Source organism: Cibotium barometz, chromosome 40, assembly GCF_041138505.1.
Source record: "Cibotium barometz isolate CiBa-2024 chromosome 40, ASM4113850v1, whole genome shotgun sequence".
Classification (NCBI taxonomy): Eukaryota; Viridiplantae; Streptophyta; class Polypodiopsida; order Cyatheales; family Cibotiaceae; genus Cibotium; species Cibotium barometz.
Window position 1 is genome coordinate 21426677 of NC_141085.1, and position 72089 is coordinate 21498765.

The 72089-nt window shown below is 42.8% G+C and overlaps 2 protein-coding genes across 2 annotated transcripts; one reads left to right on the forward strand and one right to left on the reverse strand.

The window, feature by feature from the left end:
- Window positions 1-8068: 8068 nt before the first annotated feature.
- Window positions 8069-36625, forward strand: LOC147615308 (ras-related protein RABA1f-like). The gene is made up of 2 exons (XM_086779384.1): window positions 8069-8414; window positions 35715-36625. The coding sequence occupies exons 1-2, from the start codon at window positions 8197-8199 to the stop codon at window positions 36145-36147; spliced, it is 651 nt and encodes a 216-aa protein (XP_086635510.1). The 5' UTR covers window positions 8069-8196; the 3' UTR covers window positions 36148-36625.
- Window positions 36626-59865: 23240 nt separating this feature from the next.
- LOC147615309 (laccase-4-like) lies at window positions 59866-65728 on the reverse strand. The gene is made up of 7 exons (XM_086778982.1): window positions 65621-65728; window positions 65341-65492; window positions 64979-65226; window positions 64666-64812; window positions 63145-63746; window positions 60162-60522; window positions 59866-59996 (listed from the first exon to the last, which is right to left on the reverse strand). Exons 1-7 carry the CDS (start codon window positions 65726-65728, stop codon window positions 59866-59868), a joined length of 1749 nt encoding a protein of 582 aa, XP_086635108.1.
- Between the last annotated feature and the right edge of the window lie 6361 nt (window positions 65729-72089).

A 72089-nucleotide genomic window follows, 5' to 3' on the forward strand; every position in this document is an offset into this window, starting at 1 on the left:
TACATAAATAAATATGCAAGAACCTAAGACATTTATTAAAGTCCAAGGTTCTCATACGACGGTGTGCCCAAATCTAATCAATTCAATTAGATGAGCACCATATAAATTCTAAGGCTTGGAATAGACCTTGAATAACATATTAATTTAATCCTTTAGAGATAATTATTCTTTGATTTTTCCCTTATAAAAAAAATATTACTTTATCATAGGAGATACTTAGGTTGCTGTTTAAATTGAACTTAGGATAAGAATGTAGTCCAAGGATAAAACTCCAATTTTAGAGAAAATGATTACCTTAAAAATTATTAGGTTGATGAACCCTAGGCAAGGTAGAATAAACGATTTGTTTTTTTAAATTAGTTAGGGTGGTTGAGTTAATAACATACATGAAAATATGTACATAAGTGTGTTATTTATGGATACATACAAATGTGTACATGGCACACATAAATGATCTCCTTCAAAGGGAATTTGATTGGAAGGATATTAATCAAGTGGGAATCAAGATTTTAGAATAAGATTTATTTTCATAGCGGAAACCCTAAGTCTAGAGAGAAAATTATGATTAAGATTATAGAGAGAGAAATTAGTTTTAGGTGATCAAAGGACTTAGATCAATTAAGTTTTAGAGAGAGAAAATGGTTTTAGGTGGTCAAAGAAGGCCTTAGATCAATTAAAAGTGTTTAATGGAATGCTTAGAATTCTTTTTGAACATGAATGCAAAGAATTATAGAGAGAGAATAATTCATCGAGTAACATTATAGAGAGAAGAATTTCTTAAGTAGAATTTTAGAGAGAGAAGAAGGGAATTTAGAAAGGGAAAGTGAAAAGACCCCTTGAGCAAGTAGGATTAAGACTAAGATTAAGATTGATTACAATACATCTTGTGTATTTGGAATACTATATTCATGTGTTGTATATATTTGTTTGTATGTAGCCTATGAGGGTATCATATAGGTTTATGGATTGCTTAGTGGGTGTCACCACCCGCCGAGAGGTACATTACATGAAGATGGTCCTCTGAGACCTTGACCCCTTTCAACCAAACGTGGGTGTGCTCCTGGCATGATTGGTGTGAGGATAGGAAGCGGCTCCAAAAAGAAACAGCCAAGGTAGTGCCTAAGTATGCATGTTGGTATGAGACATTATAGGGCTCTTGATGCCGGTACTTGGACTACTCGTGCTTCCAGGATAGGTGATGACCGATAGAAGTGACTCCTAGGATTTATTAAAAATTTGTGTTGAGGTTGATGTGAAACTTGTAGGGCTCCTCTGATCATCATGGTGGTCCAAGAGTGTTTGGGCTGCATACCATCTTGGTCTAAGGATCATGATTGTGCTGCAGGTGACACTGATGTGTTACTTGGATATTTGTTATGTGATGTGGACATATGATATATGTTTGCTTTTGGAATGATAAATTTTTTAAATAAAAGGAGTGTGTGTGTGTGTGTGTGAACTCTTGTTTTTTACAAGATGTGTGTGAGTAAAGTGGTAATTTCAATTATGGGTGTGTGAGCTCACACCAGCTCCATAGATCTAGTGGATGGTAGAAGGCAAGACCCATGGGATTGGACGGGGCTAGGTTGACCCTATGGATTCGATCGAAGTAAAAAAAGGATTATACACAAGAAAGTGGGCGGTCGGGTGGGGACCCGAGAGGCAAGCACTTTCCAAAACAAAACACATCTATGTATTTTAGAGTGAGAAAAACTTAGGACAAATAGATTAGTAAACAGTTGGCAAATTATGAACACGAATAGACACATTACCTTTATAATCGAGGAGTCAAGCCACTTTATTGATTTGGAGGAGCTGCTTGACGTGAAGTGTTTGTGAGAATCATACTAATGGGATAGCCAAGCATTAGGACATTGTGATATGAGGCCCCAAGTGAGTTGCTCTACCCTTAGTGTGATTCCACTGCTATAAATAGAAGGGTAGGGATCTCATAGATAATTAGATGGAATTCACTAATCACAAGAACATGGGCATGGTGTGAAAGCATTCAAGACAAATACAACTCAAAGGATGTCCCTACTACATTTGTTTGTAGCTTGAAAATGTCCCTACTACATTTGTTTGTAGCTTGAAATCTTAGACTATTTAGCACATAAACGCCCAAGAAAACACAATGTGTCAATATTAGATAATTTGGAAAAAATCTCATATTTTGGGAATCAATTACTCCATATAATTTTTGATATATCTTAAACATACCAACTCCAAATTTGTCGGAGATCATACATTTAAATTCTGCTCTTCAAGATCTTTCCAATGATATGTCACATGAGGTTGTTTTGACAAACTTTTGGACAAGTTCACCATGATCCTATTTTTCAAATGGAATTTTTTTCCAAATTATCTAATATAGTGTTATGGTGAGATGGAAAAAAAGAGAGGAGATAAGAAGACAACATAGTTAAAGATTGATCATGAATACGTTATATTTTAATTAGAATGAGGTATGTATACAATCTGCAACAATGAGTACATTTCAACTTAAGACACATATTCTTTCGCATAATAAACAGATTCTACTTATGATTAAATACTAGTCCTCCATCACATCAGTATTCTATAAAGGAAATAGCCCTCCATCACATCGGTATTCTATAAAGGAAAATAGGCCTGAAAAGTCCATTGCCAGAATGTGAGGACTATGGGAACCTCTAAAGCATTTTACATGCTAGCAAAACCAAACTGTTGTGTATTCATGGCGATAGGCTTTTGTTCAATAGTCGGATGTAGAATGGACTAAACTTTGTCCTCATTCATTTCGGCCAACAATTGAATGTGAGAGTTATTCAATTGTTGGCAATTTATAAACTGTGAAATCAGGGCTATGGTGGATCGCGCTGCTCCATGGCTGCAAGGAGAACATGGAGAGAGAGAGAGAGAGAGAGAGAGAGAGAGAGAGAGCAATGCTCAAAAGAGAGAGACAATTGTTGGGCACAAAGAAGCTTATGATTAATGTTGTAAAATCATCAAGTACAATGTCTTTTTGTAGGCTTGGAGCCTTATCTTTTGACTTAAACACAATCACACAAACTAACACAATGATGACACATGGGAACACTTATCTTATATACTTATAGGGGTGTGTTCACACCTAGACATGTGTTCACACACACATACACTATTCATGAATAAGTGTACACACACATATAGGATGGAAACATACACACATGGACACATAGGTGGACACATATGGTTACGCGCATGAACTCTAAAATGTCCCAACAATCCCCCCTTCGGAGGGAGGTGGTATAACTGACAAAACCTTCAACTAGTTCTATGATGGCCCCCGGACTGTACCATGTCAAGAACTAGATATGTCTCCCATGCCAACTTAGAGGCTTAAGTCTGAGCATGGTTCAGAGGTTGAACTAAGCACACGGCTTTACGTTCAAGCATGACCAAAGGTTCTAATTATAAGCATGGATGCATGACAACTCAGAGGCTTTAGGGACCAAGGCACCTATATCCTAGAAATTCCCTTCCACGCTTGATTCATAAGAGCTCCACCCATAGCAACTACATGCAAGGCTTACCTAAACAAACCCCCCTCACACTGAATAGGCATAAATGGGGAAATTATAGAGCCTTTTTATAACATTAAGATGGGAAAACACATCACACACACAAGATTATTTTTCAGATTTTGGGGGACATCTCGGGTAGAGAACCCAGACTCAAACATATAAAAAATAGGAAATTACAATATTTGAGGAAAATCAAGGTGAAATCCTCCCTCGATGCCGATGATGTTGCCCTTTTTGGTGTCTTTCTGCCCTATCCCCATGACCTTATGGAAACTCTAATGTGTTGAAAGAAGATATGATTTGCCCAATTTTGGCCGATTTGGGAAAAATCCCCAAATTTATGGGGTTTGCAGGGACTTCAATGTCAATGCAAAGGGCTGATTTTCACAAAAGCCCTACTTTTTTCGGCTATTGCAGGCTTCAATTTTATAAAATTTTCTTTAAAATTTGAAAATCCCAAATTTTTACTAAGTACAAGGTTTCAATTTTGCTTATTTTTTGTTGAATTCAACAAAAGCCCTAAACTTTTTGATAAATGTAGAGCTTCAATCAAACGTTTTTACCATGAATTCTAAAAAACCCCAATTTTGTGTGTTGTTAATGCAGATTTGTAGAAACTGCAATTTGATGATTTTTATTGATTTGAAGGCAAAACCCCCAAATTACATGTACAGTCATTGCTTAGGCTGAAGGTGGTGGGTTGATGATGTGGAGTTGCGCGATGGAGATCTGACAGGTGGCACTATTGCTAGGACTGAGCGCAGAGGCATTTGAAGGCTTTATTAAGGTGGTGGGCTGATGATGTGGAGTTGCGCGACGGAGATCTGAAAGGTGGCACTATTGCTAGGACTCAGCGCAGAGGCATTTGAAGGCTTTATTAAGCCTTTTTATAAAGTTTTGCTAAACCTTACAAGACTTTTAATAAGCCTGATGTAAGGTTTATAAAAGGCTTTAAGCTTTACTTACTTCCACACAGTAGGGATAAACGTCGAGACTTGGCGGGAGCAACAGTTGACAACGAAGACGACAATCCACAGGGGGCAGGAGCAATGGGAGGTAGACAAAACTTAGGGTTTGCTATAGGTATAATCGAATGAAGGATCTAGTCCTGCTGTAGGTACAATAAAATGAAGGATGTAGGCCTACAACTTGTTCATGACTTAATGTCTACAACAACATGATGAATGGGACCAAACCTTAATTCGTGTGGGTATCTGTAGCTGTGATACCAATTGTGAAATCAGGGCTATGGTGGATCGTGCTGCTCCATGATTTGCACAGAGAGAGAGAGAGAGAGAGAGAGAGAGAGAGAGAGAGAGAGAGAGAGAGAGAGAGAGAGAGAGAGAGTTCAACCATTTTTTGCATAACTAAATCTCGAACTTCTTTGAATGAGAATAGGACCTCATAGAATCCTATGGGACCGTCAAAGATCTTCTCCACCATCTAATAAATCATGTAACCAATCTGTAATCTTGTTGAAGAATGAAATTCATCCAGTTAAAAAAGAAAATTGCAGCCCTGTTATGAAAGGATTCCACTTGTGCCATGAACTGCCATGTTTCCACTCGGGCATTTAACACTTCCTCTATTGGAACCTTGGTAGCCCTAACATGATCTGCCATCACATACGGCTGCAAAATCTGATTAGCTTTCTTGCCAATATGGGATTCATAATTTAGGGAGAAGTTTTTGAACCTAGAATCATTGTTGGTTGATTTGAACCAGGTGGTTCAAGAGAACGGTTCCTTGCCCTGACATTGAGATAGCTATTGATTGGTTGTCCCATCAAGTTGCAGTATTGCAAGAGAATCAATATGAGTGTGAGATATAAGCTTATGGCTCAAATGCATGCCCTAATGGATTCTAATTGTTAGCCACGTATTGCAAGAGAATCAATATGAGTGTGAGATATAAGCTTATGGCTCAAATGCATGCCCTAATGGATTCTAATTGTTAGCCACATATGTTCTTACAAAATCATACACATGAGAATATTGTCAAGACGACGTAAGATAGGCAAGGGTATTGATTACTGATCCTACTTGCGTTCTAGATATGTGTATGGACTTTTATCACCATTTATTGGGTTCGTAGGAGGTCATATCTCCTGATGTCATTGCAACTAGAGATCTTTGTTTCACTTGGTTCGACACCAGGTATCAAATGTTTTTGCAAATGAATCGGTGAGAGATATTTCTAAGGATTTGGCCCTCACATGTCTTCTTTGATTTATACTATTAGTTAACATGTAGTGTGGCTAGGCTTATGATTAATGGTGGGGTGACTGAGCCCATTCATTTGACACGATTGGTAAGGTAGGGATGCCCACTTAGCCCTCTCTTGTTTGTAATTATTACGCATCCAATCTTATCTTGACTGGATAAGCTAGCGGAGGATGGTGAAGTTGTAGGGATTACACTTCCAAGCGGAGAGAAGATGGTCAGCCGGGCATTGTGGCAGATGATTATTTTATGTTCCTTAATGCTCAAAGAGATAATGTTCAGAAGGCTATGGCTGTTTGGGATACTTTTGGTCTTGCTTTAGGGTTATGTATTAATATGCAGAAATCTGCTCTAATAAGTTGTACTAGGAGAAATTTACTTGGTTTGGGATGGAATGGGTAGGTCATACAAAGGGGATGCATCACATGCCACTTGGGTTATCCGATTGGAGTTGATGTTGATTCACAAGCTTTGTTGGCACGGATTTCTGCAAGGATAAATGATAAGTTCATGTGCATGTTCGGCTCAAAGTGGCACAATCCATTATGATTAGCATGATATCTTATTGCCATGGACGAGAAAAGCTTTACATCATATCCAATAGCCAATTAGATTTATGCTATGAAATAGAGCAGGAAATAAGCCAGGGAAGACGTGGATTTCTTGGGAATATGTTACTACTCCGAAGAGGAGTGGAGGGGCAGCCCTATTAGATGTCAGATTACATATGGTCGCTAGGATATGGCCTTTATTGCAAGATATGTGTGTATCTCAAGCTCATCTCAAGAGCCATGGATGGTAATGGCTAAGGCCCTATTAGATGTCAGATTACATATGGTCGTGGAGATGGCCTTTATTGCAAGATATGCGTGTATCTCAAGAGCCATGGGTGGTAATGGCTAAGTCCCTCATAGAGAAGGTCGCACTTGTGCATGGTAATACCAGGATCGAAGGTACATGGTGGGATGTAGTGAATGGTCCCAATAGGTTCGAGTGATCGCTTCACCTCTCCTTTCTCATTTGATGATCTCATGGAAGGAGGTGCTAGCACACACTAAATGGAAGCCTTTAGATCAGCGGTTGTAGTTGAATTCTATGGCAAGTGAGGTGTTGGATACTTCACAACTTCTGGAGTGGGCTGACAAACTTGTTGAGCTGTCAAAGTTTAATAGAATGGCTTGATTGGGACTAGTAAGAATTCTGGATGCTTTGTTGCCACGTAGAGGCCGCTTATTGTCTTTTCAAAAAATTCATCAATATTTTCGTGTTCCACGTGGATATGTATAGTTATGGAAGAAGATGAGGGTAGCACTTACACCATTTGGTGATATTCCTTAGTTGGAGGATCAACAACCTTGGCTAGATTGGGCATTGAAAAGGCCTCAGGACATTGTCCAGTGTACAACAAATCAAGCGTACCATATGATTGTGAAAGATAAACGCTGGATTAATGAGAGGGCTAATAGGGTATGGGACATCAAGAAGAGTAGGGCCTGGTGGAAGGATGTAATCTTACAGGGCTGGTGGTCTAAGATTCCATATCAAGGGAAGGTGTTCCTATGGCGCATGCTCGTTTAGCGTTGGGGGAGGGGGACCAGTTGAGAAAGTGGCAAATTACTTATGGTAATTGTGTGTTTTATACTACATGCTTGGAAACATGCCCACATCTTTTCATTTCACGTCTGGTGGCAAAGAAGGTGTGGGATTTCCTTTCTCGCGTATGGACTCCGTTGACAGATAGGCCTGTAGTGGTTATAGACTGGATTTTTAGCAAGATTCCGAGAATGGGCCGGATAACCCAAAACATTCAGATTTCTTTCATTTTTTCAGGTGGATAGGTTTGTGACATATCTAGTTAACTAGGAATACCTTCATATTTAATGCAAAATTTGGTATTACAACTCACATAGGTCGTATATAAGGTTACTATTGTGGCAAGTCTCTTCTTGCGGTGGTCAGCTCATTTAGTGGAGAATGACATGGCTATATATTGGATGAGGGTATTCCAAGCTACACCTATGGTTCGGAGTAATTAGTGAGGGAAAGCTAGTACATCACATGACGACTATGCGGCCATTTGTAAAGTAATTTTTGGTAATATATCTTCTATTACGAAAAAAAAGAGTTCAACCATTTAATTCATTGTACCACCCATAACAATTGATTCTATCCAATACATTCCACAAGCACTTTATTGATGGGAGGGCTTTGCCATTTGTCTCTGTAAGGCCCATCGTCCGGACCAGTGCTGAAATTTGCAACCTTCAAAACGAGCATCATTGCCACCCATCTTCAAAATTTGGTTTCTAATGGGTTTCACATGAAGGCATTATTGGCCTCCAATTTTGAAAGGTTGGAAAGGTCCGGACTGTCTAAAGTCTCTCGACGAGTAAACCTGTCCCGCATCTGGGAAGAGCTTCGTCGTGGCGATGGCGTACAGATCCGACGATGACTATGACTATCTGTTCAAGGTGGTGCTCATAGGCGATTCGGGCGTTGGCAAGTCCAACCTGTTGTCGAGATTCACGCGCAACGAGTTCAGCCTGGAGTCCAAGTCCACCATCGGTGTCGAGTTCGCCACGCGCAGCATCAGCGTTGACGACAAGACCATCAAAGCCCAAATCTGGGACACCGCCGGCCAAGAAAGGTGCTTTTCTGACACACACACACACACACACACACACACACACACACACACACACACACACACACACACACGGCAATGCTCTACCCTTGTTTGCTGATATTTGAGGGCTTATCAATGTCATCAGAAGCAATTTGATCTGCCCGAATGCTGTATGCTTTTCTGCTACAGACATTCGCGCACCTACACACACACATAGCACTGGTCTACCCTTGTTTGCTCACATTTGAGGGCTTATCCATGTCCTTAGCAGTAGTTTGACCTGCCCCAATGTGTATGATTCAAAATGTTGAGTGGTACGAACCATAAGATGAATGCTCCACATAACAGGCTCGGCTGAGCTGATCCTATGGGCACTCCATATCACACTATATAGAGAGGAAGTGAGCTTTATGCGCTTGTGTGCATATGTGATGATGGTAGGCATTCGAGATGTGCCATGCAGCTCAATGTGGACTTAGACCAGAGATGGGCTTTGGATTTCACCAGCAGATCAGTGGTAAGGGATTAGTCATGCGAGTGCAAGTTCCATAGCAAGTCTCAATGTGCGTAGTGCAAGATTCCTAGTTGGAGCAAAGAGGCTTTACCATTGAAAAGAGGGATTAGTCATGCGAGTGCAAGTTCCATAGCAAGTCTCAATGTGCTTAGTGCAAGATTCCTAGTTGGAGCAAAGAGGCTTTACCATTGAAAAGAATTCTCTGATGTTTAGCATTGTTTTTTGTGTATTTACTCGACTTGCACAAAAGATTCTTAAAGTCTTGTAGACATACAAGATGACTAACAAGAAATCTGGCCATCTTTGGTCCCTTGTGCTGTGTACAGGGCACTGAAGGCACAGCGTACACCTACATGTGTGACAAATTGTCTACTCTGCATGGCACTTTTATTTGATGTTCATGTGAGTGCCTTGGATAATAATCTAGTTGCTTTTATTTGCCGTTTACGGTCAATAAATATATTATTAGGATCTCTAGTAGGTCCGTGCCTGCAACAAGAATGGGAATCTAGAGATGAACCGTGTGTGGTGACTTATCTTTAGTCTTTGACACATGCAAGGGCCACTTTAGTGAAGAACCATTTTTTAAAATTCACGAGTATTTTATGCAAGATTTGGTTCTAGACTATATGATTTCATGACCAAAATTAAGAATTTGCAATATGATGTATGTAGGTGCTGGTGGTTTGATCATGCTTTTTTAGTAGAATTGGGGTAGATGTAGTTTTATATTGCAAAAATTGAAGAGAGCAACTATGGTCATCTTTATGCAGCGATGAACAAAGACTTCACGTTCTTAACATTCTGAGTACTTTCCGCATGTAACAATGGGTTAAGAGCAAGTCGTGTGCGCACTTCCTGAGCTCTCTCTCTCTCTCTCTCTCCCTCTCTCTCTCTCCCCCCCCCCCCCCGCCCCAGTCGCTTGTGTTTTCCTGCGCCCTCTCCTTCGCGAGCTCCACCTCCCCCTTCTTCGCATCGCTGCGCCCTCCTCCCCCGTGTTGCTGCTCTTTGTGTCGCCCCTCCGCCTCTGCCCACCTTCCTTCCATTGCTGCGCAGAACCCCCTTTGCCCACCCTCTCATTTGCTCCGCCCTTGCCTACCCCGCCAGTCCCTGTCCCTCCCATTGTCCACCCCTTCCGCTTGTTCCCGCGGCTGAGATAACCTGCAGCCCCTCCTCTCCTCGCCTGTCCCCCCCCTTCCCTCCCTCTCTCTCCCCCCCCTCCTGCCTGCCCCGCCAGCCCCCTCCCCCCTCGTTTCTGCCCTGAGCCTTTTCCCTTCCCCTCTCTCCTGCGCCTGCCCACCCCGCCTCCCTAGCAATACCTCCCACTTAAAGGCAAAGTGCCCTTAAATGAAGGAAAAGAAAAATCAGCATATACATGATAATATACAAGGCCATATCAAGGCTGAAACTGGCCTCATCCAATGCCCATCAAGTGTCTGCAATGAGCAAACCGCTCTGGACGCAAACTCTTTGTCAACAGATCAGCCGGGTTGTCATCCGTATGAATTTTGACAAGCTGAATCTGCTTGTTCTCTATCACCTCTCTGATGAAGTGATACTTCACATCCACATGCTTCGTCTTTGCATGAAAGACGGGGTTCTTTGCCAACTGGATTGCACTCTGACTGTCACAATGCAACAATGGAATATCCCCTGTATAACCCAAATCAACCACTAACCGAGATAGCCATAATGCCTCCTTGCAAGCCTCTGTGGCTGCAATATACTCGGCCTCTGTAGTAGATAAGACAGTGCACTTCTGCATCCTGGATATCCATGACACAGCACCTCCTGTGAATGTAAACACATAACCGGTAGTAGACTTCCGGTTATCTGGATGACCGGCATAATCCGAATCCGTGTAACCATGCACTAATGCATCCTGTTTGCCAAAGCAGATGCACATATCCTGTGTGCCCTTCAGGTATCTCATGACACCTTTCACTGCTTCCCAATGCTTCTTGCCAGGTTTGGCCATGTATCTAGTAACCACTCCCACTGCAAATGCAATGTCCGGCCTGGTAGCAACCATGGCATACATGAGACTGCCACAAGCTGAAGCATACGGAATCTTGGCCATATCAGCCCTTTCACTGTCCGACTGTGGGCTGTCCTTAGCACTGAGTTTCACATATGGAGGCAAAGGAGTACTAGTCTTCTTCCCCCCTTCCATATTGAACCTCTACAAAACTTTGCCAATGTATTCCTTCTGAGACAAATACAACACATGCTGATTTCTGTCCTGAAGTATCCGCCTACCCAAAATGTGATTTGCATCACCCAAATCCTTCATATCAAAGGTCTGATGCAGCCTCTTCTTCAAGGCATCCATCTCTTTACGAGATTTCCCGGCAATCAACATATCATCAACATACAAGATGAGGATCAATAGACTGCCATCCAAAGCTTTCTTGGTGTATAAACAGTGATCTATGTCACTCCTCCTGAAATCCTGGGATTTCATGAATGTATCAAATTTATGATACCATTCCCTTGGTGCCTGTTTGAGCCCATAAAGACTCTTTTTCAGCTTGCATACAAGCTTCTCCTTTCCATTCACTGCATAACCCTCTGGCTGTTGTATATATATCTCCTCATGGAGATCATCGTGAAGAAAAGCAGTCTTCACATCCATCTGAATCAAATCCAGATCATCATCTCCTGTCCATTTGGACCATTTTCAGCACCATTTAAGGGCTGGTTTTGTTGCTGTAATGGCTGATTTACAGCCCTTGGTTGTTGTCCATGATGTCCATCATCATCAAAGATGACTCTGCCAGGCTCCTGTTGCCTTGCAGGCTCCTTATACATGCATGTTTCATAAAAAATGACATCATTGCTACGTACAATCTTTCTATTCACTGGATCCCAAAGTCTATACCCCATTTCACCTTTGTCACCATTTCCTAGGAATATGCATTTGTGAGACTTAGGATCAAGTTTGGTGCTTATTTCCCTGCGTATGTGCACGTACGCAACGCAACCAAACACTCTCAAGTGCTTGTATGACGGAGGCTTCCCTGTCCATACTTCCTCTGGCACTTTCCCGCCAAGCCTCGTGTTAGGTGACCTGTTTATAAGATGAATGGCTGTCATAACAGCTTTAGCCCAAAAACCATGAGGTAACGCAGCATGTGACAACATAGAACGGACCTTCTCCTGAATGGTCCTGTTCATCCTCTCTGCTGTCCCGTTTTGTGGAGGATCATAAGGAGCAGAGAGCTCCCTCTTGATGCCCTTAGCATCACAACAGTCCTGAAACTGTTTGGACATATACTCTCCACCATTGTCAGAACGCAAAGCCTTCAGTGTTTTGCCAGTTTGATTCTCAACATGAGCAACAAACTTCTCAGACACTGAGAATGTATCACTCTTCAAATGAAGAGGATAAACCCACACCTTGCGTGTGGCATTATCAATAAAAGATACAAAATATTTTGCCCCTCCCAAAGAAAGCTGAGGCATCTCACATACATCTGTATGCACAAGCTCTAACTAAGCATCTTTCTGTCCAAGAGCTTTCTTGTGGGGGCACTGGAGTTGCCTGCCATATATACAATGCTCACAAAACTGAAAACTTGAGAACTTTAGAGAAGGCAAGTAACCAAAACGAGACAATTGCTCCATTCCTTTGACACTCATGTGTTCCAACCGGCTATGCCACATAGAGATTTCCGGCAGCTCGGTTGCATTTACATTAACATGGTGACAAACACCAGCATGCATGAAGTAAAGGTGTCCACCTTAGAGCCTCTGGCAACAAGAAGTGAGCCCTTACTAATCTTCCACTTTCCACGACCAAATGTGGTAACATAATCAGCTGTCCAGTAGAAAGCAGGTTCTTCTTGATCTCAGGCACATGCCTGACATCATGGAGCATAAGCTGTGAGCCATCTGAAAACACAAGCCTCACATCACCTCTGCCAAGAATCTTGCATGCATGGTTGTCACCCAAATAAACTACTCCTTCATTGTCAGCAGTATACCTGACAAACAAGTCTCTGCAACCTGTGACATGAAAGGAGGCACCTGAATCAATGATCCATGAGTGCATACCATGACCATCTCCTGCAAGGAGTGAATGGGCATCAAGTAAAGACGTGAATAGGACTTCATCCTCACTGTCACCTGCACGTGACACATTGACTTCTTCAATCTTGACTCCACTTTTGTCCTTTGGCTTTGCATCTTTGGCTTCATCTTTGTCTTTGTCTTTTCCTTTGCCCTTTTCCTTTGATCATTCTTCCATTTGTAGCATTGCTTTTTGATATGTCTCTTCTTGCCACAATAATGGCATTCCAAGTCCTTTTTGGAGCGGGACTTGCTCCTTCCCCGTTCTTGGCTTTTACCCCTTTGCTGGGATTTCCCACGTGCATTCATTGCATTGGACTTTCCAACAGAGTTGTTCTTCCTGTTCATCTCCTCTTGAAGGAGAGCACCCTCCACATCTGCATATGACAGCATAGCATTTGAATTGCTAGTGGCTGTCCTGAATGTGTCCCAACTCTCTGGCAAAGTGCATAAGAGAAAGGTGGCTTTGAACTCATCGTCCATTGCCAACTTTTGATTGATGACCTGGCTGACAACACCATTAAACTCATTTAGATGGGCTGTCATAGACGCCCCTTCCTTCATTTGAAGACCTATGAGTTTCTTCAACCGATACACTTTGCTCGAGGCACTTTGCTGGGCATACAAGTCCTGCAATCTTTGCCACATTCCCCAAGGTGTCTTCTCTTCACGTATGCTGAAAAGTAAAGTGTCTGACATAGACAACATGATAGTGGATCTTGCTAGCTCATCCATATCTTCCCATTCTTCAGCAGTAAGAGAAGCGGGCATTACACCCCTTTCTTTGATGGGCTTGTGCTGCTTCTTCTGGAGCAACACATTATAGCACTGGGTTTGCCAAATGTCATAATTATGTGAGCCTTGAAGCTTCTTGATGTGAAGCAATGAAGAGCTCTCACCTGTGGTTGCCATAGCAATATGCAACCTTTGACACAGTCAATGCCTGACTCCCTGCAAGATGTGCAAACACTGCACCAAAAGCACACAAAATGCTCACAGTTGTTCTCCCAAAGTTTATCTCCCAATGCGGAAGCACGAATGCAACTCTCCTCCCACTGAATGTGATAAAATCACCAAAATCTGGTTGCTGCAGATTTATGACAGCACCTTAGATGTGCTCTGTTCCCCTTCCAAAGTACTGTACAACAGTACTAAGTGCTCACTAATGATGTACCAAATCTGTACCAACAAGTACAGCAGCTGAAAATGAACCTTTTCCTCACTCAAATCAATGTACAACCATGCCAAAACTTGTACAAAGTTGTACCAAATCTCTACCAGCAAGTACAACAGCAATAAATGCTCTCCTGGCTGTCCAAATGAGTGAAAATCAGACCTTGACAGTCCCCACCACTGCATACAACAGTCCCGGACAGAAATTGAGCAAAAGCCCCTTGACTGCAAGTGGATTTCTGAGGGTTCAAGGCATAAAAGTCTTCCCTGTTGCTTTGCCAAGCTCAACAAGCACAAAATCTTGAAAAGCCCCTTCATTTAGGATCAATTTCTGATCATGAATGGTACATTAATGCACATGAAGGCATCCAGAGTCTTCACAATGCTTCCCCCTGGCCACATATACATCCAATACATAAAAGCCCCTTGATTTACTGGCACATTGAGTGCTTGACAGGCATCAACACATTGCCCAAAACATCAAATGCCAGTGCCTGCATGCAAATCAACCCAATTGGCACAAAAGCCCTTTGATTTGCACTCCAATTTCCTGCAATTTTGCCCCGAATGTGAGATTGCTCACATCATATAGCATGTATGAATGCCCAATGGCACAATTACATCAAAAACCCCAAATGTTGACACCCGATTTCTTGCAAATTGACCCGGAATGTGACCAATGTCACCCAATGTTGCCAATTTTGCTCAAAATCTGAGCCATTTGGTCCTGTACCTGCTCAATTGATGAAAATGGACATGCAAATCCCAAAATTGAAGCAAATACCTCTGAAATCAGCTGATTTCTGTTGCAGAAAAGGGGGAGGGCTTCGTATTTGCTGACTGTGCAGGTACGGATGGTTGCTGCTGTGTTCGTACAGGTGGGCGGTACCTTGCTACTTTACCTAGGAGCTACTTGGCGACAGCATGCTCCAAGCGGTGGCCTCGATCAGGTCGGTGTACACAGCAGGTAACGGCAGCTGGTAGGTATAGAAGGCGCACAGCACAGCACGACGAAGAGAAGGAAATGTGGCCTTTGCCACGTAAGCCTCAAAGTGGGCTGAGTGCCGCCTGCCAGTGATGGCACCACCACCGCGTACTGCAGAGTCTTCGACTCCCACGCCACCGTCAGACCCCCGAATGTGTACTTTGCTGCCAGCGACACGCTTACCAGCACCAGACACGCCACGCCGCCCGCCGTCTTCGACAGATCCTCTGCAAGCCGCTTCCTCTGTGCCGCTATGGAGACGAACCTGTTAACGTTCTCCGAAGAGAGATAATGCGACACGGAGACCAGGAGGCTTGGAAAAAAAAACGCAGAACTGATTTTGACGTTTTACTCCTCCTGTGCTCAAAGTTGCCTTGCTCCTCTTATAGCGAAGGCTTGCAGCTTCTGCAAACACCAGTCTCTTCGATGTAGAAACCCTACCACTCTCTACCATAGGGGTCTCCTGTAGCCAAAGCTCTGATACCAGTTGAAGGGAGAGAGTTAGGGTTTCATGTGGGAGACATACACAGAGAAGAAGGGAGAGAGAGAGAGAGATGTGTGGGGATAAGTCAACTCATAGTATATGAGTGTGTGACTCCCCTATCACACGTGTGTATTTGCTCTAGTACACATAGTGCACTTAGTACATTAAAAGTACTAAGTGTACTATGTACTATAAAACTTATGGGCTAGTACACACTATAAGGGTGGGCATAATGCCTTTACCCCAACACCTAGCCCTTGCCGTTGTTTCCTCCCCCCTCTCTCTCTCTCTCTCTCTCTCTCTCTCTCTCTCTCTCTCTCTCTCGCTCTCCCCCCCTCTTCTCTCCTCTCTCCTGCCTTTAGTCCCTAGCCTTGTATCCCTTTCCTCGCAGGTTTTTTCAGTGCTTTGGGGCTCCCCTGTTTTCGGCAAGTTTCGGCTTCATTCTGGTCTTATCCCTCAGGAGGACTCCACGGCAGCCGCTCTGTCATCCCCGAACGAAGCCACCGTTGCTTGCATTTCTCTCTCTGAAGCGGATTTTCAGGTTCTCGCCACGACAGTTGCCTCTCTTGAGGCCTCCACCCTGGTTTGCGAAATTGTTGGTAGCCGTCCTGCGCGCGGATAGCTTAGGGATCTCTTTCAGGCCAGCCTCATTGGCGAACTTGTGAAGAGCACCGATATTCACCCTTTGGGGTGCGGATACTACCAGGTGGAATTCGACTCGCCACCAGCGGTGTCAGACCGGGTCATGTAGCTGAGTCCCCTTGCATTGTGTACGACGCAAGTCTTCTTTGCACGGTGGCAGCACGGCTTTGATCCAGTGTCTGATCCATTGGCGGGCGTTTCGGGCTTCCTAGTGATAGTTTGTTTTCCAGGCCTTAGGAAGGAGTACCTTCCTCTTCTCCCGGTGATTGGTGGTGCCACCGGGAGAGTGATGGAGTCCCCCCCCTCCCCACTACTACCTCAGCCCTTGCTTGGGCAGCTGGGATTCCATCGCTCCGTATTTGTGTGGTCTTGCCGAAATCTATGCTGCATTATATATCTCTTCCTAGCCTCCGGGGTGACCCCATACAACAACGCATGGTGTATTCAAGCCTCCCAGGCCAATGTTTCATTTGTAGGTAGATGGGCCATCTAGGCGGAGCTTGCCCTTGGTGGCAAACCGGGCGACCCCCTCCAATGGTTCCTCCCTCCCGTTTCTCGTGTTGATCCTCATCAGGGGACAGGGAGAGAGGTAGGTTCTCAGGCGGCAAAGCCCTAGGCCCCGACTCCAGATGACCGAGCTACCGGTGAGTGGCGGATGACCGAGCTACCGGTGAGTGGTGGATGGCTGGCCCGCGCCCGGGCCGCCAGACGACCACCCGAGCTAAGCGCCGCCGCTGTGCATGTTAGGCTGGCAGATCTCAGGAGGATTCGGTTTTGTCAGAGAACCGTATGAGCATTTATCTCAAGATTTATCTGTTGGTGATGCGACCTCGCCAGTCCTGGAGTGGGCCTCTCCAGCCCCACTTGAATGGCGATCGATCCCTTGTCGAGATCCCCCCCTGCCCCCCCCCTCTTCGACATCCAGTGTTTTAGAGGCCGATCGGCCTCTCTGAGCCCTTGGTGAGCCCTTCCCCGCAGCCGTCTTTTTCGATAGATCTCTCCCAACAGCATCCCTGCCCCTCCACCCTCCCTCACTACCCCCCCCTGCCTCTCCATAGCACTCTCGTTGCCCCCCACCAACCCCAAACCCGAAGTGGTGGTAGCTGGCAGGATCCGTACGTCACTTGATTCGCTGATTCTCTAAGTCGGTAGAGATGACCATTGCTGCTTCCCTCGTGAGGGCTCTTTTGCTAGAGTGGACTATAGTGTCTTCCGATGTCTGCCGACAGAAGGGACCGACATTTTTGAGGAGATAGTAGCCCCTGTTTGGGTATGTGTAGTTTCACCACTCCAGGCCCTCTACACCAGATAATGGCGTGATGATCTTCTCTTTCCCCTTCAGTGCAGCCCTGGGGACAGAATGGGATCTCGAGATGGTGCCAGCTGCCGTCCAGGGCTAGGCAGTCGAGCTCTCCCAGCACCTCTAGGATCTTCGCATTACCGACATTCTCACCCATTTTTGGCCTTTGGCTAGGATGGAGCTTGGAGGCTTTGCTCATCGAGGCGAGGATGGGGAGATGGTAGTCTGGGGAAAGGGTAGAACCAGATGCGGCCTTCCCCGAGATAAAGCATGGGAGCCTCTGGCTTCAAGAACTCGACCAATGCGCCCAAGCTTACTCTAGACCAGAAAGCTCAGGCAGGCAAGACCGGTGGGAAACTGAGTGCTGAGGAGCCAGCTTAGTATAAGGAGGATAGGTGTTTCTTTTGTCACACAAACGGACTCACTTTTAAGGATTGTCCAAAGAAGACTACCACTCCACAGACATCCACCCCAGTCTCCATGGCTTCCGTGGTGAGCCCAGCTCCCACACAGACTGTAACTCGCGGCGCCGCCCGGGGGACTAGGGTCTTTGACACACTTGTTGATACCATCAATGCATATTAAAACATTTAAACATGGCCACAGCCTTAACACATATCCATCGTCACTTTGCATAAAACATAAAAGATGGACAAAACATCCACAAATGCTGAAAATGGAGCTTGCACGTGTGACACCGCATAGAGGCCGGAATGGGCCGAGACCCCCTCCCCCCCCTTGGAGTATTTTATTACCCAAGGAGAATAATATCATGTACAAGCTTTGAAGGCCTTACTCTCCCCACGGGAGATGCCGGATTATCCATATACAAATGCCATAACACAGCCCAACACGAGGCTACCAAGCCGGAAAATAGGCTGTAGAAATGCCGAGCCAACAATATAATCCATATACCTCCATGTGGGTACTGATTCTTCCCCAAAAACCACGGGTCTTCATGCAATAGAGCTGGTACAGCAAGTACAACTCTCCATTCAGCCGGTACAGCAGGTACAATCGTTGGTACAGCCGGTATAGTGGTTGGTACAGTAGGTACAGTCGGTACGGTGGCTGGTACAACAGGTACAGCAAGTATAAATGTTGGTACAGCATGTACAGTGACTAGTACAACAGGTGCGGTGGCTGGTACATGAAGTACAGAAGCTGGTACAGTTGGTACAATGGGTGATACAGCAAGTACAACAAGTACAAGGATTGGTACAGCCAATACAATGGCTGGTACAATAGGTACAAGGATTGGTACAACAAGTACAATGGCTAGAAATCATAATAAATGATTAAATACCCTTGCCTTCAGTATTTCTTCGCGATGGAAGCCTCCAAAACAGTCCCAGCAGCCGGTATTCTTCATGGGCAGCCTTCAAGTGAGAGAGAAAGAGAGTAGCCATCATTAGGGCAGCCTGTAACGGTGGTATAGGCTAGTGTGTAGCAAGAGAGCCTCTATTAATGAAGAGAGGGGGCTCCAATTTATAGATTTGGGCCTCACATGAGCTAAAATGGCAAGAGAAGGCTACAATGACAAGTGGAGAGCCACACAATAGCTGAAGTGACAAGTGTGAGGCCACTTGTCTCACTTTGATTCATTTTCTAACAAGTGTCAGGCCACTTGTCTCACTTTGGTCCACTTTCTTGCCACATGTCCCAATCTAAAAGATGGGTCCCTTCCATAATCTTTACCTCTAAAAATATCCCAACTAGTAGACATTCTGTCCTAGGCACTTTGCCAACTCTTGGTATCTGCTCAATTCCAGATGTAATGACGCGAACAGAATTTCCATCGGAGTCGGGCCAAAAATAGCAACTCTCCTAAATTTTAGGAGTGTGGTCCTTTGTATTCTAGGATAATCCCCCATTCCCAAAGCTTGAACTTTCCAAATATTTAGACATCCTGGAGTCCACAAGACCCCTTTCATACTGGGAAATGTCCAGGCTAGTGACATCCTCTCCAGCTTCTTAAAGGTTGTCCGCAACTTTAAGCTTCAAGCCATATATTCAAGATATAATCATGTCCCATCGAGTGGGCGAGACGAGACAGTGTCAAAAAATCCAATATAACTGAAGAATCCATGTCCCAAAGAAATGGGTGAGACTAAATAAGTCTCCATAATACCAATCTCAAAATCATGTCCCAAAATAAATGGACAAGAATTCCGTGGAAGATATGCTAGACACAGGCACAAGAGCCAATTGTGTCTCAATCACCAATATCAATGAGATAATCATATGCCAATGAAAATCACCAACCAGGTTCTAAGACACTTAAATAAGTGCCATGCACAAGAAACTAGTGCCTCGCACAGAAACATGTGCAATGCACACAAACTGGTGCCATTCAAGAGCACAAACCATGGTGACAGAAAAGCTGGTTCTCCATAGTTGTGGCAATCCTTTCTCCCAATCCCAACAGTTCCCATGTTCTTCCATACAATACCAACTCTGATCAACAAGCATGGTGTGGAAACAATGAAACACTCACTCCACAATCGCAACACGAATCCATGTGTATGGTGGAGTGTTCATTGAATTGTCCTCTCACAATCCCAACATGAATCCACATGCATGGTGAGATGAACAATGAACCTCTTGGCCTCTGTATGGGGAGATAGTGATTCTAATATGGCATAAAGATAAATAAATCCATGTCCCAAATAAACGGGCGAGACAAAACAGTCCCATAAGTCCAGATATCATAATCCAAGGTCAAAGCACACAAACATGTGCCAATCCACATGACCCTTGGCGTACACATAAGTCCCTTGCCAACTAGGTATCATGTCCACTTTACCACTTGCACTCCGTGTTGGTACTCTGACCACACACCTTGGATGAGAGGTAGGCTCAAGTAACAAGATAAAACAATCACTCGTCGCCGCAGGCATAGATAGCTTGGTGTTCCATAAGCATTTTTGCTACACATAGTTTATAGGCATTTCGGCCACCAATAGTTTGTAGGCATTTCGGCCACCAACTCACACTACCCTCTCAAGTGCCCATGTTCGCTTCCATCTGCTCTCTATTGTTCCACCCGGATATGGTAGAAACAATCTTCAAGAGAGCACGTAGAACAAGAGAACACTACACGGTATGTTGTGTCGACACTACCCTCTGAAGTGCCCATGTTCCCTTCCATCTGCTCTCTATTGTTCCACCCACACATGGTAGAAACAATCTTCAAGAGAGCACGTAGGACAAGAGAACACTACACAGGGTATGTGAACTATGAGTTTCATAAGTCCAATGCATCCCAAATAAAGGGAGCCAAAAAGAATAATCCATAAATGTCACGTGCACACCCTTCAGGTGTACAGTGACATGGCATCATTTTAGCATCATAAACATCATCAGGATTTATCAGGCATTTTATGGGCATTTAAATGAATGTTTTCAGCATATACCACATGGTATGGGTTGGATTTAGCATTGTAGCATCACATTAGCCATCTAGACCAAAGCATTTAGGGCTTGTGGAGGCAGTCGACAGAGTTTGGACAGCAGCCGCGACAGCATGTCTGAAGGCCTTGGACTGTTAGGGTTAGGGTTTGGAGGTGCTGCAAACACAGGCGTGGAGAAGCAGAGAGAGAACACGACTCTTTGTGTGTATTCAGATAATGATGTGAAGTACAATAGCCACATAATAAAGTGACCTAAAAGGATGTGTTCACATGTCCGGCCATAAAATGTGCCGGGTGGACCAAAACACTTATAAACTGCTTATAAGTGATACTAAGCTAAACTGGGGGAAAAAACCTCCACTAACTGAAGTAAAAAGTGCCCCAGTAATCTACTGATGATCACTAGCACTCCTCTGGGTGCATACATAGCATAAAACCCAACAAACCCCCCTGGAGTGATATGTGATCACTGTACATCGTCCATCAAAAGGAAACAAATTCAAAGCAGTGCGGAATGCTTCGAATTTCGGACGTGGTAATGCCTTGGTGAAGATGTCTGCCACATTCTGATCTGTAGGACAGTAGATCAGACTGATATCACGTGCCTGGAGTCTCTCCCGAACAAAATGATAGTGAATCTCAATGTGTTTCGTGCGAGCATGAAACACAGGATTCCTGGCCACAGCAATGGCACTCTGACTATCAGTATAGATAGGTGTAGGCTCCTCCACTGAAATATCCATATCAGTCATGAGACGACGCAGCCAAACACACTCAACAGTAGTAGTGTAGGCTGCTCTGTACTCTGCCTCACAAGACGAAGTGGCCACTGTGGTCTGTTTCTTGCTTAGCCAAGAAATGCATGAAGAGCCAAGAAAGACAATTTCCACTAGTGGAATGTCTGGTATCAAAATCACCAGCCCAATCTGAATCACTGTAAGCGTATAACTGCATGTCACCCCCCTCAGGATAAAGCAATCCAAGAGACAAGGTACCCTGCAAATATCGGAATACATGCTTCACAGCTTGCCAATGTGACAACCGCGGGCTGTGCATGAATCTGCTCAACTGAGAGACTGCATACTGAATATCTGGCCGTGTAGTACACAAGTAAATAAGGCACCCAACAGCCTGAGCATATGTAGTGGCATCAAAGGAAATACTGTCATCTTGTAGTGACAGTTTCATCCCAGGCTCCATAGGAGTACTAATAGGCTTGCAATCCTGAAATTTAAACTTCTCCAGAAGTTTAGCAACATACCGAGACCTTCATGACCATGTTCTGCAAAACCCATGGGCTGATATACATAAACTTCCTCCTCGAGGTCCCCATGTAGGAAAGCAGTCTTTATGTCCAACTGGTGAACAACCCAACCACGATGTGCAGCCAATGCAATGACACACCTAAGTGTCGACATACGGGATGTAGGAGCAAATGTCTCCTCATAATCAATGCCCTTCTTCTGTGCATAGCCCTTTGCAACTAGACGGGCTTTGTACCTGTCAATGGATCCATCTGCATGTCTTTTCAACTTATAGACCCACTTAGTACCAATTGCTTTCTTGCCTTTGGGCAGATCAACCAAATCCCATGTTTGATTCCTTTTAATAGAATCAAGCTCATCCTGCATGGCTTTGTTCCAATGCACATTGCCTCGTGCATCCACAAATGAATCAGGCTCATCATTATCCTGTAAACTGGCTGCCATAACCAGGTTCAAATCCATGATGTGTGCATGCTCATTGGTCCGTGTCTCCCTACGAGTACGACCAGCAAGAGGACCCTCTAAATGGCTGTCCTGTAATGTCCTCAAATACCATCTAGGTATGTGTTTGACCTGTGGTGCTTGCTACCCCATATTTGGTTCAGCTTCTGGCTCAATTTGTTGCTGAATTTCTGCACCACCTTCATCATTTGCTGGCTGTCTTGTACCCTCATGAGTTGGATCACCAACTGTGGAATGAAACTCCATAGGTAGTAGACCTTCAAACACATCATTTTCAGCCTGATTTGCATCATAACCAGCCATGGATACTTCTGATTTTTCATCAAAAATCACATCCCGACTAGTGAATATCTTCCTGGATAGTGGGTCATATAACCGGTAGCCCTTGCTCTAACGGCTATACCCAACAAAAATGCATTTTGTGGCTTTATCATCCAACTTCCTCCTCAACTCTTTGGGTATGTGTGCATATGCAAGACACCCAAAGATACGAAAATGTGATACAGAAGGCTTGCGGCCATGCCAAGCCTCAAAAGGAGTAATGGAAACCAATGCCTTTGTGGGACATCGATTCAAAATATGACAAGCACACATGACAGCTTCTACCCAAAAGATATGTGGTAGCCTCTTTGTCTTTAGCATACATCTGGCCATCTCCATGAGTGACCGATTCTTCCTTTCTGCAACCCCATTCTGCTGTGGAGTATAAGGAGTAGTATACTGATGTTTTATACCTCTACTCTCAAGAAAGGAATTCAACATGTGTGACATATATTTCCCCCCTCGGTCGGAACGGAGAGTCTTAACCTTGCATCCTGACTCTGTTTCAGCAAGTGCTACAAAGGCCAAAAATGCATCATATACCTGTGATTTCTGTGTCAAAGGATAGACCCAGCATATACGAGAGAAGTCATCAATAAATGTTGCAAAATAGAAGCAACCACCTAATGACTTCGTCTGCATGGGACCACAAAGATCATTGTGTATAAGCTGTAACTTTGCAGTTGCTCGTAGAGCCTGATCACGTGGGAAGGAAAACCTATGCATTTTTCCCAAAATACATCCTTCACAAATGTGATCTGGAGGCTTCTCCATGAGAGGTAGATCTGTAAACATGTTATGTCGTTGCATAAGCATAAGACTACCAAAATTTACATGCTCCATGCGAGCATGCCATAACTCCGCATCAACCATAGCTGGAGTAAGAGTGAATGCATTATAAGCAGACTGATCCACTGGCTGAAATGCATCCAATTGATAAAGTCCATGACATAATGTACCAATAAGCATCAAGGTCAAAGCATTAGCTTTGTCTCTGACCATGCATTTATCATCATCAAAGTGGACTTGCATACCACAATGTGCTAAAGAAGAAATGGACAACAAATTCTTCTTTATCCCTGGTACATATAAGGCATCTGTAAGGCGGAGAATGGAGCCATCAATGGCTGTGAGCTGAATCTCCCCAATGCCACGAACTGGATATGAAGCATTGTTGGCACACTGAACAGTTTTGCCAACAGGGGCAGGGCCTACATGACAAAACAAATCCCTGCGAGATGTGATATGCTTTGAGGCACCACTATCAAAATACCAAGTACATGCATGCTCTGTCATACTGAGTGCCTGTGAAGACCAAGAGGCATCATAGCTGCATGTATAGAAACAGTAATCCCTGTCCTCAACAAAAGAAGCTGTCTCTGGAGGAGCTTTAGAGGCATCATTTACAGACATCCCAGATTCTTTTGCCTTCTCTTTGGCAATCCTCTTTCTACACTCTGTGATGTAGTGACCTGGCTTCTTACAATAATGACATTTGCCCTTCTTCTTGGGCTGTCCATCGCCTTTCTTGGTATCTTGAGATGAACCACCATCACCTGAATTCTGATTTGAACTCTTTGGCTGAGTTTTTCCTTTCCCCTTTTGACCTGTAGTAAATGCTTGTTCAGCACTTGTGTTCATATTCATATTCTTCCTCATTTGCTCTTCTTGTAGCAAGAGAGCAACAAGTTCCTGATACTTAAGGGGTTCAGCAGCATTCCTCATGCTGAGGTTCAAAGAGGTATGAAAAGCCAAGTAAGATCTTGGCAAAGAGTGCAAGATGGTGGACACAAGCTGTGTCTCAGGAATGATCTCATCCACATTGATGAGTTGCTCTCTCAAATCCTGCAGCTTGTTTAAGTGGCTAGACATATCATCTCCTTCATGCATTTTCTGATTTTCCAGCTCTCTTTTCAAAAATGAGATCCGAGCCTCATTACGAGGAGCATACATCTGCTCCAAAGTCACCCATGCATTCTGTGAAGAGCCAGCTGAACGAATATGAGGTATAATAGACCTCTGTATTGACAATGCAATGAGTGACAAGGCTTGTGCATCCTTGGCATCCCATGTCTTCTGAGCATTTGTTCTTTGAACAGGCAATGGCTGCCCTGGAGCCTGTACCTGTTGTCCTCGTCCACGAGCACCCCCTTGGGGAGGAGTCTTTGGAGCCAATGGACCTGGACGTGGTTCATCACCACTAACAAAATCCCAAAGACCTTTTGCCACAAGCACATTTTTCAGCATAAAACTCCACAAGGAGTAGTTCGTGCCGTCCAATTTGTCTTCCTTAGACAAATACGTGAATACATCACTCTGCTGTTGATTTGCCATTATGCCTATGCACAATGTTGTACCTGTGTATCAAAAAACCCAATAGCAAGAACCCTGAAAGCAACTGTACTCCATGAATACAGTTCACCCAAATATGCCTGCACTCTCAATCCTTTGAATGTGCAGCTCAATGCACCAGTGACTGAGTAGAGCAGCAAAAATGGCTTACACAGTGCCAAAATGCCCAAAAATTGCCCAAAGTTACTGCACCCAAAACCTTGCAAAAAATCTGTAGATTTCCTTGCAAGAAAGTCTGCCTCTATCTGCCTGTATCTGCCTGTAGATTTTCACAGAGAAAATAAAAATGCCCAATATTCAAAACTTGTAATGCTTACCACAGTTGTAATGTATTGAGTAGGTTGTGGTAGTTGTAATGCAAAGTACAGTTGACTGTACTGTGCAGGTACAGTCGATTGGTACTGTACAGAAGTAGTACTGAAGCAGGGTGAGCAGGTACAGTACGGAACAGGAGGAGAAAATGCAGTGGAATGCACTGCAGGTACTGTTGACTGGTACAGAACAGGTACGGAACACCAAATGCTGCTGGTCGCCTGTACTGACAGCTGTACGGCTCTCTGCGCAGGTGTGTACAGAAGACTGTACGGAGCAGGGCGACCAGATACATAGCAGGTACACGTCAGCTGCAGTCGACTGTATGCAGGTACAGTACGGTACTGCTGTCGGCGCTGACTTGTACGGAAGCACAGGTGTACGGAAACAATATAGTAGCTGCTGTTGGCGCTGACTGGTACGGAAGACTGCAGTGTATAGCTGCTGTCGGCGCTAACTAGTACGGAAGACTGCACTGTACGTACTGTTGCTGGCGAGGCTGTACGGTCAGTGCAGTACGGAAGGCTGCAGTGTACGGGCAGGGCAAGGGCAGGCCAACGATGCTCTGATACCAAATGAAGGCCTTGGACTGTTAGGGTTAGGGTTTGGAGGTGCTGCAAACACAGGGTGGAGAAGCAGAGAGAGAACACGACTCTGTGTGTGTATTCAAATAATGATGTGAAGTACAATAGCCACATAATAAAGTGACCTAAAAGGATGTGTTCACATGTCCGGCCATAAAATGTGCCGGGTGGACCAAAACACTTATAAACTGCTTATAAGTGATACTAAGCTAAACTGGGGGAAAAAACCTCCACTAACTGAAGTAAAAAGTGCTCCAGTAATCTACTGATGATCACTAGCACTCCTCTGGGTGCATACACAGCATAAAACCCAACAATGTCTACATCAGCCGACCAGCATTTTATACCACTTTATGGCATTTATGGTATTTTATGGCAGTCGTGGGCTGTTTACATCTGGCCGACTGCAGCAAAGCTGGCCGACCAGCACAGTCCCTCATATAAATAGAGGCGCATCAGCATTCAGTCCACATAGCATCTGCCATCAGCGTTTCAGCCCATCAACGCATCCAGTTCAGCATAGCGCATCTCATCCAGTTCAGTCCAGCAGATTCAGCCAACGCATCTATCTCCTCAGCGTTTCCTTCTCAGGCAACAGGAGAGCATCTGCGTTTTCAGCATCACATCAGCATTGCATCAGTCCCAAAGCCATCCCGTCAGCGTTTCCTTCCCAGGAGACGAGAGAAAGACAGTGGGACAGCAGTTCATTCAGCATATCAGCATATTCAGCATCATAGATCTATTCAGATCTCATTGTAACCCATTCATCTAATATAGCTGCATTGCATTGCATTGACACATATTTGTCTCTCTCTTAAACATCATTAAGTGCAGTTTAGTTAGACTAAGGTTGTGTTTACTACGGCCAAAGACCTCACATGTCACATTGGTATCAGAGCGTTACAGGGTAACCAGCCTTAGAACATGTTCATTCCATGAGTCGTTCAGTCAGACATCATGTTAATCGCTTCCGCACAGTTAAACCCAGTTCTCAAAATCTTGCAGGCCACCCTTAGGGATTTTCCCTTAGGTATGCATTAGTAACCCATCCATCTGCATTCTTGCACAGCATATAGGGTTGCACATGGCTTGCATAGCAGTCAGCTTAGCAGTTAGTCTTGCATCTGCAAGGCATACATGTTTACCCATGAACTCTCTGGGGAAGAATGACATCCATCATCAAAGGAGGACATAAGTTTTGGGCTTCAACTGGCAGCAGCAAGGGGTTTCTCTTCCACAGAAGACGGAAGTTTGCTCCAACATCGCCTCAGGAGGTTCAGAGCTTCAGGAACGACGGAGATGGTAGGTGAAAGGTTTCCACAGGCAGGTCAAGGGTGACTCAGGTATTTCCAAGCAGTTTTAGCAGCATTTGCCATTCAGTTCCCACAGTACATAGAGTCTTGGCTCAAAGGATTTCACTCCTTCAGACGACCTCAGTCCCGGCAGCAGAAGACAGAAGGGGCAGTGGTTCGGAGGAGAAGGATCCCCAGAGGAGTCGAAGGTTGCCAGGTATACCACCCAGCAACAGTTTAGCAGCGGGGAATGCCACGTGCACACCCTTCAAGTGTACAGTGACATGGCATCATTTTAGCATCATAAACATCATCAGGATTTATCAGGCATTTTATGGGCATTTAAATGAATGTTTTCAGCATGTACCACATGGTATGGGTTGGATTCAGCATTGTAGCATCACATTAGCCATCTAGACCAAAGCATTTAGGGTTTGTGGAGGCAGCCGACAGAGTTTGGACAGCAGCCGGCAGCATGTCTACATCAGCTGACCAGCATTTTATACCACTTTATGGCATTTATGGTATTTTATGGCAGTCGTGGGCTTTTTACATCTGGCCGACTGCAGCAAAGCTGGCCGACCAGCACAGTCCCTCATATAAAGAGGCGCATCAGCATTCAGTCCACATAGCATCTGCCATCAGCGTTTCAGCCCATCAACGCATCCAGTTCGGCATAGCGCATCTCATTCAGTTAGTCCAGCAGATTCAGCCAACGCATCTATCTCCTCAGCGTTTCCTTCTCAGGCAACAGGAGAGCATCTGCGTTTTCAGCATCACATCAGCATTGCATCAGTCCCAAATCCATCCCTTCAGCGTTTCCTTCCCGGGAGACAAGGGAAAGACAGTGGGACAGTAGTTCATTTAGCATATCAGCATATTCAGCATCATAGATCTATTCAGATCTCATTGTAACCCATTCATCTAATATAGCTGCATTGCATTGCATTGACACATATTTGTCTCTCTTAAACATCATTAAGTGCAGTTTAGTTAGACTAAGGTTGTGTTTACTACGGTCAAAGACCTCACATGTCACAATAAACCTGAGGATAGATCCAAAGAAGTCCAAGAATCCATAGACCTGTATACCATAATCCTTGTATACCATAACTCTTTCCACATACTCCGTGCTAACCACACACCTTGGAGTAGAGGTGGACTTTTATCCATAAAAGCATCATATCCATGAGATATCCAAATATTTCTTGTTTATAAACTGGGCAGATTCCTCCATAGAAATTGCTTGTAAAGCCCAATATCTATATAAATCTCGTCCAAGAAAGAAATCTCCATAGATATAATCCATCCCAATAGAGGGAGCCATAAACAATGTTTCCCTGAAACCATCTCAAGGCAAACAACACCACCTTTCTACTTGCATGACTATACAAGGGTTAGTGAACATCAAAAACACTTCATAGTAAATAGCAAAAGCACCAACTTTGCAAACTCAAAGTATACTTAGCTTTTCTTTGCCAGGTTGGTCATGAAGCCAAAAGAAATATCTCCTCACCATATCCTTAAGATATCCCGAGATATATCTCCATATAGCTTTCCTGTAAGCTTGATAATATAATCCACAGTATCCATATGGAAAGAGTGCTAAACGTGTGCACATAAAGCCAACTCCATACTTCCAAGATAAATTTTGTGAATTCATAAATCCTTAGATCAACAAGCTGTCTACTGCTCATGCTCTTGCTTCATAAGCTATGAAGCGGCTCGCCATGCTTAACAGCAATGATGGTAAGTGTGGTCCCCACTTGAGATCTTTTCTCTTCCTTATTGATAGAAGGAAGCCTCCGCTTCCAAGAAAGCCTATGCTCTGATACCAATGTAACTCGCGGCGCCGCCCGGGGGACTAGGGCCTTTGCACACTTGTTGATACCATCAATGTATATTAAAACATTTAAACATGGCCACAGCCTTAACACATATCCATCATCACTTTGCATAAAACATAAAGGATGGACAAAACATCCACAAATGCTGAAAATGGAGCTTGCACGTGTGACACTGCATAGAGGCCGGAATGGGCCGACCCCCCCCCTTGGAGTATTTTATTACCCAAGGAGAATAATATCATGTACAAGCTTTGAGGGCCTTACTCTCCCCACAGGAGATACCGGATTATCCATATACAAATGCCATATCACAGCCCAACACGAGGCTACCAAGCTGGAAAATAGGTTGGAGAAATGCTGAGTCAACAATATAATCCATATACCTCCGTGTGGGTGCTGATTCTTTCCCAAAAACCACGGGTCTTCATGCAATAGAGCTGGTACAGCAAGTACAACTCTCCATTTAGCCGGTACAGTAGGTACAATGGCTGGTACAGCAGGTACAGCCAGTACGGTGGTTGGTATAGCAGGTACATCAAGTACAAATGTTGGTACAACATGTACAGTGACTAGTATAGCAAGTACAGTGGTTGGTACATCAAGTACAGAAGTTGGTACAATCGATACAATGGGTGGTACAGCAAGTAGTACAAGTACAAGGACTGGTACAGTCAGTACAATGGTTGGTACAGCAGGTACAAAGATTGGTACAACAAGTACAATGGCTAGAAATCATAATAAATGATTAAATACCCTTGCCTCAGTATTTCTTCGCGATGGAAGCCTCCAAAACAGTCCCCAACAGCCGGTATTCTTCATGGGCAGCCTTCAAGTGAGAGAAAGAGAGTAGCCATCATTAGGGCAGCCTGTAACGGTGGTAGAGGCTAGTGTGCAGCAAGAGAGCCTCTATTAATGAAGAGAGAGGGCTCCAATTTATAGATTTGGGCCTCCCATGAGCTAAAATGGCAAGAGAAGGCTACAATGACAAGTGGAGAGTCACACAATAGCTGAAGTGACAAGTGTGAGGCCACTTGTCTCACTTTGATTCATTTTCTAACAAGTGTCAGGCCACTTGTCTCACTTTGGTCCACTTTCTTGCCACATGTCCCAATCTAAAAGATGGGTCCTTCCATAATCTTTACCTCTAAAAATATCCCAACTAGTAGACATTCTGTCATAGGCACTTTGCCAACTCTTGGTATCTGCTCAATTCCAGATGTAATGACGCGAACAGAATTTCCATCGGAGTTGGGCCAAAAATAGCAACTCTCCTAAATTTTAGGAGTGTGGTCCTTTGTATTCTAGGATAATCTCCCATTCCCAAAGCTTTGTACTTTCCAAATATTTAGACATCCTGGAGTACACAAGTCTCCTTTCATACTGGGAAATGTCCAGGCTGGTGACACAGACCCCAGCGGCGGCGGCTGTTCCTAGTTCTTCGGATCCGAGTTCTTCAGTTGGTGCAATCATTAGCTGGGAGCTCGAAGGGCGCCCAAGACCAAGAGTATGAATGCAATGAATTGCTCAAGACCTTTGGCTACAGAGGTGCAGAGAGGAGTCGTCTTGTTTGACAGTGGTAGCATGGAGGATGTGGTCACAGAACAAGCCACTTGACGAGCCCGTTTCGTCCTAACTTCGGTAGACAAGAAAGCTGAGGGATTTAGCAAAGGAACGACGTTGAGCATCAAGTTTGAAGCTCAAGGTGCTAAACTAGTGATTTAGGGCATAGAGTTTATGCGAGATTTTATGGTTGCCTCTCTTGTAGGAGCAGACATAATTCTGGGAATTCAGTGATTTCACAAGTTCCAGCCAAATATTGTGTAACTATTTGGCCCTCCTAGCTCTTTACACATGATGGAACACATGCTTGGACACATGGACAGGTTGATGAAGGCATGGGGACATGGATCATAAGGTTTGTTCAAGAAAAAGCACTAGTCTTGGTCAAAAAGCAAGAAAAAGCAAAAAGTCAATTTGAGTTGACCGCGAGCCAGGGATATCATTGGCAAGAGGAGATTGAGCCGGATCAAAAAGCTTAAATGCACTTTTTCAAAAAGCAGTCAAAAAGCAAGGCTCTGAAGCCAGAAAAGCGAATCATAAAAGAACTTTGGAAAAGTGGTCAAAAGTCGAGCAATATTTTATTATTAAAACAATAAAGAGGAAAGCATAGTAAAAGCAAAGCATGATAGCTTTCTGCAAAAAGCAAGACTCTCCCCTTGGGTATAAAACTATCATGAATCCTTCCCTTCTTATCCATTGTGTGGCTTATCACCAAGGGTGGAACTTTTCATCATAAACAAAGCTGTGGAAAGAAGGAAGTTCGTCATGTGATCGCCGCCGCCGCCATTGTGCAGCACCGCATCAAGTTGCTAGCGTCTTCCTCTAGATCCTTAGTAGAGAGATTGGCAGTTGGGCACTCATATCCGCCACTTTGGTGTTTTTTTTTTTCGAGGTTCTTCTCAGATTGGGTATTGAGTTCCTTTGGACATCTTTGAGATTCGGGATTTGATTCAGACTTGGACTTGGACTTGGACTTGGATTTCGACTTGGGTTTGGATTGTATCTAGACTTGGATTTGGGTATTGGATTTGGTACTAGCCCAGTAAGAGATTCTTGTGGGTCATTCTCGTGGTGTACTTGGCATCAAAGATCTCGTGTCTTGACATCGACCTCGACTTGGATATCCTACATCGGCATATTTGTTTGTTTTGTATTCATTGATTGTATTGATCCTGGCGAGCGTCCCTGTGGATTGTACTTGAATAAATTCTTGAAAGGGGCGGGGCTTGTTGCCCGCTTAGTGTGGTGTACTGTGCAAGATTCCTATTCTCCTTCTCTCTCTCTCTCTCTCTCTCTCTCTCTCTCTCTCATCATTGTCTTTGGACATGTAGTTGAATCTGTCACGGTACGCCCCACTAGGCTTACAGTGGTGTGAGAGCAGGATTTCTCTTGAAGAAACTTTCTTGGGGTGGCAGAGCCATGTTGAGAGCAGAGGGAGACTAAGAGCCTAATGGAGGGAACAACTATCAGGCTGATCTAGGACTTTAGGACTGGAACCAAGTGTTAGACATCATCCCCTTCTTGCTGGCTTTCTGTTTGGTGTCCTATTTTAGCCTCTAGGGCTGACCATGTTAGCTAGAGCGGCTAGTCACCCCTCACACCATTTACCCATATTTATTCCCCATTTTATGGAGTCTTGGGCATTTTTCCCTAGTCGTGGAGGACTTTTTCCCTAGTCGGCTGCCTTCATATGGGCATATATATAGCTGGCTTGCCTCGCTCATTCTTCACTGCTTGCTTAGCATTGTTTTCTGCAGTTCCTCACATACGAGGTTTTCTCCCCTCTTGCTCGGGACATGTATTCCTTTTGATGATGATATTGAGAGTAGTTTCTCACCTGTGTTTCCTCTCCATCTCTCACTCTCTCACTCTCTCTCTTGTGTTTCCACTTTCCCTTCTTCCGCTGCACATTCTCAGGTTGCTGCTGGTCGCCTGCCTCTTCCAGGCGCTTCTCCATTGCAGCCCCATGGTCTTCCTTCATCGGTTTGACCTCTGAGAACCCCTTTCACACTTGTTTTCTGCTTTGTTTTCAGGGCTGCAGCACCTAGAGTGCTGCGTTTTTCTACAGGTGGTTGTCATCAGCAAATTGCAGCGTTTTTCAGCTGCCTGTTCTGCGCAGGATAGCAGCAGCATCTTTGCTGCGTTTTTTTCTCCTACAGGTTTGCTGGTTCTGTTTGCTACTCTAAGGCTTGGTGGTACCATATATCTTCTGTTTTTTCCAGATTCAGCCTATCTATTGCCCCAAACACTCCTGTGTTTTCAGATTTGCAGCCATGGTTGCTATGTTTTTCTGAGTTGTTTCTTCTAGTAGTTCTACCTTCACCTAAGCTCCTCCCGTTGGACCCGAAGGTACCTTCTCTTCAGCATTTTTCCTAATAGGAGGTGTGGACACTGGTTGGCCTAAATTTTTCAGGTTTATAGCCCTTGTTTGGCTGCGATTTCTTCTCCAGTGGACACAGATCACTTGCAGAGGGGGTTTTGTTTGGATTGTGGCTTTGGAGGCCGTTTGGTACTTGAAGAGGACATTGAATTTTTGATTTCAGTTAGCGTTTTGCTGATTTTGGAGCATCTATACCTATGTTTTGTTCCTAGCCTACACGGTTTTTTGGTTTCTTCATGTTCCTTGTCTTTTGTTGGCGGTGCAGTGCTGTTTTTTTGCTGGACAATAGTGTTTTACTTCCCACAAGAGTTTTCTACACTCAGAGGGGGCCCATCTCCAGCTACTTCACTTGAGGATCAGTTTCGGGAGCTGTTTTGTATTTGTGGAGAGTTTCTTATGTGACGGGAGTTTACAGATTTTGGAGGAGAGTAGTGATCTTTTCAGACATCCTGAGCAGAGTTTATTTTGTCCAAGCCTATGTTCTTTGTTGTGTTTGCAAAGAAAGGAGGGTGTTTTGATTGCCAAAGTCATGGAATGATGGTATATGGACCTTTTCAGGTTACCAAGAAGATCAACCATGTATGTTATCGGTTGGACCTTTCATATCATTGGAAGACACATAATGCCTTCTTTGACAGTGTATTGGAAACCTTGTACAGGGTTACTCCCAGAGGAGCCTGTATTGAAGGATCCACCAAGGGTGGAAGAGCCAGAACAGATTGAGTTTCATTCAATGAGAAAATGTCACGTCCATCCCGCACTTGGATGCCACGTAGACATTTCTGTACAGAAGGTGCAGGACTTGAGATGGTGAACTGGTCCCATGTGAGCCCAGTCCGGGACGAGTCAGCTAGGGATCCATCTCAGTCGTCCGAGGTCAGGTGTGCATTGTCCTGCACATGAGTCCAAGGTTAGGTGTGCACTGTCCTGCACATGAAACAGTGCCAGTCCGCGCTGTGAGTCTCCCTCTAGAATGATGTCAGTGGTTCTGTGTATCTGGTATGGTACCGGATGCAAGATCACTGAGTAGATTATGTTTAGGACAAGGGGCCAGCCCATAGGGCTACCCCGGATCTGAGTGGGGGCATGGGAATGGTGTAGAACCACCCCCATGAGGGCCAGGAAGGCCCAGGCTGAACCCACCAGCCATGGAGGGGCTGTAGGACAGCCCTAGGGCACAGATAAGGCAATCTCCAGGAGATTACAGCCTTTATATGGCTGTAGGGCATGTATGGGGCAGCTCATACAGGCTGCCTAGCCCTGGGATTGTGGACAAAAGCTGTATCTGGCCAATCAGAAGCAGGCGCATCACTTTCAGCCTGTTAGGAAAAAAAGGCAAGATTTTTTGGGATTTAATTCAGCATTTATTGCTGAATTTTCACCAGTCGTGGGACATTGCCTGTTTTTCAGCTGGCCGACTGCTCCTGAGGAGTATAAATAGTGGAAGCCATAATCCCATCATTCATCTCAGTTTTCACCAAGAGCTCAAGCCAATCAAGGGCCAGACAAGCCAAGGAGATTGCTAAGCAAAGGGGTGGACTTCTGAAGGTCAAGGGTAGGGATTTCCCAGCCAAGAAAGGTCAAGTTTTCTGTATTTGTTTTCAGATTTACATCATTCTAATAAAGCAAATACACCATCCGTGGTAGGGGCCCTACAGAGGGTAATTGGGACCCAATACTGTGTCCTCTCCATCTCCCCCTGCTCTCTCTATTTTCTGCACATCTCCTTTCAGTTTTGTGCATTAATTTCCGTCGCGAAAAGAGTGCTGATTTCTGAGTTTTGAAGTACCGATCTTTCTCCGAAGCTTCCGCATATTACAAAAAAAGAGGAAAAACAATGGTTAGGACCAAAAAGCAAGGCCCTCAAGCTAGAAAAGCAAAGCATAAAAGAACTTTGGAGAACTAGTCAAAAGTTGAGTAATATTTTATTATTAAAAGAATAAAGAGGAAAGCATAGTAAAAGCAAAGCATGGTAGCTTTTTGCAAAAAGCAAGACCACCCCCACCCACCCCCCCGGCGGGGGTATAATAAACAAAGCTGTGATTAGCATTAATCTTTGTAGCTTAGTGTTAATCACCATTAATTATGCTTCTGCATGGTTAGCATGTTACATTTTGTAAGCTGGAAGTGTGAGAGTAGGTAAATGGGAGCGTAGGGGGCCCTTCAGTAGGTCAGATATTTGTATTATTTTGAGTGAGGTTATGGATGCTTTCAATATGGTCACATGATTAAAGTCACAACTGAAGGTCTATCATGTTGTAGGTAGGCAGAAGTGTATTTTCTTTATGTTTTTATGATTGCTTTGCCTTTTATGTTTTTCCATAATTTTGATCTCTTGCAGTTTTTCTTTGTTATATAATTCAGGTATAGAGCCATCACCAGTGCCTATTACCGGGGTGCAATGGGTGCATTGCTGGTGTATGATATAACCAGACACGTGACATTCGAGAATGTCGAAAGGTGGCTAAAAGAGCTTAAGGATCACACGGACTCGAATATTGTGATCATACTTGTGGGCAATAAGTCTGACCTTCGGCACCTGAGGGCGGTATCAGCAGAGGACAGCCAGTCCTTTGCAGAGGGAGAGGGCCTGTACTTCATGGAAACATCTGCCTTGGAATCAACAAATGTGGAAAATGCATTCAAGCAAATACTCACTCAAATCTACAGGGTGGTCAGCAAGAAGGCCCTTGATATTGGGGAGGATCCTGCCGCTGTGCCAAGCCGAGGTCAAACAATAAATGTTGGCAGTAATGATGTGACAGCAACTAAGAAAGTTGGATGTTGTTCAGCATAGATAAGCTCATCAATCTAGGGCACAAATTATGGTTGGTGTAGAAGGTGTGGGATGCCAACAAGACATTATATAGTTTTGTTGTTGGTTTCCTGTTGCTGGGATGTCACAAGGCATTAGATAGTTTTGTTGTTGGTTCCCCCTGTTGCCGGACAAAGGTCGTCTTTGTTGTGATATGTTTGGATTTGAGCCAGACATTTCTAAGATCGGCCAGAAGAAGCCTAGGAAGTCTCTGCAAAGGTAGTCTCCCACTGATCAGGGTTGGAACTCCTTTGTGCAGCATGCGACAGGGATGAAGGATGAAGAAGAGGTTAAATCTTTTGAAAGCTTTCATGCATTATACTGCTGTTCTGGGGTATGGAGGACGTTTTAGCTAAATTCTTTCCTGTAGTATCTCTGACAATTAATTGCATAACAGTGTCAGGCTGTGATTTCTTTGTTTAGGTGCTTTCCTCCAAAAATGTTATGGTCTTGTGCCGAATCAGGTCTCTATTTGTCTGTGATATTTGTTTGGAAATTTATACTTGTATTTGATTGGTTTGCTGATTAGTTTGTGTATGAATAATGCCCTAATGCCAGGTTCAAATCTACCTCCCAAGAAGGAGGTATTAGGTTCAAATCTATTTCCAAGGAAGGAGGTATTGCCATGTACTTTTAGCACCCTCTCTCTCAAAAAAATAAAAAGAAAGTTGTATCTTCTATTCATTGTCTATGTAAAGAACGATCTTTCATTCATTATCTATCATGCCTAGATATAGAAACTTGCTGTAAGATTCCTCTTACTAAGCACTAGAGTTTAATTGGTTATGACAAATAATTGTGTTCATTTTGAGAACTGTGTTAAAAGAAATTAAAATAATAAAATCATTTTTCAATAAAATATGGAGGTTTGTGTAAAAATAAATGAGAATGATCCTAGGATGCACATGTGTACATTAGTGTGCAGACTTGTTATTAATTTAGGTCAAAAGCTAAAACGATAAAATTAATTGAGAGAAAAATTGTTGTCAAATGTCAGTATTTAATTTAAAATATTAGGTGTAACTATTGCAAGATTTTTCCTTGGAAAAATTAATTGATATACACCACACTGTGTGCATCTTAATTTAATTAATTGGGCTAAGGATAATTCTTCTAATCATGGTTTGGTAAAAAACAAGATGGAATTGGACTGGAAGGTGGTGGTTTATTTACCCATGGTATTTTGTTGGTGGTATGTGGTAAGTGGTTTTTGTATTAGTTCTTATTAGATAAAGCACATGTATGTAATTCTAAGGTTGAGTTTAATCTTCAATTTCTTTAATTAATTGGGCAAAGAATATTTCTTCTAATCATGGTTTGGTAAAAAACAAGATGGAATTGGGTTGGAAGGTGGTGGTTTATTTACCCATGGTATTTTGTTGGTGGTATGTGGTAAGTGGTTTTTGTATTAGTTCTTATTAGATAAAGCACATGTATGTAATTCTAAGGGTGAGTTTAATCTTCAATTTCTATGGTTTGTATAGATTACATGGAGTTTGCACATGATTGTGTACGTAGAATTTATTAAATCAACTAGATGAGCATTTTATTCTAAGGCTTAAAATTGATTTAGAATGAAGGATTAATTTTTTTGAGTAAAGAATATTCTTTGCTTATAGTCTCAAAAACAAAAAATTAATTGACGATAGAAGTTGTCTTAGGTCAATTTAATGATTTGACTTTAGGATAAAATTTAGACTAAGGAGTAAAGTAATTTATTTTGATAATTAAGTAGCTAAAAATTATGAGGTTAAGTTTTGGGTGAAATAGGATACATGGCTTGGATTTTTATGACATTACTTAGGTTTGAATCTAGATGTGTACTAATTTATGCACATAAATGTGTACATTGAGAATGTTAGAATATTAATTTTAAGTGAATCAAGATTTTAGAATAAGTTCACTGCAGGGGGGATAGCCTTAGGCTTAGAGAGAGAAAAATGGGATTAAGATTTTAGAGAGAAAATATCTTTAGGTGAAGAAGGTGGTCCTCGATAAATTAAAAATTGTTTAGAAAAATGCTTAGAATTAATTTTGAATATTGATGCAAGATCTCTAGAGATGGATTCTATAAGCAAAATTCTAGTGAGAGATGAAGTGATTCTAGTAAGAGAAAGAAAAATAACCTCTTATGCATGAAAGATTAAGTATAAGATTAGATTAGAGTTCTAGAATTAACTAAAAAAATCTCAATGAGATTAGATTGAATCCATCTCTCAAGAAAAGAATTTTTTAGAGAGAAAGTCACAATTAACCTTTAAAGTGAAAAGATTGAAAGCACTCTAAACAAGAGAAGGGTGTTTTCAAAAAGCGAAGTCTAAAAAGCCTCAAAAAGATTAGATATAGTGAATTTTGATGCAGAATAAGGTATAGGATTAAAATCAAGATCTGAAAAATAGAGTTTGATGTGCTTGATTTAAGAGGCCCAATCCCTAAGAAGTAAGATGATAATAGGACTTATGAAATTAAGACTTGAATTGAAATAAAGAGACCTTCAAAGAGAGATATCCTGAAGACCCTTATGAATGACTAAGGTTCCTTACAAAGATTCTCGATGTGTGATAGGGCCTAAATCCAGGAGCTTGAATGACCATCTTTACCTTAAGCAAAATTTTATCAAGAAGCAAAAATTCTTAAGAAGACCTCGTCAGGATATGTTGTGGCTGGAGAACTCAAACATTCAGAGTTTTAACTGCTGTGAGCTATGATGTCTCATTGAGCTTACAATGGTTTACACTGCTTCGAATGTGAATATGGTGTATTTCGATTCAAATAATGCTTGATATACTATATACATGTGTTGCATATGTTTGTTTATGTGTAGCCTGTGAAGATATCACATAGGTTTATGGATTGTCGTGTGGGTGTCATCCATGGGGTATATCACGCGAGAGTGGTCGTATATGGTGTATTTCGATTCAAATAATGCTTGATATACTATATACATGTGTTGCATATGTTTGTTTATGTGTAGCCTGTGAAGATATCACATAGGTTTATGGATTGTCGTGTGGGTGTCATCCATGGGGTATATCACGCGAGAGTGGTCGTCCAAAACCTTGATCCCTCTCAGTCGAACGTGGTTGTGCTCCTGGCATGATTGGTGTGAGGACATGAAGCGCTTTTGGAGTGAAGTGGACAAGGTAGTGCATGGTGGCTAAGTATACGTATTGGTACCTGACATTTCTACTTGGTGTGTTCGTGCTTCTGGAATACGTGATGTAGATTGAAGCGACTCCTAGGATGATTTAACACTTGTGGTAAGGTGAATGTGAGACATTGTAGGGTTCCTCCGATCATCATGGTGGTCCAAGGGTGCTCGGGCTCATTGGTGCTCACGATCGTGGTGTGAGGAGATTTATGTTAATGAGGTGACATTGATGTGTTACTTGTAATATTTGTTATGTGATGTGGACACATGAACAGTGTGGCGTGTGTTTTCTTGGAATGAGTGTTAAAAATAAATAAATAAAGGAGTGTGTGCATGATTTCTTGTGTGTAAGTAAAGTGGCTATTTCAATTATGGGTGTGTGAGTTCACATTGGTTCCATAGGTCCTCTGGAGGGCGAAAGGCTAGACACATGGGATTGAACGAGGCTGAGTTTATAGATTTGATTGAAGTAGAAAAAGGATTAAACACAAGAAATTGGATAGTTGGGTCAACTCGAGAAGTGGGTACTTTCCAAAATGAAACAAATTTGTGTTATTAAGAACAAGAAAAACCTAGGTTGAGTTTAGTTAGCAAATCGAGAATAAGGATAGACACATTGCCTTCATAATCGAGGAGTCATGATATATCTCATTGAGCCCGAAGGATCTGCTCAATTTAACCTGCTTGTGAGAATTATAAAGGGCATATACCTAGAAGAATCATTCACATTTCCTGTCTAAGGATTATGCTAGTCAGTCTGAGAGGGTCCCACACTTACATTAATTGTGTTTTCTAACTACAAAAACTCATTATTATCTATGATATTTGGATACAAAAACTTTGACAGGTCCCAACACCCATGGTGGTCTACAACTCTAGATGGCCAAAACCCTTAGCACTTGGGCTGTGCTTTACCATGTTGTTCTCTCTAGGCTTTTGAAGGCTTGTGGGATCACCATACAACACTAAGCATGCTCTCTCTTGGCATGAACAGTTGCCACACTGTAGAGGTTACAATTGCCACTATCACTTCATTAACTCTCATTCATGTTGGTGGATGAGCTTCTTGGTCTTTTGGCCTCTTCCTTATGTTATCTCATGTTGTCCAATCCTCACCACCTTGCTCTACCATGGCAATATGCTTTGATGAAAGTTTCATGCAAGATTTTACTTAATAGGTATATAAGCGAATACATTTGTTTACAAGCTTTGAAATTTACATGTAGATAAGTGTGCTTTACTTGAGTCAATCCTAAATGGTCCTCACACAATATAAAACTAATTCTCTTGGATTGAACAATTTGAAACAAGATTTGGAAGACTTCTATGTATTGGCAACAATTATTCAATGAACCATATGGACCTTTATATAATAAGAATCTTGATTTCAATGTGTTGACAAAAATTGTTCAATAAAGCATTGGCAAGTATAATTCAAAATTTTATACCCTACCCTGGATCAGTCTCCATTTCTTCTACAAGTCGCATAGGAAAATGAACCTTAACCCCAATGTAGCAATATAAATTTAAATTTAGGTTGAGGTGGATCAATGATGGAGTTCATTGTTCATTGTGAACATCTTCTTTCTTCACAAAATTGTTGATATTGACAACCTCTTATGCATCCAAGTGAAGCTAGCATATCTTCTTTATCATTCATCAAATTTCATAGATGTTTGCATGTGTCTTTAAGATTTCTTTTGTAGATACATTGTGTTGATTTGGGGTGAGCGACTTTTGTTGAGATCACATACCTTGTCGCCTACAATGTTGGTGGACGTGGAGAATCTTCCTCCAAAGTGCAAAGAGAGATACCAATATGTGATTTTTAACTTAGAATAGTACAATGTTGGTGGACCGTGGAGAATGTTCCTCCAAAGTGCAAAGAGAGATCACAATATGTGATTTTAACTTCCAATAATATGTGGTAGTGATGTTAACTGGGCCAACACATTGATCATGTCAATGGGAGTCAATAGAGGAACCAAGATGTGAATGATAATGCATTGGATGTAAGGACCAACTATAAAATGAAGGCGTGCAAGAAGAAAATATTTGAAAAAAGGATTAAGCACATGAGCAACATGTAAGTTATGGTGATGAAATATGTCAAATATCGTGATCTAGGGTTTATATTGTGGTGGACGGTCTAGTTTTGCACTCACTACCAACCTCAAGAGTACCCCCAATTTGCACCTTGGTTTTACATGACTTGGCTTCGCCAAGTAGTGATCGTTGATTATCGTTGCCTAATTGGGGTGATTTAGGTGAAGACAGTTTGCCAGGTAAGGTTGCAGCTACCATCTAAGAGTGCCAATCCTAGACTCCTCCAATGGTTCTACTCTACTTCAATTAGTATAACTCCCTTGTTAGTGTCTACTTGTTGTATTGGTATTCCTTGCTCATATGTGTAGTATTAACTCTTAAGCTAAACGGTATTATCAAACACACAACAGACAAGTATAGAGAAACTAAGCACTATTCCATTATATTGCTTGTAAAAGATGTATATCAAAATGTTGCATGTAATGATCTCTTGTTGGCAACAGCTTGTGGTGATTCCCATCAATGTTTTGGTCAAGATTTTGAGTTTGGTGAATCTTCTTTTAGAATTAGATCTTTTTCCACTTCCTTGCATGTCTTGGACTTTCTTTTCTTTGAGCTAGCTCCTTTTTACATCCTACTATGATGGTGCATTTGTGCAACTGTTGAAGTTCATGGTGTATCAAAGACAAGCATTAGCATGGTGGATTAAGACTAAGCATGCCCATAATTAAGCAATTAACAATAAGAAAAGTAATTAGCAAATGACCATCATAATGATATAAAATGCGAGAGATGATTATTCATGAATGTGAGCCTCATTATATAGCCTTTGAGTACATCTGGTTAGGTAACCCTAATCTTGCTTAAATCACTAATGAGATGCTCCCACATTCTCTTCCCCATTCTAGCTCATAAAGTGAGATATCAACTGGCTATATTCTCTCGCCCATGATCTCTCACCTACTTGATTCTCCAAGAGTTGCTTTCACCTACTTGGATGAATCCTTTTGAGAGTTTACTGCTTGGTGATTACAAATTTGACATTTGCACACATTTTCCCCAAGGTTATGCTTCACATATTATCCCTCATCCTCATGTATTCATCAATTTTATCCAACAATAGCAACAACCTCCTCTATATTGTGCTTACCCTCTTTGGATACCTACACGTCAATTCCCTTGCCTCTTGCACCTCGCACTTTGCTTCTCAAATTTGCATGGGTTTCACCATGGCAAAAAATATACGAGCAATAACTAGATTATGTGAGTAGAAAAGGATATAAAAATGGAGGATGGAAAAAAAAAGCAAGATTAAAGTCATAAAAATGTAGAAACACATAGGAGAATAGTTAAATAGAACAAGATGATGTTTCTAGTTTCTTAATCTCTTTTTCAGCATTGGGATATTCTCCAATGCCCTTTAGGGTTGTTGGCCTTTCTAGGGCCGTTTGTTTGGGGGATTTTTGTATCTGATTGGATTCTATTGACCCTGTTTCTATGGTTCCCTCATTTGAACCATCCTAGATAAGGACCATTAACTCACCCTTACCTACCCTCTTAGGTAGCCTTGACTGGATATCATGTTGAGCATGGTTTTCTCATATGAACCATCCCCTATTAGGACCACTAACTGACCCTTGCTTGCCCTATTGGTCGCCTCCTCTTACCTTTTTTAAAGGTAGAAGTCAGTAATTGGTGAACATCCACCTTGTCTTTGTTCAACTAGTGGGCTTGAGCTTGAGCTTGAGTTAGCACGTTTAGTGGGGCTACAATGCATTTTAGTTGTATACTTATCAAGGAGGCTTGCTACAAAATTGGTGGAAGTTTCATTTCATGGCTTGAATTATAAATATAGTCCTTGATTAGATGACACTTTGTATAGGTAAATACTGGAGCTGTTAATGCTTATTGTGGAGCTTGCTATTGAGTAGACACACAACCATTTTGTTTGGGCACTCTGCTACTCGATGAGGTTGATAATGATAACATTACGATAGGACCCTCTGAGTTATGGTATTATTTCTCTCCCCTTCCATTGGATAGAGGTTTGAAACATGGACACTAGCGTTGCTCCTTGCATAACATAGAGGTATTAGAAATTGTGGATCAACCGCCGGAGCTGAGCAATACAAGATCTGGAGAAACACCAGCAGGAGGCAACAAACCAAGCCGTCACCAATAGCACCTGGTTCACCAGCGCCCTCCCGGGTTAATGATATCAACTGTTGTGCAGTAGTAATATCAATGCCCACCTAAAAACCTAGATACCGACGAGCAGTCTATCCCCTCTCCACCCAAGTGAAATCTAAAGTTTGCCCCCAGGCACACAGGTAGAATCAAGATCTATCAAAAAGCCCATAGACTTCTTTCAGTTGATCCTCGCACCTACCGTGAGGTAAAAGGTGTCAAGAGTAACTCGAACACTCTCCATGCTCTCCTCATCATCCTGAACATAGAGAGCCATGTCGTCTGCATACTCTGCATCAAGAAGAGCCTGGCTAGACTCAATTGGCAAGTGCAGTCTGTGCAATCCTGTCGCTACATCCCTCAAGTATCCAACCATAGCCTCTGTGAAAAACAAGAAAAGATAGGGGGCCAGCAGGCATCCCTGCCATATCGACTGCTCAAGAAAAAAGGCCTCTCCCATCTATCCTCCTAAAAGCACCCTTCTACTGCTGGCAGATCTATATAGTCCTAAGACCCACTCCAAGGGGAAGTCCATCTGCTCCAGAGTGCCCTCTAAGAAGGCCCAATAAACTCTATCATAGGCCTTCTCAAAGTCCAAGAACAGAATTGCCAAACTCTGTCTACTCTGTTATGCCCACTCTGCCGCCTCAAAGAACATAAAGATGTTGTCCAGAATGCTGCGATCCCGGACAAATCCTGTCTGAGTATCATGCACAATATCTGGCAACAGAGGCCTCACCCGACTGCTAATCATCTTTGCCCCAACGCCTTATATGCCGTTGACAACAAAGTGATAGGCCGCCACTGCCGAAGCTCCTGTCTGTCCCCCTTTTGGGAGGAGGCAAATCAACCCTACTGCCAAACACTCTGGCATACTGCCCAAGGATAAAATCTGAAAGGCAAGGAGCAATGGTCTTTTCAACCACTCCCAAACCCATGATGAAAAAAGCTCTAGATAAGCCATCCTCCCCCGAGCATGTCTGCCCCTTGTGCTTTGTAAATGCATCAAGCCTCTCCCTACCTCTGCCGTGACCACGCGGCCAGCACACTCCCAAACTCTCTGCCTGGCTGTCTCCACCTTAGCTGTATACTCCTCTTCCCTGAGGAGCGCAGCATAGTACTCTGTAGCCATCCCCATAACCTCCTCCAGCCCTGTCCTGACCACCCCTTAATTGTCTCTCAAAGCTCCAACCCTCTCTCCAGACCTCCGCTGGCTATGCATCTGAAAAAACTCCTTGTTCATCTTGCCAGACTTGCGGGCCCAGAATGAAGCAAGGGAGTGGTAATAGCTGTGCTAGATAGAGGCGAGGCTCCTCCTGAGTGCCTTTTCCTGTTGCTGCTTCTGCAAAACGGCCCTCCCTTGTAAAACCTTGGCAAAGCCTGCTAGACTCTACCAATAAGGCTGTAACCTGCTTGGCCACCTCCTCTGAATCCACCCACTCTCTGTTCCATAAAACAGGCACATACTCTCCATCAACTCCGTCTCCTGATATAGTATATCTGGAATGTGACACCCTCTGTAGTAAGAATGAGACTGCGACCCCTGCTCCACTAGCAACCGAACTAGGGCATGGTCTGAGAGCGTGGTGCCTGCCACAATCCAAGTGCTCCCACCACGAGACACAGCCCACGCATCCACATAAAACCTGTCAAGCCTCTCCACAGCAAGCATCCACCTTCCCCGTGGAATCCCCAAGAATAGTCCAAACTGTCTGGAAATCTCTGAAAAGCAGCATCCCGCTAACTGCCATGGCAATGTAGCACTAAAAGCAAGGCCTCCCAGCCACCTGCTCACCATACCCTCAAAATATGGCTCCCGGGCCTCGCTAGTCATCGAGAGACTCCATGTTATTGAAATCTCCCCCAACAATCCAAGAATCCATCTGCGGAAGGCTCTTCGCCACACGCATCCAAAAAGCCCCGTGAGCATGCATCTCAATGGGTGCATAGATGTTGAGAATACCTAGCCTGGTATCCCCCAACAATCCAAGAATCCATCTGCGGAAGGAGAGGAGCCCCGCGAGCATGCATCTCAATGGGTGCATAGATGTTGAGAATACCTAGCCTGGTATCACCCAACTGCAGCCCCACCCACATAACTCTGCCGGCATCCAAGGTCCCATGGCCAAATACATAACTCAACCAACTGGCCCCCACTGAAATGCATACACCTCCACTCCTCCCATGAAGACCAATGGAAGGCTCCCAATATGTGTGACTTTGTCCTGCAAGTATCTTCCCACAACGTTGGGTCTGATCACCAGACATCTTGTGCTCCTGGAGTAAAAGCACATCTATCTACCCAACTAGTCTAGGGTGCAACTCCTGCCTGAGGACCACCTTTCGCTGTCCTCGCGAACCCCACTTTGGAAACCATTAACGTTCCACAAGATCAGATGTAAACTCATAATAATCAAAATAAGCTCCGGACCTCTCGGCCAGAAGACCTCTGCCTCTTTGCATCTCGTTTCACAGGAGACTAGTAACCCACTGTACAGGCACCAAGGGCCTGAGATAGCAACCTGCAGCAAGAACCATAGTGCTGTGCAACCAATTCTGCATCTGCTCTGTAGAATCCTATCAAAGTATTTGGCTATGGCCAAAACCTCCCAAGGCTGAACATCCAAGGTGCAAGCTGAAAGAGTGCACAGAGTGGCACTAGAATGTGCTGAACAGAGAGTGCAAGAGAGAGAGAGATATGGAGAGAACTATGCTGAATATACTGAAGCAAAACAGTCCCAAGCAAGAGACACTACAAGTCTCATAAGTGAGGGAGCAAAATATGTACAAGACTGCATGAGAAAAGAGAGGCCAGCACCCACTATTTATAGTGAGGGAATGCTGGCCGATTGGAGCTGATAAACAAGCCAACTGGAGCTAATGGACATGGCTGACTAGTAAATGCCAGAAAGGCTGGGAAAAATCCCAGAAAAATGGTAAAAAAGGGGTGGCCAACCCACAAGCAAGGGCCATGCAAAAGGGGACCAAATGGGCACCATAAAAGAGTAGAATCTGGAGATGAATATGCTAACACCCCCTCTCAGCACCAGATGCTGAACAAACTCCGAGAATCTGAAGATAAGGAGCCAAGGAAGCCTGAGAAACCGGCTTGGTGAACAAATTTGCAGCATTCTCCGTGGAAGGACAATACTCCAAACGCAAGGGCCATGCAAAAGGGGACCAAATGGGCACCATAAAAGAGTAGAATCTGGGGATGAATATGCTAACACCCCCTCTCAGCACCAGATGCTGAACAAACTCCGAGAATCCGAAGATAAGGAGCCAAGGAAGCCTGAGAAACCGGCTTGGTGAACAAATCTGCAGCATTCTCCGCGGAAGGACAATACTCCAAATGCAAATCTCCAGCGAGAATCTGTTCACGAACATATTGATAATGAATCTTAATGTGTTTCGTACGAGCATAAAACACAGGGTTCTTGGCGATGGCGATGTAACTCTGATTGTCACACCAAAGAAGAGTAGATCCGGTAGGAGGACAGCCGAGCTCCTCCAATAATCTCCGCAACCATATCGCCTCACATGCAGCATAACAAACTGCACGGTACTTTGCCTCGGTAGAGGAAAGCACCACAGTAGGCTGCTTTTTACTGCTCCAAGAAATGGCTCTACACCCAAGTGAAAAAACACAACCAGTGGTCGAACGTCGTGTATCTGGATCTCCAGCCCAGACCATCCAACAAGAGTGCGTCCTTGGCCATAAAAGATGCCAAAATCCAGAGTGCCACGCAAGTACCAAAGAACTCTGAGAGCACACCGACAATGCTGCTGAGACGGGGTTTGGATGAGAGAGAACTCAATAAACTGACTGCGAAGCATATGTCCAATCGGAAGTAGGTCAACCATGACAAACAACCGACGAGAACCCGATACTGTCTTGATCAGTCCATGGGGAAGCATCAAGTGAAGAAAGCTTCTTACCAATATCCATAGGAGAGGATACTGGTTTGCACCCAGTCATCTCAAATCTGTCGAGAATCTCCCGAGTGTACTTCTGCTGAGAGAAGAAAATGCCCTTCGAGGTTTGCCAAATTCAAAGCCAAGAAAATAATGCAAGAGGCCAAGATCCGTCATCTCAAACTCTGTCTACAAAGCATCCATAACAGAATGGATCCACACAGAATAAGAACCTGTAAAGATAAGGTCATCAACATAGACCACAATGATAACAATCAACCCCCTCTCAAAGAGGATATAAAGGTTCGAATCTGCATGAGAACGATCCGCTGGTACCAAGCCTGCGGAGCCTACTTTAGACCATATAAAGCCTTCTTCAGCCAGTACACATGATCCTGTTTGCCCGGAACAACAAATCCTGGCAGCTGATCAATATAAACCTCCTGTGTAAGCTCTCCATTCAGGAAAGCCGACTTGACGTCCATTTGGAAAACGGGTCATCTATGATGTCCTGCAAGTGCAAGAATGGTACAAATAGTAGTCATCCGGGCCGTCAGAGCAAAGGTCTCATCGAAGTCGACACCAGGGCACTGAGCATAACCCTTGGCAACCAACCTCGCCTTGTGCTTGTCCAAGCTGCCATCAGCTCGAAACTTTGATTTGAAAATCCAACGCACATCAATCACCTTACGCTGCAGAGGGTGAGGCACCAAAATCCAAGTGTCATTCCGTTCAATAGCATCCAGCTCTACCTGCATAGCATGACGCTAAGGCTCATGTGAAAGAGCCTCGTCTACAGAAGTGGGATCGAAAGGACCATTAATAATTGTAGACATAAGAGCATAATTAACAAATATGTTGCCCTCATGAATTTGTTTCCCTGTAACTCTGGAAGAACGCTGAAGAGAACCAGGCGGAGGAGCAGAAGGAAGCTCACGTAACCCAGAGTCACGAACTATCTGATAATACCAACCAGGTACAGATCTGCTCGAACTCGCCAGAGGACCAAGGTCTCCTCAGCTGGAGGTGTTACAAAAACAGCAGGAGCAGGAGGAGGAGAAGAAGGAGGTGCGGGAAGAAGAAGCTCACCACTCCCCTCTGAAGATGTAGGATTCTTGTCGAACGCCACATCACGGCTCACAACAACCTTATCGGCCTGAGAATCATAAAGACGATATGCCTTGGACACAGCGTTGTATCCGAGAAAAGTCATGCGCTGAGACTTCGAGTCCAACTTGGAGTGGTGCTCCTTAGGCACATGAACATACGTCGTACACCCAAATATCCAAAAATGAACAACGGAGAACTTCTCACCATGGAAAGCCTCATATGGAGTTTTGTCGGGAAGAGCAACAATAGGAGACCTATTCTGAATGTAGACAGCAGTGGAAGCCGCCTTAGCCCAGAAACGTCGAGGTAATGAAGAATGCTCAAGCATAGCACGGGCTATCTCCATAATGGTCCTATTCTTCCTCTCGGCAACTCCATTCTGTGATGGAGTATATGATGTAGTAAGCTGTCTCCGAATGCCATGTGTCTTGCAATATTGCTGAAACTCCTAGGATGTGAACTCACCCCCTCCATCGATCTTAAGAGCCTTGACCGAGTAACCGGTCTCTTTTTCACCTCAGCTTTCCAATCACAAAAGTGATGAAAAGTCTCATCCTTGGTCTTCAAAAAGAAAATCCAAGTATATCTGGTAAAATCATCCACCATCATAAGCATGTATAACGCCTTACTCAAAGACACGATACTCATAGGACCACATAAGTTTGCATGAATGAGAGCAAATGATGTCGAAGATCTGTGTCGCCTCCTTCGAAAAGACGGCTTGGTGTTGCTTCCCCTGTAAGCAAGAGGAACAAGCAGAAGACGGAGCCTTGATGGTCGGTAATCTCTAAACCAACCCATCCTTCGAGGCTCGCTGCAGAAGCTGATAGCTCAAATGACCAAACCGAGCATGCCAAAGAGCAAAAGAAACACCAGAAGAAAGCAGAGCGGTCAACTTATAGAGACCGCTATCTTGGACTCCCTGAGCCAAGATGCTACTAGTCGCCTACGAATGGTAATCTCGTAACGAGAAAAGATCACCTCCGTACCCTAAGCTGTAAGAGCACTCACTAACAAAAGGTTAAAAGCCAGATCTGAAATACACAAAATGTCAAAGAAGTATCTCTTGTCCTCGTCAGAACGAAAGATAGAGATAGTGCCATGACCATGCACTGGCGCAGAAAAAGAATCATCCAAAGTGATCTCACCTGATCTGGTAGTGAAGTCCTCGAACCAATCTCGATGGGGTGTCATATGAGCAGTAGCACTGCTATCAACAATCCAACACCATGACTGAGAAGTCACAAGAGCAAGTATACGCCGAGTACCTGCTAAGAGAAGAATGCCATCATCTTTCTTGGGTTGAGACACTGCCGTTGAGAAAGAGTTCTTTGCTGCTTCATCACACTTCTTGTGACATTGGGGTGACTTGTGACCCTTCTTGCCACAATAATGACATTCAATGTCTTTATTCTTTGAAGATTTGTTGTCTTTATCCTTGGAGTTCTTGTCAGAATCCCCTTTTCCTTTCTTTTGTTGAGTCTTCCCTTTATCTCGTACTGCCAAAGCTCTATCAGGGCCACCGGAGGTGTCAGTCCGCTCCTCAGAGCGAGACTCAATCTGCATAACGGAGGAGAGAACTTTCTCCCAAGTAACTGGAACAAGACGAGGAGAAGAAACCAGAGACTGAAAGTATGCATCAAACCTCTCTAGAAGTTTGGAGAGTAGCCAAATAGCCATATCTCTGTGGAGATGTCCTTGCCACAAACAACAAGCTTGTCCCGAAGATCTTTCATCTTCAAGATGAAAGCAAATAAAGATAGAAACGCAAAAATCGATAAGTTTATAAGTTGCTTTTTCAACGCCAAAATCCGACCCGGAGACTTAATCTCATAGAGATCTGCAAAAGTCTTTCAAACTTCATGTGCAGCATCTGCTGTACGCACATGAGAGAGAACAGCATCCTGATAGTTCAACATCAGGAAGGAGAAAACACGTCGATCATTCGATTGCCAAATATTAATATGTGCCTGAGTCGCACCACCGGAAGCAAGGGTGGGAGGGGTGGCATTGGCTGGTGTAACAAGCCAATTCCAAAGATCCATGCCTGTTCAACCTAAACTAGAGCAACAACGTACTCAACTTAAGCACGGTGAACCCCAAATAGTAAATGTCCTTATACTTGGGTTTTACATACTTGAAATCCCTTGATTCCAAGCCTGGATTACTACGAACTCCCGAATTTAAGATCACCATGAATCTTTAAATCTACTTGACCTAGATATCTTTGCAACAAAAGATTTGTTCCACATTAGGTCCATGTTCAAATTTTGAGCATATTTCATGTTTTTTGCAAAACATAAATTGTTTGGCATGTGAGAAGCCATGCAAGAGGGCATGAGTTTGTATGGACCACACGCACGAGCACTTGCATCTCTATGGACCAAGTTTACAATGCTCTGGTTGTTAAATAACACAACACTATAGTTGTCAAACAACAAAACATTGTAGTTGCCATATCCCAAGATGCTTATATATTGTCTAGAGATAAGATATGTAACAAGCACAAGACTACTAAACGGGCACCGAGTTTATGGTAGCTATAGCCATGAATCTGATTCGAGCGTGTGCACATGTGTTTAGTAACACTACGACTATCCACAAAGTGATGTGCAAACATGTATTTGCAAGCATGTACAACCATATATACTCGGCAATTATAAATTGCATCACATTCTGAATATTCATAGGAGAATTATATGCATGTACCCATGCATACTATGCATGCATCCTACACCATGCATAAGGGCTTGCATCTCTACAGACCAAGCGAAGAACACTTTGGTTGTCAATTAGCACAACACTACGGTTGCTAAATGACACAATGCCACTATTGTTAATGTACTTAAAGATGCTTTCTTGTTAACTAGGGATAAGAACAATGGGCCATTTTGGTCTCAATCACACTACGGTAAATTTGTAAATAGATACAAAGCATGTTTTAGTTGGGTCAACCATTGTCTTAACCAACTAGTCAAGACAGATAAACTTGTCAGAGAATCGTTGTCTCTCCAAACAAGTATGGTTAAAAAGAACCACATTTCCTTGGCTCAACAAATCAAAACTAGCATTGACAAGACCAAAATTATAACAGAATCTAACATCCATGTGTACATACAACTACCAAATTTGTTGATCCCCAAAAAGCAATGGCAACTTTTGCGGATGAGTTGTGTTGACTACTATGATACTGCTACCACGTGTGGCCACGACCCGTGATTCCAAAGATAACTCGATGCCGATGCCGCGTGTAACCGCACACACATGGCATCTATGGAAATATCGATATTGCGGGTGGCTATGCACTCACAACATGCATGTCGATGACCCTGTTAATCCCCTCCTTTGTGTGTAACTCTACACCACACATTAATAATCACTTATGGACTCGCTTGTATCCTTCTTAAGCTCCCTTACAAGGCGAGTGCCACCATTAGCTCCCTTACAAGGCGAGCTTTGCTGTCCATTTTTGGTTGGTTGTCCTGGGTAGCCTACGTGGCTGCCTTGCTTTGGCTTTCAAAGCCTACAGGCATGCGGCAAACTGAGAGCTGATTACAACACACGCACCATTGTTATTCTGAGCGTCTAATGCTTTTGGTGCGCCAACAAAGGCCGCAGAACCCAAAACGGTGATGTCCAAGTTGTCGCCCCCGCCTCAGCTGCCTGCAGCCTTCTCTGCACGGCAACTCCTACACTCTCGACAGACTGCATGCCGACCCCATCATTCTCAATGGCCTACATAGCAGCTTTTATAGTCTCGATGGCCTAGTCGGCTGCTACCAACGTCGACAGGCAGAATTGTGGCCAGAGAACACCCATAGGCAGGAACCTCTCTAGGGCAGAGATGGGAAAAGGGGAGAGTGGGTGCTCACACGTAGCACTTATGTTGGTGGTGAGAGAGCAAGAGGGCAAGGAGGAGTAGGAAGACAAGATGGCTTTGTTGTGTGAGGTTGATAGAGAGGGATGGTGGTGCCAATGTAGTGAGCTAGGCTGTTGAGCAGCCGCCATAGCTTCTTGGGCTCTGATGACACTATACCTCCACCTGTGCAAATGTGGGCAGTGGCTGCCTCTACCGTTGACGGCCTTGCCCCGCCTCGTGTACTAGTGGTAATGCTAGAGGAAGGCGTGCCATGGTTTCTCCACTATTGCTTCTCTTCTTTGGCTAAAAAACAAGAGATAAAAAGAACAATTAAAAAATAAATATAAGATAAGACTTATCTCTTTCGAAGCTCGATCATGCGCGAGAAGAGAGAGAGAGGACTATGTGAGCTCTAACACCAATGTTACATCCACCATAGCCACCACCGTAGCTCAAGAAGGCAAGGAGCTTTGTCACCACCCGGCTTTGTTAAGAGGGGAAAGCGGATAACTCCACACTCCTAGGCACTTATAGGGGCATGCATGCCCGACCGCCTAAGCGCTCCAACTTGGGCGCTCTCACCCCTAGACCCCACTAGAACTCACTAGGCATGCTCCACCATCCAGGCTCTGCTAGTGGTCGAGCTCCATGCCGTCGCTAATGGGCTACGTGACATGAGCTCAAAGTAGAAATCAAGTTTATTTTCCCATTCTTCAAACTCCTCATCGTTGTTGTTGTTGGCGTTCTCTCCCTTGAACTTTGTAACACCACTTTATCCTTGATGTTCTTAAACTCGCCATTATTTTAATTGGTGGGTGTTGCCAATATGCCCTCTTGGTGTAGGTCGATCAAACCTTCCATTTATATGTATGTCATCAAATACCACTTGTTTGCTTCTTCTAAAATATCTAGATGAAGATCTAAATCTCCATTGATGAGATTCTCCTTGTCATGAGACCATCTTTAGTTTCATAATCATCTTCGTCACCATCCATAAGGACTGCGGCATTGATTAACTTCAAGTTATCATTTGGTTGTTTTGAAGACCCACCAATGTGTAATTTCTTCCTCTCTTTCACATGAGTGCTCCTCTCAATCTCGTCCCCCCCCAAGTGAAGTGAATTCACCTAGGTGTTTTGAAGACCCACCAATGTGTAATTTCTTTCTCTCTTCCACAATTTCATTCTCTCTTCCACATCAGTACTCCTCTCAATCTCACCCCCAAGTGAAGTGAATTCAACTTTTTAATCTCTCAAAGGAGCATCTCTCTTTGATTGAGTTGGAATCTCTCCATCAAAGTCTTTTGAAAGTTAGAAAAGTTGTCCATCATTGACCTAAACATCATTGCAACATATTGTATCTCCATTGAGCATTAGGCATATTTGTAACACCCTCATTGACATCCATGGAATTCACTTGAGCTTGTTTCAGATGCACCACCTCACTTTGAGCCTTCAATGTGTCATTGTATCCTTGTGTGTTTTACAAATGATGCATCATTTGCATGCTCATCTTCCACATTTACCATTGCCTCCTTCCTAAGTGATGGCAAGAGAGAGGTCTTCCTTGTACTTTTAGACATGGAAACAATCACAGTTTCACCAATCAAATGACCTCCGATTATAGTGCCCTCTTTGATTGCAAAATGCTTGAGATAAGCTTCACAAAGATGCATAGATCATCACCAATCAAATGACCTCCGATTGTATTGCCCTCTTTGCTTGCAAGATCATCACCAATCAAATGACCTCCGATTGTATTGCCCTCTTTGCTTGCAACACTCTTGAGATAAGCTTCACAAAGATGCATAGATCATTAACAAATGAAGCCCCATTTGCTTTTTTTTTTTTGGGTGTATCCATCACATGACACAAAATTGGCCGTAACTCCTTACTCCAACTTTGATTTAAGAAGTCTTTAGTTTGTTCAAGAGGGAATAGAATGGGAACACAATGCTATAAAATCAATTTAGGTTTAGCCCTACCTTTTCCTCTCTATTTGTTACCCCTAGTATGTGATAAATTTTTAGCAATTTAATCATGAAAAAGATCTCGGAATTGAGTGGTTACAACTTTTTAGCCTCAACATAGCCTTTCCAAATATGTGATAGGCCCAATCTAAAGCATTTATGATTGAATCAACTTCTTAGCCACCCATGAGTTTGAAACTAGGCAAGAGAGTTAGATAAGGTTTCAAAATTGGTTGGGTTTGATGGAAGGTTACAAGGCATAAATAATTTGAGCATTTCCTCCCTCTCATCCAAAATGGAAGGTTACGAGGCATAAATAATTTGAGCATTTCCTCCCTCTCATCCAAAATGGCAAAGTGCATTAATAGTCTACACCACAATCTAAATTTTAGCACTATGGGATGCAATCCATATGTATACATGGTGGTATAATTAAGATAAATATCATTGTGGAAAATTGCCATGATCACAGTCGCTGAGTTTTGTTGTATTAGTGCTATACTCCCCCGAGTTAGGTCTTGGCTAACATCTATGTCATATTTATTGTAGAAAAGAGAGGGTTAGTGTGGAAAAGAAAAAGTTAAGAGCCTAAGGAGGGGAGTCATCAGCAATGAAGCTAGTTGAGGGGCATGCTACACTAACTGCTTCATTTTGTTACTTGGCTCTTCGCCTTGCAGTTTCACCTGTTCATGCAAATGTTGCTCTAATCTTGCAATTTGTGCATCCTTTACTGTCAGTAAAGTTGTAATGTCCACTTCCTTGATTTCCCTTGTGTATTTAATAAAGTAGGCAATAGAAGAACCTCATGTGTCTAGGCTCATAATGTGTCATCCTCCTTATGGACCATGTACCTGGCCTCAATATCTACCACCTATGGGGAGCCTTAGCTCTATATTATTGAAGCAAGTTTTGGATCTTGAACTGGAAAGTGGAGGGTTTAGGTTGCTGCTGGGAGTGGGGGCATTTGGCTCTTTGAGGGACTGTGCTCTCTCTCTCTCTCTCAGAGGACTCCCTGGGCGTGTTACGCTAGACTCTACTGTGGGTCTGAAGAGTGCTCACTTGATGGGTATATCTAGCTCTGTCCTAATCCATATGACATCCATCATTGACTTATTTGGTCGTGCCAGCAAAGAGCCCCACCTAACACTCAGCATGTACGAGATGGGTTTGTGTATTTACAAATGTGGAACTAAGCATATGTTGCATCACAAAAACGATGCTCACTTCTATCTTTGGCTTGCTTGCTTGAAGATGCATAGTTTCCTTCAAGGATTTTTTTTTGGGGGAGAATTTGGCAGTGAACTTTTTTTTATTTTGGCAAACTTTGGTCCCATGGGGTTTTGCTTATGTGGACTACTCTAATCATATGATACATAGTGAACCATTTTTTATTTTGGCAAGCTTTGGTCCCATGGGGTTTTGCTTATGTGGATTACTCTAATGACATGATACTTGACATGTTCCATGGCATTTTGCTTATGTGGACTACTCTAATGATGTGGCACTTGACATGTCCATGTTAAGATGTGATGGGTCCATGTCAGCATATGACATGGCATGGGCATACATGCATCATGAACATACATGCTATCGTGTGTATACATACATCATCCACATGATTGCCATGTATGATGTCATACATCATGGTTAGATGGCCATGTATGATGTCATACATCATGGTTAGATGGTCATAATTTTTTATACATGTGTAGAATGGGTTGTATGGGATCTCCATGTGCTCAATCTTCTCTCGATGTGCTTTTATGGTCCATGTGATCCACATATGGTCGGAATGGGCTCTATGTGATTTCTATATACTTGGTCTCAAGGTGTGCTCCACATGACCCATGTGGTTTTATACATGCTCGTTGTTATCTCGATGTGGTTTATATGGTCAGAATCGGCTCTATGTGATCTATATGCTCGGTGGTGGTGGGCATCATACTTTAACGAGCAGGAAGGCAAGCAAAGGTAAAGGCTTCAACAAATCCTCTTCTTCAAAAGAGGGTTTATATGGTCAGAATGGGCTCTATGTGATCTATATGCTCGGTGGTAGTGGGCATCATTCTTTACGAGCAGGAAGGCAAGCAAAGGTAAAGGCTCCGAAAAACCTTCTTCTTCAAAAGACAAGAAGAAGAAGATGATGATACGTTTTTATTCTAGCAAACCTAGTCATTTAAAACAAATATATAAAGATGTAAGCATAGGAGAAAAATTACACATTTAAGCCTACTATTTATTTGCATATGTGTGGATTTTAGGGATATGAACATAATTACACTATTCTAAGGATAGATAATCTCCTTGAAGAGCTCAAGGTGCATGCTTCTTTTCAAAGATTAATTTGAGATCAAGCTACCATCCAATTAGAATGAAGGAAGGGGATGAAAATAAAATGGCATTTCGGACTGAGAGAGGCCTATTTCACTATATGTTGATCCCATTTTAGCTTATGGAATACTCCTACTACCAAAGAGATCATGGGTTAATTGCTTTTGAGAGCCGAAAGCTGAGTGACAAAGAGATGGAGATACATGTGTATGATTAAGAAATGATAGTCATTTTGCATGTAATTAAGAAATGGCATCATTATTTTTATGGGAGAAAATTCTATGTTCGAAGTGATCATCGAGTGCTCAAATATTTCTTATCACAACCTACACTCTCACCTAAGCAAAGGAGATAGTTAGCTACACTCTAAAACTATGACTTTGAGATCACATATACAAAGGGGAAATACAATGTGGTTCGTCGCGCGAGATTAATTTTCAAGAATGTGGGTATTTTCATTGGTGGAAAGTGCACAAAGTTTGGATTAGGGATATATATGTGAAGAGTTGCCTCATTTTTGTATGATAAATAGTCTCATATACTTTAAAGATAAAGTCTACCTTATTCCCACCTCAGCATTCAAGAAATGCATTCTTTTGCCCATGGTCGCGCAGGAGGTCACTCCTTGAGACTCTACAAAAAATATGCTGCCATAAGAAAGAGTTTCTATTGGAAAGGGCATTGGAAGGGAATTCATGCTATATGTGTCCAAGGACTTAACAATCATGTCAAATAAATAAGGACCCTATGCATAAAGAGGGTGGTTTTCTTCAAGCCTTTCTTGTTTCGAAGGGAAAATGGATGCATATTTGCAATGGACTTCATGATCGGTACAAAGGTAGGCCACTTTATGCCAACAAAAGTGAGATATTCACTATCACAAGTGACACATCAATTCATGGAGAATGTGTTTAGATTGCATTGGGTGTGCCACAAAGAATAGTAAGCGATAGATAATATGAGGTTCATGAGTAGCTTTTGGTGCACTCTATTTGTGAACATGGAAACAAAATTGACATTAAGCATCACCTATTATCTTGAGACAGATGGTCAAACTGAGAGGGTCAACAAATGGTTGGATACTTATTTGAGGCATTATTGTTTCGATACGTAACATGGTTGGGATGAGTGGTTACATATGGCAGAGTTTGCTTATAATAGTACCTATCATTCTAGCATTGGGATGTCACCATTTGAGGCTATGTATGGATATAAAGTGAATTTGACAATGGTGATTTTCAAGCAAGATAGTACAAATATAAGTACAAGAGATGAACTAAAAAAGATGCAAGACATACTCCAACAATGCAAGGACGACATCAAGAAGTCTTAAGAGAGAATGAAGCACTATGATGATGCTCATAGAAGGCCATTTTCTTTCAAAGAAGGTGATTTTCAAGCAAGATGGTACAAATTCAAATGCTAGTGTTTCTTGACTCTCCTATTATTGGAATAACAAGGTATTCTATTGTTATATCTTTATCAAAGATGGATGCATTTGGTGGTGAATAATTCAAGCAAAGATGGATTATAGAATTTCTTATAAAATTCAATTTTGAAGGCCCTATGAGTGGTGGATTTGGGCTTATATATGCAAAAGACCTTTATTTTAAGAGATCCATGTGATGATATTGGGCCTTATGGAGGATCGATTTGAGAGCATTACATGAAATTTATTGCACGGATGACATTACATCCCATGGACATATTTATAGCTGTATCATTTTTTACCATTTCATGATAATTGGCTTACATAGTGTGGTGGTGTTGATGAATACCATCTCCTAAGCTAAATGTTAATGGTTTTGAGGAAGAAACATATGGGTAGGGATGGTTAGTGTGCCATGGGCATAAGAAGTGGGCTATGTACATATTAGCCTATATGCTAAAAGTCTAGACATGGGCATGGTTTAATAAGTGTGAAAGGAGGGCCAAGTATATAAGACTAATACATTTCTTGGAGAGCTCAACCAAGCTTCCATGGAACTTTGGTCATGTAGAAGCAAGCTTTCTTCTATCTTATTGTGCCCATTCAAGCCCTAATGGGATCCCCTCTCTTGCAATTTCCATGGCTTCTGCTATTGTGAGCTCTTTCGTTGTTGATGCTAGAAGTTCCTTCTTCAAATCATGGTAGATGACCTTAGTCCAACACCTGCAGATTATGGAGGTTAAGGTAGCTGTTATGTTAGAGCTCTAGTCTCTTATATTGTTGTTTCAGCTACTTACATGGATTCGGATATTGTGAGTTCTTTCTCTGGTTCTAAAAGTGCCTTGTTCAAAGCATGGTAGGTTAGGTGGTCATAAATTATATGGGCGAGAGATGAAGGCATTAGAGAGGCGAAGTGGACAATAATCACAAGAGAAGAGGAGCCGATTGAGGAACAATAAAAAAATTTCACTAAATAATTGACTTGAATTAAGGGTAACAATAACTTTTAAATCGTCCCTACTAGGAGCTAAGAAATACCACTCAATGGTCCCTCAACCATCCACACAATGAAAAATGACCATCCCAAGATATTTAGCTCCATCTAGACACCCATATACATGTCTTAGAGCAATTTAGAGACACAGGACTTCCACAAGCCTAGGATAAAATAAACTTAACCTACTATGTGGAGAAGATAACATTATGGAGAGGATTAAAGGATAAACATGTTTTGTAGACAAATGGACTAAGACTCCCATCTCTTCCTTAAAAGAAGAAATTTGTAGTCACCTTTATAACCCCATTGTTCTAATTAAGAGTGACCCTAGTAAAGGTAAATACGGTGTGATTTGTCTAGCTAGCTCTAAAATGCGAATGTAAAATTGATGTTTGTACTAATCAAGTCGATCATCTAATTAGTGCATTGTTACTTGGAAATTCATGGTTGCATTAGTAGCCAAATTGTATAATATTTTGATTGTTTAGAAAATGAAAAAAATTGGGCATGTGTAGAATGAGAGCAAGAGATTATAATCTATGAGATTCCAATGGTATCCATTCCGAGAGAAAAGGTTGTATTACAAAGCAGTGCTAGGGGTTGGTGAGATCAATATTAAAATAAGTTGAGCTATAGTTAAAATAAGTTGAGCTATAGTTGGCGAAAGCATAAAACTAGTTCTTAATCAAGTCTATGGGTAAAGTTTCTAGCACCGGGGCAGATCATGAGGAGGTGGCGGCAAGCTCTGAGACCTGCTCTCTCCATTGAGGATGATGAAGGCCATGTTCAGGCCCCACGATTGGTGGATGTCGAAATGGCAATGCACGAACCATACTCCTGCTCATCAATCCATGCATGAATCCCAGATCATCCACATGGCTAATTAACGAGCTTATGAATGTAAAGCTTCGAAATAATTAGCCTGGTGGAGAGCTTAATTATGGCGCAGCAATTAAGAACAGCTTAGGATAACATTAATGAAGAAGGCAAACAATTACTTACCTGGATTGATAGCTGCAAACCTGATTGCAACCCAGCCTCCGGAAGGCACACTAATGGTGTTTCTAAAAGCGGGGTTTACGAGGTTGAAGGTGGCGGGATCAGTGTCCGGGTTGAAGGTGCCATTGCCGACGCCCACAACGTAGAAGCTTTGGCCGTGGACGTGCATAGGATGGGATTCAAAGAGCAGTGTGGCTGTGTTTTGGTACACAATTTGGACGTTGGAGCCGAAGGGGAGAACCCTCACTTTCGTGCCAGGGAGAGCTGCCTTGTTCGCTGGGTCCACCGCAGTGTAGTCGTATTGAAAGAAGGGAACATCAGGAAAATCTGTTGTGTAAACCCCACTAATCCAGTAGTAATAGGCCTGCTTAAAACCGGGCTTTAGTGTAAATATCACTTCAAGTTTTGACAAATACCTATTAAATAATTCTTGTTTTCATCCCGCTATTGTCTTCATCCCTAATACCTTTAAAAATTTAGGTCTCAATGCTTTCAAAATTTGATCATTTAGATAGTAACTTTTAAATTTTACAAATTTTAAATATCAGTGCTCTCTTTAATTTGAGCTTCCTTGTTCACTAGGTCCACCCTAGTGTAGTTATATTTAAAGAAGGAAACATCGGGAAAATCTATTGTGTAAACCCCACTAACTGAGTAGTGTAGTAATAGGCCTACTTGAAAACCAGGGTTTAGTATAATTGTAACTTCAAGTTTTGACAAACACCATTAAATTAATAATTTAATCTTAAGGAAAAACAATCTTTCGTTGAGTGAAAGAGAACCCATGCCTTGGGAGAAGAGGTTGTTGGCTTAACAACCCGGATATTGTCCCTACCACACTGATACCTTTAAAAATTTAAGGTTTCAAAAGCCTTGAAATCTTGATCATTTTGATAGTTATATAAGAAAAAATGGTGCTCTCTTTAATTTGAGATGTTTTCCACTTTCACACATTGAGTTTCCAAAGTTCCAGATTTGAAAAATCTTGCTTTTTAAAATCTTTGCTGACTCAAGAAATATTTGAAATATTGTTGCTGACTTTGAAATCTTTGAAATATTGTTGCTTTTTAAAATCTTTGAAATATTGTTGCTGACTCAAGAAAATTGCATTTTTTATATTCATTTGTGGTCCTTTATGTTAGACAAAAATTGGTTTTCATGTATTAAAAGCCTATTAAACATAAATAAGCTTCACTCCCAACTAATGTTGTTATAGAAACGCAATGAAGCTAGGGTCCACAGTCCCAACAGTCTGCCAGGATTCTTAGCCCTTTGTTGTTCAAACACTTTGCTGCATTGATGTCTATCAAAGCTAGAGGTGGGTTAAAGTAATGGGACCACCAGATTCCAAGACTTTGCTGGCTGGAAAGAGCTTGATTAGTTGGTCAGTGAATTTGGATTAAATCCAAGAGAAAGAAATTTGGTTGATCAGATCTTGGGGGAGCTTCAGAAAGGGTGGTGTCCACTGCCTTGGATGACTCCAACCGGCTCAAAGACTGGGGTTGGTTCAATGGGGTTAAGATGCATAGAGGTTCAGCCAAAGCATTATACTCAGAGTTGAGGAAATCAAATTTGAATATGCTAAACTGCAACAAAGCATGGAAGGTAAAATGGAAAGCAGGAACCTTGAGAAAAGAGATAGAAGCTCATATGGGAGTCCAATCTGCCCTTGAAGTTTTAGGCCTTTTTGTGGGAAGTTTGTCTAGTGGCTTTACTAGTTGGTTCTAAGCTTATACAAAGGAATTTTACTTTAGGTTGCTGTCCAAGGTGTAAGACAGCCTTGGAAGATGGGAGACATCTCTTCTGGGGGTGCCCAACTATCAGGGGTTTTTGGGTGAAGATAGAGAAATGGGTGGCTAGATCTTTGGGGGTTCATGGATTGTGGGGGGATTGGGTTTTGGGAAAGGGGATAGAACCTAATAATATTACTATAACTGGTTATTTAATATTATTAGATATGGCTACCTTTGGAAGATCTGGATTTCTAGAAATAACTTAGTATTTGATAGGGGTAGCGAAACTGGGTTGAATAGCATTGAAGTGATGTATAAGTATGTGTATCTCTGTAAATCTGTATATTATGCTAACCAGCTGAATGATGCTAACACACTCCAAGCAATTCATTCTCTATGCAATGGAATCAGATGACTTGCTCTTAAACCTTGGTACATACTAGGAAGCCCTAACCAAAAGTTTATATGCAAGAATTCATTATCAAGGAGGTAAAGTCCAGTTGCCCCCAAATTTGGACCCAAGACCAAGAGGTGGTACTTGAAGGTGAAGCACCCTGTATATAAGTTTGTGGCATTCATAGAAAATCCAATGGGCACTAGACCTATGGTGAAGGTGTGGGCTGGTAAAAGTGTCTTGGAAAAGCTTCCACCTAAAGGCTTTACTACTGAATCTATGATGGTAGCTTGTATGCAACTGGGTTATTATGTTTCTGGGAGCCAGTCTTCCTTTGTTTGGGAAGATGAAAGATGGAACCTCCTTTGCAAACTACTGAATTCTAATGAGAAGGAATTGGAGCAAATAGGGGCCGTAGGGAAGTGATAAAAGGCTGGACATTTTGAGAATAAGGAGTTGAACAATTTGACTTTGACTGGCACTGTAAAAAATGCATGCGTAGTTGTTCGAATGGTAGCATGCAAACTGGATTTTTGACGAGCGTTTTGAACGTTTTGGTATTTTTAACATAAAAATTTGCATAAAATATTTGTTAGCCATCATAAATTACATGTAAGTATGTAAGTGATGAAATACTTGCAAGTCTCATCCCTTTACCGTCAAGTTTGACGGAAAACGGTACCTGTCAAAAGGTAACCTTGGTGCGCATGCCTCATGAAGCAAAAGTACCCATTGGAATCTACCAAAAAGGCATCTAATTTCACTATCCACTCACATTTGTTTTCAAAAAAGTGTATTTTGGCACACCATATCCACTAACATCAAAAATAAAAAGTAAAATAATGGAGAGAGCTTTTACCTCAAGGAGGGAGAGGCTGGGGGCAACGAAGGTGATGTTGCTGACGGAGGCTCGGATAAGAGTGTTGTTGGGACCTTGGCAATTAATACGTCCGTCGGGGCAAGGCTGGAGGGCGAGGCCGACAGTGTGGAGGGCATTCACGTCGACGGATTGGGGCACATCAAAATAGTAGAAACCTTGGGAGAAAGACAGGCCTTTGAGGCTGGCAGTGAAATTGGTTTCGAAGGGAGTGTCGTTGGCAGGGGGGAAGCTAGGCAAGTCCAAGCTTTTCCTTTTCCGAGAGAAATAGCGCTTTCTTGAAGAAGATGCGCCACGATAGTGTAGTATGGCCGTTGTGGGCGTCGGAGGATAGGGAACCACTGCCGGATCCGGTGGTGAATGCACTGACGCTGCTATGTAATACTCTCCTACGTTATTATCCGCTCTTAACAGCACGTTTGTTGTCTGCCCTGGAGCCAATACTATCACCTCTCTCTCTAGTGGCTCTGTGTACTCTGCATCTGCCTCTACCACCGTTAGAGTATGGTTTGCCACCCCAAAATACATGTGGAAGTTCATGCCTGCGTTCATCACTCTTAGTAGTAGTTGCAGACTTTGCACAAATGATTGTGTACGTTATACATAAGGACGCATGTGGTTGCCCCTCCTTCCATACATATAGACATGTTCTGAAGAACGAGAAATTCGAGCACCTCTTACCAAAGAGAACAAATACATGAAAGAAAAACAAAAAATTTAAGACAGAGTAAGGAAGTGGATGCATTCGGCCACCGCTTACCAAAGAGAAGCTGAAATAAACAAAACTAAAAGAAAGAATTTAAGAGAGTGCAAGGAAGTGGATGCATATAGTAGGTTCCATGGGAATTGGTGCTGAAGTGGGACAATCAAAGGAGATGCTGCCCAAAATCATATTGGTTGCCAACTGATTGGCGGTTGAGTTGGTGTGTGAACAAGCACATGACCTTTTTTGGGGGATTTTTGAATTACGAACCCTAACACAGATGTATATCAGTATATGTATCCATTCTTTTGCATGCACTTGTTTTTCTCTTTTTAAGGGGAAGGAGGAGAGGGGACTTGTGGGGAGGAGGGAGCAAGGAGCAGGGAAGGGGGAGGAGGAGGAGGGAAGGAGGGTGATGAACCGAAACACAGATTGATTCTATTTCCATGCAAAGATAAAATGGGCATAGTTGGTAGCCAGTTGCAACTACAATAGTTTAAATTCCACGGATGATTCTGTCTTGTTCTCAATTAATACTCTGAACCCTATTTGCAAGCTTATGCTTGTGACTTGTGAGCTTAAAGGGCTAGTTTCCACTTAGGTCGAAATTGCAAAAAGGAGTGCAGAAGGTTGCCATAATCTTGTAGAGGTTGAAGGGACCACATGCGACATCCATATCTCTCTCTCTCTCACACTCTCTCTCTCTCTCTCTCTCACACACACACCACCACCACCACAACAACAACATCATCATCAACAACAACAAATTTGAAATGCCATGTTGGCTCTATTCCCCTTCTCATCAAAACTAAGGTTACCATCTTTTGAACAATTGTACAAGTCACCAGGTTGGCCATTGATGGTTAAAGCATCGGAGATGTTGTATCCAGCACCAAGATATAGTGCCTCATTGATGACGTCTTCCACGTTTGCATTCCACCACTCACCTAATTGAATCAAGAAGCACCCAATAATTCAAAACCTCTCAATTCTTGTATTGCAAAGGCAAATGGATCAGACAGCTAAGTGTTGATAATAATCTAAGTACAATAAAACTAATGATTGCAATGATCTCTAGTTTTGATTAAAAGCTGAGGTCTTATAGTGTTGTACCTAGGAGGAGGGGAGGCAGCTCCTTGGGGGTGGTTCTGAAAGGGTAAGTTGTGTTTTGTAGGGGGAGTACAATGAACGATCCATAGACTGTAGCTCTCAACCAGCTGAAGTGAGCGTGCCAGAAGAGGGTGCCTCGCTGCCCAGTGATTCGGAATCTATAAACATAAGACTGGTTTGTTTGGATGGGACACTGTGTGATATAGGCTGTGCCGTCCGACCAAGAGGTGAACAGCTGCCCTATACCATGCCTGCATATCAACACCCAATCAGGCTAATTAACGTGATTAACAGAGACGAAGGGACTAATTCATAAGAAGAATATACGTAACACCTTAGGTTACTATTCCCCGAAATGACATTACCAGTGGATAGTTGCATTGTAGGATACCATGTTGGTCACCTTTACCGCCACCTCGTCACCTTCCGTCACGTAAATTGCCGGCCCTGGAAACAGGCCGTTCACTGAGACAAGAGTCTTTGTGTAGCAAAGGCGTGTAACGCGAGCATATTGGATCTGCGTGCAAGATACATGTGTATTTCTTTCATCAGAAGAACACCTACAATTAACTCACATTATGATTTAATTAAGGAAAGTTAAAGCCAGCTGAGATTAATCCAAGCTTGAGGAGAAGCAGTCAGCACCTTGAAGTCGTAGTAGTGATACTCAGCGAAGGCGAGGCTGCAGAACAAGAGCACGAAGAAGCAAAAGGTGCTCATGATAATGAGCTGAGAGCCTGGTGCACAGTCCATACTGATGGTCTTGGCAAGAGATTGTTAGCTGGCTAATAGCTCTTATCGTGCGGCTGTATTTATATGGAGATATGAAACAAATGCTGTGCAGTTCACGCATTATTCGCATGCAATTTTCTGGATCCGATCTGACTCGCATCCCCACACAGCTTTCCGGCATAGAGTTTGGTCCTGCATAAAATCAGCAGCTTATGGGGGAGTCTGTTGGATGATGATCCCATATGTTGCTATCTTGGGGATGCGAAAGTAGGTAGGATCAGCTCAATGACCTTCTCGGACTTCATGTTTTAATAAAGATAGAAATTTGATGGTAGTAGAATTTCTGGAATATATTATATATAATTATTTTCCCCCCCAAAAAAGAAATTTGATAGTAGTAATTGTCTAAAGATCATCATCACTTTTGCATGGCCCACTTAAATTGTGCGTAAACCTCTTTTTCAAACCAAATAAAATAACCTTTAAAAATTAATCCCTTTAAATGAAGACAAGGCCCAGGATTTCCGCATTTTAGCTCTTAAAAATTTTCTAGCACTTTTGTGGCCATTGTTTACAAAGAAAAAAAGGTTCACAAATCATAACACTTGCAGCTTCAAATTTCCAAAGGTTACTTTTAAAGAAAATAGCAACTAATTAATAAAATCAAGATTAGCAAGGTTCTCATCAAATCGAACCAACAAACAAGCATTAATTAGCAACTAAATAATAAAATCAAACCAATAACTAGTCATTAATTAGCAACTAATCACAAACCATCATAGGAACCAGCAACTAATCATTAATTAGCAACTAATCATTAATTAGCAACTAATCAGAGACCATCACATACCACCACAGCAACTAATCACAGACGACAAAGCATAGAACTCCAGCACAACCAACCACATACCATCACAACACAGACCGCCACAAACATACGGACGCTCTGAGCAATACACAGGAAGAAAGGAGCGAGCCGCATCTCACCTTAGAACGACGCGCAAGCAGAGGAGATGCCGACGAAGGAGCAGCCCCACACCATGAACCACGCGACCCTCTACCCTAAACATAGATAGCAACACAGAGGAGATGGCGACGAATGAGCAGTCCCACACCATGAACCACACGACCCCCTGCCCTAAACACATATAGGAACACGCAAGAGCGAGCCGCATACGAAGGAGCAGCCCCACGCCACCAACCACGCGACTCCCTGCCCTAAACATAGACAACAACACACAGGAAGAAAGGAGCAACCCGCATCTCACCTCAGCAGCACGATGACGAAGGAGATGCCCACAATCGACAAGCCACCCCATGCACCCCCTAAATTGCCACCCAGCCCCCATGCATGCACACTATCTCAAAAAATTCACAATCATGCAAATCCTACCTAACACCCAACCGTTAGCCTTATAAACCTTATAATTCTTTTTTAGCCTTATAAACCTTACAAATATTTTTTTAGGGGGCCCTTCGAACCCCCGCAACCACCATCTAATTAATTAGTCAAAAATATGTTCCAGATTTATAGATTTTGAGATAAAACGCAACTAAAACTCCTTGAAGTTTTCAAATTTTAAGAATTGAAAAAATAAAATTTCGAATTGGTATAAATACAAGAGGTACAACGTCCTTACTCATCTATGTGTTCTGTGCACTAGTGAGCTATGCGTGAGCCCTATAGCTCACATTCCCCTATCTTGTGACAACTCCTGAGGGCATACCGCCCTAAAGGGAACCTTGTGTTCATTGTGGTGTACACCCTCCTAGTCCAGTGTGCTAGGCAAAGAGGTGTGCTACAAGTATGCTAAAAAAAATGGTGATCTTGCAGAGGAACTCTCGTGTGTCAAGAGTTCTTGTTGAGTCCATGATAGTATAGTGGTGTGTGCATGCCCAATACACGTTCGTGTGCTAGTATAGCCATTCCAATTGTAGGAAGGTTAATTTCGTACCATCTTGAACCCCTCCTCCACCCCTACCCATCCATGGCTACTGCCAACCTTGGTAACCCTAATTTTGGCAAAAACCAAGGTAACCAAGGAGCCTGAACCCCCAACCAGAACCTTTATCCATAGTGTTGGGCCGGGTCAATGTCAAACTTCCCATTTTCAAAGGTTTTGATCCAAAAGATGTGTGTGACCATGTGTATAGTCTCTATGTGTAGGAGCAGAGGCTTGACAAGGAAGATGCATGTGGTTCTCTTTCCATCCACACTTGAAAGTTCCGCAGATAAGTGGTTCAGACTAGGCCACTTTGAGGAACACCTTTATCCAAACCTTTTGGCCCAAAAACTATGAGGACCGCATTCTCCAAGAAGGCATGGGTAGGCTTTCACAGGTCATCTCCAAGACTTCTCTCGAGCACTTTCCATATGAAGCAAGCCGGCCTACCCTGGTGATTTCATGGTGTGACAATTGGTGCTGCAAGCCTTGCCTCAGACCACCCAACAAAAGATCCGGGAGAGTAAGTTGGCCACCACCTTTCTAGAGTTTCAACAGCTAGCCTCCTAGCTAGAAAATGCAAGGCAAATGTTTGAAGGCTCAAATTCAAGTGTTGCAACCTCACTAGAAGATCCAGTGACTATCCTCAAAAGGGATTTGGGAGCTTTAAAGCTTCAAAAAACACAAGGTAATGATCGCACATTGGCTCAACTAGATTGAGCAATTTTGAAATATCTACAAGGGACTCTTGTATCAACCAACCCTCGGCCATGCTTCCTTCGTGCCTTCCACTTTGCCTCACAAAGTCTTTTAAGGTCTTCATAAAGCGCTCTAGGAAGAACATCCAACGTGCATGCACAGTGCCACATAAAGCAATTTCGTCCACTAAATGCACAATGAGATGTAGTTGACTTGAGGTGGGTAGTCTATTCCCCTTTGGAAGCATGTTTGATAATAGCCTGCATCCAATATCATCAATTAGTCCTAAACCCTAAACCCTAAACCACTAATTCAAATTTGCAAGTTAGAATGCTTACTTCAATAATGCATCAAGACTTGCATTGCTCCATCCATAAATTGTTTGTATATTGAGTAGTTCAAGTGAAGTACGTAAAATAGAGAATGTGCACCCTTCAAAAACCGGTGTCGATGAAGCCTTGTAAAGATGCTCTTGTTCCATATCATCATCGTCCATACCTTTGGGATCATCTCTAAAAAGATACTGCACCATATCATCAAACACTTCCTCTTCCACAACTTCGTGGGGTGCAGGGCTATTGTCATCCCTTTCCCACTCATCTCTCTAACAATAGATCCCGAAGCTCCAGCATCATCTCGTCGACGCTTTACGTGCTCTCGCCGCACGTAGGGCACCATGTTAAGGTGTGGTACTGCATCCTGCTTCAATTAGAGTATATATATTACAACTCCATTAATTTAATTTGGATACTCTGCGCTTTTGCCGCATAGGTCGTAGTTGGGGACTTACCGAGCACCGTATACGAGCCACGAATGGCTGCAAGCATACAACCAGGAAAGCAAGCTCAAACAGAATGTAAAAGGTATGTCACTCACCGCTAGAACCACCGCCGTGAAGGATTCCCGTATCGCAGCCGTGAAGGAGGAGCCGCCATCGCCGCTCTACCGCCTCTCTGCCGCCGTGCTGCTACACAGTGCTCGATCGCTCTCTCTCTCTCTCTCTCTTTCTCACACGCAGGAGAAGGAAACCAAGGAGAGAAGGCAAGAGCACTCTTGTATTCAACACATGAGAATGAGGGTTTTAGGGTTACATTTGACTCTTATAGGTGACTTGGCCGTTCACACATGGGCGCCCATACATGGCCGGCCGATCCTAACCCTTATCCTACTGATATTCAAGGTGCGCCTCTCATCGGCGATCACACAATCCCTTTGTCCTTTGCATATGGTGCCGACAAGCTCGGCCCATGACTCAGAATAGTTAAACTAATTACATGACGTAAAACATAGTACGTCTCAATGTCTGTCTCATAGGTAACCTCCTTCCTGATGTAGATTCCGTCCTCGGAAGCTATGGTATGGTAAGCTCGATAGGGTTGTTGTGGTAGACCGTCTGCAAAACAGGGAAATAGAGTGAAAGTATGCTGGAATTCAAAAGATATAAAGTGTAATAAATTCAAGCATGTTAGACCACAATGGATGTTGCTATGAGAACTTAGTTTAAGGGGTCACATGAATGAGCTAGTGTAGCCAATTAACAAGAGTTTTAAATTATTGAAAGTAAATCAAGGATTAGCAAGGTGTCAAAGGTTAATCAAGGTTTATAACTGGCCTAAGTCAAGGAAAATAACCAAGCTTAATAAATAAACAATGACCGCAATGTGTCTACTCTAAGAACAAGTTAATACCACGAGCCTAGGGACACAAGAAACATCAAAGTTACACGAGCCTTTTGCCTTTATTTCTTTATGCACGTGATAATTTTTACACACAATGGCGACCTCCCTAAGGCAAAACTAACATTGATCCTGGTACCATGTTTAACACAAAGCATTATCCAGGAATCTATTAGTTTACCTTAGGCAAGGCTACCCCCTACCAACCAAGGCATCGGTCTGGAGTAGAATACTCCTCGCCTACCAAGTGTCAATAAGGCGATAGGCCAACATTAGAGCACATAATAGACTTGCATTGCCATTTATTGTAGGCTTTTTTTTAAAAAATTTATTTATTTTGATCTTCGCTCCTGAACTATAATTTGTCTTGCATCCTTTCGACAAAGGGGTAAAAGCTATGTCCTAGAGGTCAGCACACACACAGCCAGGTTGTTTAAACATTAAGATGGTTTGACCCTAGACCTAAGACAATCGTATTCCAGGGTTAACTAAAGACTGCATGCATTCTCAAGAATATATCCAATAAGGTTAAACTCATTAATGATTTACACTAGCACGTCAGGCAACTTCAAAAACTAAGTAGTACTTTGACAAGTTCCATGTGGTCATACAATATAGTTCATGCAATTAATTGAACAGTAAAAATGAAAGAGAGTGGGCATGGAAGAATTACACCTGTATTTTGGAGATCTCCTTGATTCGATGAGAAATGCCCGCAATTTGATGAGGGATTTATGTATGAACGTTGCGGCAGTCTCAGGACTTGAAAGCAAACCCACTTCAAACTTTTCAACCTGTACAATCAACTAACAAGCACTATACCTCGAGAGGCACATTAGTGTGAAAAATTAAAGACTCGTTTAAGGAATCCAAACTAGAAAAAACTTGAAAACACTAACCTATCTCTACCAGTCACCACACTACTACTGAGGATATGGTAAGAGGATGTTGTAGAGTCCTGGCTCTAGTCCTAAAGCTAAGCCTCTATCCGCATCATCCAAATAAATAAAGTCAACCTCAGTAGTGCCATGAGTTTCATCCGTCCATTCATCATTGTCAGATATTTCCTTTTCATTTTTCCATCCACATAAACTCATCAAGAATGTAACCATGCGAGGATAGTCATCTTGTGGAAAAGGAAAGCATTGGGCTAATGGGGATATGTCCTCTACGGAGTAGGGGTCAGTCATGGTCAATAGGCGAATTAGTCATTCTAATTCCTTAACATTTTCCTCTCTGGCTAGTACATCTATATGATCCCATTCAGTTTCAATCACAGGATAGCACATGTGAAATATCTGAGAAAGGTACAGATAATAACTCTCACCAAAGGTGGATAAAGTGTGCGATGCTCTTGCATTTGCCATATCTGCGAACACAGATATAGCATCAGTAGGTTTATGACAGGTCAATCTAGTTCCTGATTGTATATGGATATTTCTTCTCTTTTTGTGCTCTTGCTCTTTTTACTATTTTTTATTTTTCTTTTCTTTTCTTTTCTATGTATGAAGCTATATATATACATCCCCTTGAATTTGGCAATTACATGGTCAGGGGAGAAGGTTAGGGAGGAAGCAATAAAATGTTGAGCGTGAGTACATGCTCCCCCTTTTCCTTGGGTAGATCATATTTTCTGCAATGATGTTGCAGCTTCTTGGAACCAATTTGTCCAACGGGTCATAGGTTGTGATGTGGGCAGATAGCTTTTTATGACCCTTGTGGCCACATCCAATTGCAGAGATGGAAGTGTACGTTCCCATTGACGAATGGAGGAAATGGTTTCTGACGATACTTTTACAAAGGGAGACATAGACTCATTGGTCTCTTGTTAGGTGTTGACAAGAGTAGGTGTAGAGCATGAAGAAACTTCTATATCAATGTGTGTTTGGCATGAAGAGCTAGAAGCTTCATGTGACTCCCCCCTTCCTGAGCTAGGTGGTATTGATCGATATTGTTTGGGAATCCAAACTAGCTCTGGAAGAAGTGGTGCGGAGCACTCTGTTACCTTTTTCTTACCACGGTCTTGAATTGTCGTTGGGGTGGCAACATTTGGTTTGCAAGGTT

Excerpts from the sequence above, each read along its gene's own strand:
- LOC147615308 (XM_086779384.1), top strand. The coding sequence starts at position 8,197 with ATGGCGTACAGATCCGACGATGACTATGACTATCTGTTCAAGGTGGTG. Across the intron at positions 8,415-35,714 it reads GACACCGCCGGCCAAGAAAG|GTATAGAGCCATCACCAGTG; the intron begins GTGCTTTTCTGA and ends TATATAATTCAG.
- LOC147615309 (XM_086778982.1), bottom strand. The coding sequence starts at position 65,728 with ATGGACTGTGCACCAGGCTCTCAGCTCATTATCATGAGCACCTTTTGC. Across the intron at positions 63,747-64,665 it reads TGGTAACCTTAGTTTTGATG|TTGTGCAAAGTCTGCAACTA; the intron begins AGAAGGGGAATA and ends GTACACAATCAT. Across the intron at positions 59,997-60,161 it reads GTTTGCAGCTATCAATCCAG|GAGTATGGTTCGTGCATTGC; the intron begins GTAAGTAATTGT and ends ATTGATGAGCAG.